At 57.8% G+C, this 68,696-nt stretch overlaps 3 protein-coding genes across 6 annotated transcripts in view; 1 reads left to right on the plus strand and 2 right to left on the minus strand.

Moving 5' to 3' along the window:
* Window positions 1-6,595: 6,595 nt before the first annotated feature.
* On the plus strand, window positions 6,596-16,267 carry KCTD17 (potassium channel tetramerization domain containing 17). The gene is given in 9 exon segments (XM_032836587.1): window positions 6,596-6,839; window positions 7,980-8,088; window positions 10,428-10,519; window positions 11,275-11,370; window positions 13,031-13,156; window positions 14,400-14,493; window positions 15,112-15,123; window positions 15,126-15,201; window positions 16,081-16,267. Coding segments are annotated over 9 exon segments (885 nt in total). The 5' UTR covers window positions 6,596-6,629; the 3' UTR covers window positions 16,151-16,267.
* A 3,773-nt stretch (window positions 16,268-20,040) lies between these two features.
* TMPRSS6 (transmembrane serine protease 6) lies at window positions 20,041-53,114 on the minus strand. Of its 2 annotated transcripts, none has more exons than XM_032836584.1 (18): window positions 52,916-53,114; window positions 48,340-48,536; window positions 43,868-44,001; window positions 43,198-43,265; window positions 42,485-42,669; window positions 42,190-42,231; window positions 38,470-38,674; window positions 36,859-36,995; window positions 35,369-35,481; window positions 34,977-35,086; window positions 27,110-27,255; window positions 26,617-26,715; window positions 25,579-25,692; window positions 24,628-24,744; window positions 24,189-24,357; window positions 22,581-22,852; window positions 20,849-20,985; window positions 20,041-20,312 (listed from the first exon to the last, which is right to left on the minus strand). In XM_032836584.1, exons 2-18 carry the CDS (start codon window positions 48,533-48,535, stop codon window positions 20,154-20,156), a joined length of 2,403 nt encoding a protein of 800 aa, XP_032692475.1. In that variant the 5' UTR covers window position 48,536; window positions 52,916-53,114; the 3' UTR covers window positions 20,041-20,153. The 2 variants fall into 2 exon arrangements, with proteins under 2 accessions (XP_032692475.1, XP_032692476.1); XM_032836585.1 differs by lacking the exon at window positions 52,916-53,114 and adding an exon at window positions 52,757-52,908.
* A 13,242-nt stretch (window positions 53,115-66,356) lies between these two features.
* The window catches only part of IL2RB (interleukin 2 receptor subunit beta), a 14,372-nt gene continuing 12,032 nt past the window's right edge, over window positions 66,357-68,696 (minus strand). For all 3 annotated transcript variants that reach the window (XM_032836588.1, XM_032836590.1, XM_032836589.1), the window contains exon 10: window positions 66,357-67,174. In XM_032836588.1, the coding sequence (XP_032692479.1) occupies window positions 66,422-67,174 (753 nt within the window). In that variant the 3' untranslated portion in view covers window positions 66,357-66,421. The remainder of the gene's footprint in view (window positions 67,175-68,696) is intronic.

Here is a 68,696-nt window from a genome sequence, read left to right on the forward strand (position 1 = left end):
GAGTTATGACCCTAGCGAGGCTGGCTGTGTCCAGGCTTCCTTCTTGCCTTCTTCTCCTGCCAGCCTCCGCCCCCTCCCACAGGCTCTTCCCATTTTCAAAAGGCTTGAAAATCAGTGGCAAGCCCATGAGAGAAAGCAAGTCAAATAAGAATAAAGGGGCCTGAGTGGGAGCCCAAGGGCTTCAGGGTGCGGGCTCCCGTGCTTGTGTAATCCCCCCAGAGCGAACATTGAAAAGGGGGAGCCTCACTCAAGGAGGGGGCTGTTTCTGGTGCTGCCCAGTTGACTTTTCCAAATTTGAAAGCAAGAAAGCAAGGAGATAATGACTTTTGTCCACCTGGGTTTACTTCTTTCCCTAGGGTTCCAGGAAGCACCTCCTCTCTCCTCCGCCAAGGGGTTGGGGGACAAAGTGTCCGGTAAATGCTCCCTCCCACCTGTGCAGAGCGGGTCAGGGTGGGAATTCAGTAGCAGACCCGTGCTTGGTCTTCTGACAGGCGGAGGTGACAAAGGCCCTGCCCATGGCTGCACAGGATTCTGGGAGAGGCAAGGAGCCTGATATGATGGGTGGCGACAGACAGCAGCAGCTGGAGACAGCGGTGGGCCCGCCAAGAGCTCCCAGCCATCAAGACCTGCTCTGGGCACTTCCGTGAGCGGAGACTTGCCCTGGGGAAGCAGAGGGCCTCCGGCTTGCCGGCCCTCACACTTCCCACTGGCTTCTCACACCCTTGGCCCCGAGCTCTTTCTGGCTGCCTAGTTGCCCTTTATGGGCGCTATACTCATGTCCAGCTCCACCATCTTGACTTGGCCCTTGGCCTGACTCACTGTAGTGTCCACTCTGGCAGCTCCCAAAGGAAAACAGAAGGCCGCTAAGAAATGTAGAAGAAAGGATGGACTAAGGGCGGTGAGGACGGGGATCACAATTTAGCCATCGTATAGGTATGGCAAGAATCATCAATGACTATTCAAATAAGGGATGAGATAAAAGTGTTTGCTGGAAAGCAGGATATTAATAGTCTCCATGTGTCTCTCCACAAGACACCGATGAGTTCACAGGGCAAGACAGAGATGGTACAGATCAGCGACTTGACTTCCACCTCCTTCCTGAGTGACCGGTTGACCTTACCAGCGACGGGATAAACAGACATGAGTCCCTCCTCACCAGGGGCCATGAGGACACGGCTCCATTTCCCAGGGTTCCTGCCCCAAATGCACACAGTGCGTGTAACCATGAAGCAGTATCAGACAAGCCCAAATGGAGGGCATTCTCCAAAATAAATGGTTTATTACCCTCAAACATGGGAGACAAAGAAAGACTGAGGAACAGTTCCACACCAGAAGAGTAAAGAGACGTGACCATGGAATGTGATGCTTTCTGGATGGATCCTAAAGGACTTTCTGCTCTCTTTTGCTGTAAAGGACATTAGCAGGACAAGGGGAGCTTTGAAGAAATCTGTGGATTAGTTCATGGCATCGTACTGATGCTCCTTTCCTGATGTTGGTAATCTCACCATGATTGTATAAAAGACGGTCCTGATGTGTGCCTCGCACAGAAGGGTTCAAGTGCGAAAGCACATTAACTCTAGGATTTGCTCTCTGAGAACGGAAGAGCCAGTGTAGTAAAATGTGAGCATTTGGTGAATCTGAGCGGAGGCTCCACCAGAATTTTTGGTATTATTTTTGCAACTTTTCTCCAAGTCTGAAATTGCTTCAAAATGAAATGCTATTTTTTAAACGCAGGCTTTTCTGATCCAGTTTCAGCCAGAGCTGCTAACTGCACCCACATTCTAAAATGAGGTGCTAGACCATCTAAAGCAGTTTTTCCAACCCAGGTGGCTAAGAACTGGTTTTAGAAACCCCAGGAGACGGCCCCCTCCTGCCTAGAGTGGGGAGAGATGCCAGCAGGAGGAACTGAAAGGTAGAGGGGGGACTCTCTCTTCAGGGAACTGTTGGGGTGCTCTGCTTCTCCCCCTCATGGGGGGAAGTGCACGGTGGGAGGGAGCTCCCCTTCTGGAAGGTGAAGGGAGTGGTGTTTAAGGAAACCCATCTGCAGAGCTTGGCCTGTGTGTCCTGGATTCCAGGGGTGCTCAGAGGCGGGCTGGGACCCAAGCCTGGGAAAGCTTGCAGGAGGGATGCCGATGTGGCTGCCCGTTCCGTGGTGGAATCAGAGGTGTGGGTTGAACACTGTCCAAGCCTTGGTGGAGCCTTGGCTTTTGGAGAACCAGCCGAGGACCTGGATGAGGAGTGGTGACTTGGAGCTGTCCATAAGGGACATTGTGCACACCAGCTATGGGCTAGGGCAGCAGGAGAGTGGGCAGTGGGACCTAAAGGAGATGGTCCTTGAGTAGGATGTCCCAGGCAACCAATCAGAGGAGACCCTGCCCAGGAAGGAGAGTACAGTGTGAGGCTGGGGGTGGGGGAGGGTGCTCCAAAGAGCCCTCAAAACAATCTTCCAGGAAAAAAACCTAGCCAGCTTGAATCTTAGCTCTGGCCACAGGAAAAGGGCACTAGAGGGCATGGGTGCCAGGCAAGGAAAATCTTCCCTTTCTTTTCCCATCTCCATTCCACACCAGTCATGGAGGGGCCAAGGAGAGGAGGGTGGAAGGAGCAGGAGAATCTGGGAGGTCCCGAGAGTTCCCCGATGTAAAATGGCAATTACCATCGCATGTCCCTGTTGGGTTGGGATTAAAAGAGATAATCCATGAAAGTGCTTGGCGTGGACCTGGGCCCATGGAAGTGCTCATAAATGTCCCTGCGGCAGCAGGAGCAAGGAGCCCAGGGGCCCAGGGGCTGCGCAGTAGATGCCTGGTTCTGTGTAATTCCTGATTCGAGCTGCGGCAGGACATCAGCCGGACCCAGAAGGGCCTTTGCTGGGCAGAATGAGGTCCCTGCAGGAGGCAGATAAGACTGGGCCGATGGTCAGAGCCTCTGTCCCCTTGGAGCTGAGCTGAAAAGAGAACCAGTGCTTCTGACTGGACTGCGTGGGCTTGGTGGGAGGGGGGGCTGGAGGGGGCCGCTCCAAAGACCGGAGCGCGCTGGCGCGCCCCCTGGCGGCGAAGCCGAAACGCCCGCCCCTTCCGCGGGCTCGAGGACCCCCTGACTGAAGAGGGCAGCGCGGGGGCTCAGCACCCGGCAGCGTCACCGCCAGCCCCAGCGGCACTTTCGTGCCAACTGGAGAAAGGTGCCCCTTCCTCCAGATTCCGCTGTCCCTTCGCGGTGCGAATGGCGCCCCCTGGAGCCCGCAGAAATTATGGGCTCTTCCAGGGGAAGGTCTGCGCCTCCTTCATTTCTGAAACTCCAAAGCCCTGCGCTCAGGGCAGGCTTGGTGAAGGTCGACAATCCGAGGAAGTTCTAGGTAAAAGCATAGGGACATATTTGTTCTTTTATAAATATCCAAGTCCGCGAGCCAGTTATGCAACGCTCCGAGCCCCGTCTGTAAAATGGGCACAAAAATACTGACCTCGGCTGGAAGGAGAGCCTGTCTGAATATTTCTGGGCGCTCGGGACTCCCTCTTACTGACTGAATATGCCCGTTTCTCGCCTCAGGTGACCCGCAAAGGCGACTCAGAACCAACAACCCCCACTCTGGGCTGGGAGGCAGAGCTGAGGGCCAAGGCAGTGACGGGATTGGATTGGGTGTAAACACAACAACAGAGTCGAAGCGACTCAGAATGTTCGGACATCGGAACGTGGGAAGAGGAGGACTGAACCCCAAACCCCAGCAGGGCCGAGTGACAGCTTAGTCACGGAGCTGAGAGCAGATGTGAAACTGCTCAGACATGGGAGGCACTGCTAACACGAGAAGATTCGAAACAGACTGCGGCAATGACCTCAGGTGAGGACTTTGGGATATATCCATGTTCCTTCAGCTCCAGTGGGGGGGCAGGGGGACTCCTGGGTCACTCTGGGTCTGGGGATTTAACCTGAGGAAATGATAGCTGCTGTGCTCTGGAGGGTGGGTCCTTGGGCGTGGCCTTTCTCTCTACCTGTCCCTGCAAACCCGGCATGGAGGAGTGGGTGAGGTTGGTTCATCCCGGGCAATGGGAACGGATTTGAAGGACCATTAAAGTGCCTTGCCTCAGGCCCCGATCTCGGGTCCAACCAGCAGTAGACGGGGAGGCAGGGCTGGTTCCAGCAAAGCCAACACTCACAAAAGCTTTGCTCAGGAAATGAGCTGCGTGTTCTTCACATGCCTTCCCCTGTTAGCTCATGGAGTCCTGACAACTGCATAATTACCTATAACTATTACTATCCTCACTGAGGTACAGAGAGGTTAGGTGACTTTGCCAAGGTCACCTGGCTAGCAAGCCATAAAGCCTGGGCTGGCATGCTTGTCTGGGATCCTGTGCCCCTGAATCACCCCTCCTCCGGTCTCCCCTGCTTTCCAAGGCCCAGTTCAGAGCCCTATTAAGGACCTGAAAGCTGCTCTTCCCAGAAGGGGACAGCAGGGAGCAGTGTAACCAACAAGCCTCAGAAGTTTGGCTCCCTTCCAAGGTAATCATCATCCTGAGAAACTGTCTCAGGGGTGTTTGGTTTTGTCCTCTAAATGGGGGAGACATACAAAAAACCAAGAAGAGTGCCAGTCCGCAATCAGAAACAGGACCGCTGTTGTCCTGAGCATCACACCCAGAGAGACAACTGTCGCTTCCCCCAGAGGCACCGCAAACACAGGTCAGCCCCAAACTGACCTCATCCCCCTGCTCACTGCCCAGATCTGCCTCTCCTCCTATACTGCCTCCCTTGCTTTATAGAAACTTCTACTTCTTCTGCATCCTCCCTGCCTCTCTCACTCCCTCGAACCCGAGTCTCTTCCTTCCACTTCCTACATACCGACTGAATCTACCCTCTTTCGTCTTGGCCTGTTGACTCTGCCCTGGTTGGGGCTTCCCCCTGTCCTGACCCAGATGACCTCTTAACTAGACTCTCAACGTTTCAAACCATGCGGCCCCCGGAGTGCTCCAAGTGGCCAGTCTAACCCCATCACTCCCTGCTTACATGCCTTAAGTGGATAAAGAAATATTTCCTGCTCTAGCTTTGTTTTAACTAACAATGGCCGAGGGCTCACACTACGTTCTAGGAGTGCTGCTGATATGACAAGCCAGTCCATATCCCACTTCACTCATCTACCCACCCATCCATCCACCCATCCACCCACCCAACCACCCCATTCATCCATCCACCCACCCCATCCACCCATCCCCCATCTATCCATCCACCCATCCACCCATCCAATATACTGAAAGCCAAGGACTAAGCCAGACGTTTAACAGACACTAATCTTCATAACAATACTCTGCGGGAGCTACTATTATAATTCTCATTTTGCAAAAGGAAAAATAACCAGGCTCAGAGAGGAATTTGCTCAAGAACATATTGGTGAGTTCTCAGGAGCAACCCTCTAGCAGCTGTGACCTATTCCCTGCCAAGGGGGAGGGCTTTGTGGAGAAGGCAGAGTCTTGGGTCATAACTGAACTTGCAGCACACATAACTGAACTTTCAGCACACTAGGCTGTCTAGTGTGGGGAACCTGGGGTGGAGGAGGGCACCGGGATCACTGAGGGGAGCCTCAGACCCCTCCCCTTTAATCCAGGACCAGGACAGAAACATCAAGGAGAGAAAGTGAAGGAGGACAGCTTCCTTTTCAGCCCTTGTCCCCACCTGGTTCCAGATGACATGAAGAGCTGTCCCTCTTCCCCCTCCCTGCAGTATCCAAGATGTCAATGCCAACTCCAAGTTATCTGGCTTAGAAGAGGACCCTCGGAACCAACCCCTCCTCCCCCTCCCGAATTACAGATGGGAAAAGTGAGACCTCACCTAATACCTCAGCCTACAAAAGCTGGAGTGAAAACCCAGTCCTCCTGACTTTGACCCACTGCCCTATCCACCCTTCCTCCCTGGACACCTTTCTCAGGGAGCACTGACCGCCCATGGCAGGGAGGCAGGAAGGGTGCCTTGGTGGTCACCTGGAACCCACCTGGGTTGCCATCCTGCCACTCACCAGCTGTGTGAGTCAGGGAGGTCACTTCATATCTGTGTCCTGCTCTGTACGATATGGGTATAGTGATACCGACCTCACAGGGCTTCTGAGAGCCTCAGTGACTAATACAGACATGCAAAGCATCTGAAATATAGCGGGTGGTCAGTCAACTTTAAGGCCAGCTATGTTGTCCTTAAAGAACTTACCTTGGCAGAGAACCCAGCCGGCCCCAACCCACACATCATACAAAGGGCAGTATGAAAGCATCTTGGAAAACAGATACAGGTAAATGCTACAGAATCCTGGGAGCAATAGTTTCTTTCCGTTATCGGCTGTTTGGTGACCCAAACCCGGCAAAGAGGAAACAGTCCTGTGTAGAGCACACAGGAGGGAGGAGTGCCGGTTTGGAGTAGCACTCTCTATTGTCCTGGTGACCTCGAATCTGACCTTCCCCAAACACCATGATTTGGATAAAGGTCGTCTTCTAGAGGCCGGGTCTGCGGGCCGCCCACGAAGCGCCGAGTGGGTCGGGCTGCGAGGGCGGCTCGGGGGCCCCCGGAGACCCCCACCCGGGCCGCCCCGCCCCGGGGCGCGGACTACAGCTCCCGGCATGCCCGGCGCGCGGTACCTGCCCGCCCCCAGCCGCCGCGCCGGGAGGATGCAGACGCCGGGGCGAGCGGGGAGGATGGAGGCCGGGGAGGCAGCGCCGCCGGCGGGGATGGGCGGCCGCGCGGCGGGCGGCTGGGGCAAGTGGGTGCGGCTTAACGTCGGGGGCACGGTGTTCCTGACCACCCGACAGACGCTGTGCCGGGAGCAGAAGTCCTTCCTCAGCCGCCTGTGCCAGGGGGAAGAGCTGCAGTCGGACCGGGTGAGGCCCGCGCGGTGAGCGGCCCGCGGGCTGGGGCTTCTCTGCCCGCTCGAATCCGGGCTGGCCTGGCCGGGAACCCGGCTGCTTTTATATCCCAAGAGCCGGAGGCAGGAAGAACTGGCGAGGGGAAGGGAGGAGGAAGTGGTTGGGAGAGCGAAGGATGTGCCCATTGCCGTGGCAACGGGACAACGCCAGGCCGAGGCCATTTGGAGCCTTCTGAGCACTGCCCTGGGCTCCCACCTCGGGGGGGCTGGTAGGATCGGGACTCTCCCCCTTCTTTAGGGCCTTCCCTCCTTCCCCAACGGGACTCCCGCACTGGGGAAGGGAATTGCTGAGCCTGCTTCCCCCGCCCTTGGGGGTGTGGGTGGCCTAGGAGTGCAGGGAGCTGGGTGGAGAAGTCCTGGGGTGCCTTCTGAGCTGGGCCTCATCAGGGAGGAGGCCCGGCCTATCTGGCACCATTTCTGGGCTCCCATCCCGGCTCTGCTGCAAACTGCCTGCGTGACCTTGGGTCGGACCCCTCCCTGCTCCAGGCTCAGCCTCCTGTCTGTAACCAGAGGAGGCTGGTCCGGAGGTGACCTCTAGGGCCCCCTCTCCCTCATTCCCTGACCCTCTGATGCTGTGACCTTGGGCAAGTCCCCTTTTTCCCCCTGTAGAGTTGCACGGATGCCCGCCCTGCCTCCCTGCAGGCCATGCCTGTCCAATGAGATAGCGGCTCCTTTGGTAACTTGTAAACATCCTACGTCCCCACAATGACTGGGGACCTGATGGAGATAGTGTAGGGCTGGCTTCAGAGGAACAGCCTCTAAGAGGGACGATCACTGAACCCTACTCTGGGTTGGGTGCCCCTCAGAACTCACTGGATGCTCATAATGACCCCTAGTTAGGGGGGAGCGGAGCGAGGCTCAGAGAGGCCAAGTCCCCTGTCCAAGGTCACACAGCGAGAAAAAGGCAGAGGCAGGATTTGCTTCTAGGTGTTTCCGACCCTAAAGCCTTTCTCCTCCATCATGCCCCTTTGTTCCAGGGAAGAGCAGACTGCATTCCCTCCCTCCCTCCAATCTATACTGGGCCTGGAGTGGGGGTTGGATTGGGGGTGGGAGAGCCTCCCTCTCCTCTCATGGCCTGTGCCCCTCATCTCCATAGGATGAGACCGGGGCCTACCTCATTGACCGTGACCCCACCTACTTTGGGCCCATCCTGAACTTTCTCCGGCATGGCAAGCTGGTGCTGGACAAGGACATGGCTGAGGAGGGTGAGTTGGGCCAGGGGGCTGGCTGGGAACGACATCCTAGCCCTTGCCCTCTGCAGGGTGCCAGGGCCTTCCGTGGAAGTCCCAAGCCGTTTCTCCCAGTTGGGAGGCGGGGTGGGGGTAGGGACAATGAACTTCTTCCTGCTGCCTGCCTCGTGATCCCAGAAAGGGCTGAATCTCAAGGCGTCTGCATGGGTTGAGCCTCGGAGCTCTGCCGAGCTGGCCTCACCCGAGTTTTGCTGAGTGCCCACAGAGAAGCGGAGGACAGAGGGAGCTTGTGAGGCCCGCAGCCTCTGGTGTGGGCACGGATGCTCTTTTCCCGGACCTCCTGGGAAGCCAGGCGCGCTCGGGGTGGAGGTGGGCATGGGAGGAGGAGGTCTGGCTCTTTCTCTGTGGGTGATCCGGTATCTCGGGTGCCTGGTGAGGGCTGGCAGGCAGCCGGTGGGTGGAGCAGTTGACTCTTCCCCAAATCCAGCGGCCTCTCGAACACAGCTGGCTGTGGGTGGAGGTGGGGGAGGGGATCCTGCTCCCTCAGGAGGGGTTTGGTCCCTCTGGGGCCTAGGTGGCCGAGGCCCATAGATGCCCACTTCTGGCTCCAGCAGATGGTTCAGGAAGCCATGCCTGGAAGAATACCCTTTTGGCAAAGCCTCAGCCATGGGCAGGGCCTACAGTCAGGGCCAAGTCAACTCCAAGGGGCCCAGGGCGTGGCTCTGGGTCAGACCCAGCCAGGCCAGCTGGGCATGTCACTTCTCCTTTCTCTGCTTGTGTGTATAAATTAGGGCCGATGAGAGCGTGCTTTGGGACAACAGGTGCCTTGAGTCCCAGTGCTCATACCCTGTGGGCGTCTAGCACAGCCCATCCTTCCTCACTTGGGGCCCACGGTCTCCCTTCCGGACCCACATGTACGTCGTGTTCTAGAGGCCAAGTAGCTCCCTAGGTGGGCTAGGGCTCACATTCAGAGTGAACAGTGGGCACCCACCCCGCCACTTTCGGGCGGCTCCTCAGGGAGCACAGGTAGCGGGGGACCCGGGTGGAGGGCCCACGGGGAGGGGAGGTGAACACTCTCGCCGCATCCCAGCTGACGTCTGTTTACAGGTTCTGGGATTCTCCCAGCTTTGCCCCTCCCAGCACCTCACATGGGCTGGGGCCCCCACCAAAGGGGCCGGAGGACCTGGGAAGAGATTTACTAGCTGTGTGGCACCAAGAAAGTCACTTATGCCTCTGTGCCTCCATGGCCCCATCTGTGAAATGGGGTCACCATAGTGCCCACCTTCCCAAGCCACCGTGGGGGTAAAAGGAATTAAAGCAAGTGTGTACTTAGCAAGTGTACTTAGCTCAGCACCCGGCACCAAGGACCCACGATGCCATGTTAGCTGTCTGTCATCTGCAGGGCTCATGAGCTGCACTCAGGCAGCAACGCTCAGTGGCCGCCCCCTCTGTGTCAGGGGCTGTGTGGGCGCCTGGGACAGCAGGGCTGATCAGGCCTGGGACCCGTCCTCAGGGAGCCCAGAAGCCAGTCAAGGAAAGGACCAGAAGGGGTCCCTGACCTGTACAAACACAGGGGAATCGAAAGGTGCGGGGCCATTGCCCTTCACTGGAAAGGTGACTCACTTAGTCTCCGAGACTCTCAGTTCCCCCAGCTGTGTAGGGACATTATTGCCTGCTTCCCCATGTCCCCAGGGCTCGTGATGAGCCCAGGAGGGCTCTGCAAACTATAGGGTTGGGGAGGGGCAAGGACACAAAGATTATGCATTTGTAGTGGGCTCTGAAGTCAGAGGAACTTGAATTTGGATCCCCGCTCTTGCGACTTACCTGGCTGTCTTGCTTCTGACAGCTGCTTCTCTTTCCGGTCCTCAGTTTCCCCGATTGTTCAGGGGAGGCAACAAAGGTACCTGTTTCTAGTGCTGAGAAGAAACCACAGGAAAGGATGTGGAATGCTTAGCCCAGTCCCTGCACTGAGCGCGTGATTCTTAAACAGGAGCACGTAAGGGGGTGTCAGCCAAGGTCCCTCTCGCGGTGGTGTTCTAGGCTCCAGCCCCAGCCAGCTCTGTGTCTTGCCAGCCCTAGAGCAGCCTCCAGATGAGGGCATTGGCAGGTGTCCCTGGGTGGCCAGGCTCAGCACAGGAGGGATGTAGGGTTGGCTGGGTGATAGCCTCTCACCCCTTCCATGGAGAGTATGGGATCCCAGGAAGGAAACGTCCCCTCCTGCTGGAGCCCGGAGCTGAGAGGTGCTTATCACCTCTCATGACTGGAGTGGGAGTGGGTGTGGAGGCAGAGGGGACAAGGGGAGAAGAGCGGATGGCGGCCGCCGAGTGACCCGGGGGCTGTCCTGTCTGTGCCAGGCGTCCTAGAGGAAGCCGAGTTCTACAACATTGGCCCGCTGATCCGCATCATCAAAGACCGGATGGAGGAGAAGGACTACCCCGTCACACAGGTCAGGGGTGGCAGAGCGGCAGGGCGGTGGGAAAGGAGGCTGGGGGTGGGGGAGGCGGGGAGAGGCTTGAGAGAGTTGGGGAGGCCAAGCTAGCCTGTAAAGGGAGGGTGTGGCTGAGCTCCCAGGCTGCCCAGCAAAAGCCCCAGACGGGAGAAGCATGCTGCTTGCTGTCCCTGACGCGGCTCTGCTCGCGGTGTGACCTTGGGCCCATCGCACCCCTCTCTGGACCTTGATTTTCCCTTGTGGAATACAGAGGTGTGGAGACCTGCACGCTCCCCTTCCTTACAAGCAAAATGGGGTCCGTGTGGAGGAACGGGGGCCCTGTGGGGGCAGGGCACGAGCTGCTGGAGTTCACAGTTTGGAGCAGGGGCCCTGGGCCCTGTGGTAGGAGGAGCCGGAGGGATTGTCTGGCCACCTTGGGGGAGACACGGGTGCAGGCGGGTGGGCAGGTAGGAGACTGAAGCAGGGAGGCTCCATCCCGTCCTTCCTGCCCCCTCATGGCGCCCGTGGTCCAGCTCTGCCACACTAAGTTCGGTGGCCGTGGGCGAGTACGACTTGCCTCGGTGAAAACCCGAAGCATCTAGTGACCCCGCAGGTCCAGTGCCTGGCAGGGGGGAGGCTGTCAGAGTGTGGCTGCCACCTTCCCCCGTCGCCCCGCCCTCCTCTCCTTCTCAGGGCATGTGGTGTGGGTGGGAGGATGACAGGTGCGCCTGCCCCTCCCACGGGTGTCCGCCACGTCGCCTTTCCGCCTGCAGGTCCCCCCCAAGCACGTGTACCGTGTGCTGCAGTGCCAGGAGGAGGAGCTCACGCAGATGGTCTCCACCATGTCTGACGGCTGGCGCTTCGAGCAGGTGCGTGGGGGCCCTGGGGCCGCACCGGGAACCTCCGAGCTTCCCCGCACGGCAAGCCCTTCCCTTCCGCACCCCCGGGCTTGGGTGACCCGCTGCAGCCCCACAGCCATCACACTGAACCAGGTTTCCTAAGGGCCACAGCTGGCCGCAGGGCGGCTCTAGGCATCCTCATCGCTGGGGGTTCTCACAGCCGCTGGGGAGTGGTCTACACAGCAGGACGGGCGAGTCTCTGGGCCCCAAAGCTCAGGGGCAAGGAGACTGGAGCCACATGAGTGAGCTGACTCCACCTCAGGTCAGCACCTCCTGTGACAAAGGCACAGGGGCAGTCCCAGGGTCCCTGCGAGCAACCGGCCGAGTCCTGGCCTCGCCACGTCTGGGAAGGCCAAGCAGCAGCTTCCCATGAGGGTTCATAGTGTCTGATCGTCCCTCAGTCCACGTGCAGTGTAGTCCTGGAGACACTGATCACAAGTGGGGTCACCCTCGCCATGCAGCTCATGGCCCACCTCTCAGGTTTCCAGAGGAGCAGAGCCAGCAAGTTTACCCAAGGCCACTCCTGTCCCTAGGGAAGGAAGAGGGTTTGGCTAGCCCTTTCTCTGCGCCCACCCACAGCTCCTTGCATGTGGAGGTTGAAGAAGGGAGAAGGCCGGGGCTTCCCAGAACGGCAAGGCAGGATCGGGGAACAGGCCCCATCCAGGAGCCAGAGGCCTGAATCTACCACTTACGTGCTGCGTAACCTTGAGCAAGTCCCATCTCCTTTCTGGGCCTCAGTTTCCTAGTCTGTGATATGGGGCAGTAGAGCTCCCTTCGCAGGACTGTCATGAAGACAGGAAGGGCCACTGATAAAGTCCCTAGACAAGGATAGGCTCCAGACACTGGCACCAGCCAGCATCCTGCAGGCTATGGGTCTGTAAGTCTAGAAGACTCCAGAGAGGACTCAGGATCCCGGATTCTAATCCCTGTTCCACCTCCTCTTCAAGCCAGAGGGGCTGATGGTTTTCCCTGCCTGACCCAGGTGAGGGTCCCTGGGTGCTGAAGGTCCTACCCAGGGCCTTGTGGTTGTGGTTGCCAGGGGGCCCCAGAGCAAAGGTGGGGCTTCTCTTGAGAGCCTACGGGAGACTCTGGCAATCGCAGGGGCTCCCAGAGGCTGAGCCGACAGCTCAGGGATCGCTGCTCATTGGCCCTCTGGCCTAAGGAATGGACGACCTGTTCTACCTCTGCTTGTAAGAATGAACAGAATATTCTATGGGTGCCCATCATGCCAATCCTGCCCTACAGCTTGGTTCAGGCTGCTTCAGCCACATCCGGGACGGAGGGGGATGACCTGCCCATCATCGGCTTCCACCTGCTTTTAGATAATGGCCTCTAGATCTGGGCTGGGGTGAGGGGTGGGGAGCAACAAACATAAGGCAGCCTTTTTCCAAGGAACACCCCCCTCCAAGCTTAGCTGGGCCCGGAAGCAGACCTGATGCCTAGGTGGGGGATGGGGAGCGGACTCTGACTTTCTATGGAAACTCAGGACTGGGCCTGACCCGAACAGCAAGATCAGGACGTAAGTTGGTATCCTGACCAGTGGTGATGTCAAACCCCCTTCCGGGCTAGCAGCCTTCAACCCAGCCTGTCTTCTTCACCCCACTCCCCACCCCCGTCCTCCGCCCCCCAGCTGGTGAATATCGGCTCTTCCTACAACTATGGCAGCGAGGACCAGGCTGAGTTCCTGTGCGTCGTGTCCAAGGAGCTCTACAGCTCCCCACATGGGCTGAGCTCGGAGTCCAGCCGCAAAACCAAGGTGAGCCCCCAGCCTCAGCTTCCCTCCCTGACCACCCCCCTCCCCTCCCTGCCCTCCACCTAGCCATCCCTGCTTCTTTCTCCCTCCTGCTACACGCACATAACCACCCGGTCACAGCCAATGCCATCCATCCCATGCCACCCATGGTCCCATCTGCTCACGCCAGTTACCCAGGCCCAGGCGGGGGAAGAAGTGAAAAGGCTAGGCAGCAGGGGACCTAGATGCCGTTTGGAAGGGGTATCTGAAACCAGGGGTCTGGGCACGGTGTGCTGCGCTCTGCACGACCTTGGATAAGCCGCAGCCTCTCGGCGCCCCTGTCATGTTCTCCAAGAACTGAGGGTAGACCACATCTTTTCTGTGGTGCCATCAAGCTTAGAACTTCTGGGATCCAAAAAACGGCCAGTTTATTTTGCAGAGGGCAGAGAAGCCAAATCCGTTAATCCTGCCCCTTTCCAGGGTGCCTTCCTCAGGAGCTCTGCAGGAGCGGGTGTCAGGAACCCCACGGGGCCCAGCCATGTGTCTTTGGCCCTGGCCCCTGAGGCAGCAACAGCCGGCCATGGGGAGGGGCTGAGCAGAGGTCCTGCCACCCGGAACCCAGAGCCAGTGAGAGGCCCCAGGGCCTTTGGGCAGGCCCATGGGGCAGGGCAGCGAGCCAGGTTGGGAAGAAGGGACACCATTCCTCCTAGGGGCCTGTCCCTGTGCATCAGAGACTTATGAACCCTGGCTTCCTGTTTGTCTGTCTGCCCCCTTGTTCTGTGACTTCCCCTGCTCCCCCCACCAGGGGGTCAGCACTGTCTTGCAAGGGTGCAAGAGTGAGCCCACCGCCCCTGCCTCTCCAGGAGCCCCTGGGGGGCCTCCCAGATGCGGGTGGGGTCTGCCCTGGGCCTTCCCTGGCCTCCTTTCTACGCTGGGGCCTCCTAAAGTGAGGCCTCCCCAGGTGCCCCTCGAGGACGCCCTGGCCACACGCCCGCCCGCTCCCTTTCCACCCCTCGGAGCCCCCCGACTGCTCTGTGAGTCCCCAGCCGGGCCCCATTTTCTCTGCCCTTCCTCCGGTCCCTTCTCAGACTCCCCCCTCCGGGGGGGCTGGACGAGATTCCCCAGCTTCTCCCTCCTCAAGGGCCCCCCTTCGTCCTGCCCGCCCGGTGGTGGGGCCCGCGGGGCCAGCCACCCGCCGGCACTGCCCCGCCCGGGCCCTTGTTAGCTGTCCACTCTTTCTTCCCTGGGTCCGCCGGCTGGTGCACAGAGCGCGGAGCAGCAGCTGGAGGAGGAGCGGCAGCAGGAGGAGGTGCAGGTGCAGGTGGAACAGGTGCAGGTGGAGGCAGATGCCCAGGAGAAAGGTGCAGCCACCCCCCGAGGACAATGATTGCTAATAACCGCCGGCGCCTCCCGCCCCCTGCCCGCTGGAGCCCGCTGCCGCACCCGGGGGCCGGGGCCTGCGGGGGGACGGGCCGCCAGGGCTAGCTCCGCCGCGCGCCGGCCGCCTCCCCTGCATAACCATCCCTTCTCTCACTTTCTCTTTGCAGCCCTGGCAGCTCAGGAGCCCGCTAACCTTTTCTCCCTCCCACCACCGCCTCCTCCTCCTCCGCTTCCTGCCGGAGGCCCCGCCTCATCTCCACCCACCTCTTCTTCCTCCTGGATCTCATCTGCACCCTGCCTCTTCCCTCTCTGCCCCTGCCCGGGTTTCCTCTCCTCCACCTGCTCGCACCTCCCTCCCGGTGCCGCCCCGGGCCCGGCCCCCCGCGCCCTGCCCCCGGGCGCCCCGGCCCCGCACCCGCACCCCCGAGCGCCCCGCCTGCCGCCTCCCGCGCCCCGGCCTGGGGAGCAGGGCCCCGGCCGTCTGTCCTCCGGGCCCGCCAGCCCCGCAGCCACCGCCGCCGCCGGGCCCCGCTGAGGCCGGGCCGCCCCGCCCCCAGAGCCTCACCTGCTCGCCTCCTCCTCACCTCTCCTCCTTGCAGGTTCCCGTCCGCACCCCTCAGACCTGAGGCTGCGCTGGCCGTGAGGGCTCCTCCCCGGCCCCTCGCCCGCCCTCAGAGCCGCCATCCCTGGTTTGTAGCTTGGCGGAGCTGGAGGGAGGGCGGAAGCCAGGAGGGGGCGCGTCTCCTGTTCCCGGACCCGAGCCTCTCGCTCGGCTGACTTTCTCCCCTCCCCTGCTTTTGGCCTTGGGTTTGAGGCTCTGAGAGGAGAGGAAAGTCAGGGGGCCGGCCTGGTTCCCAGCCAGCCGTCAGCACCAGGGCTCCAGAGCCGGGCTGGAAAGGAGGGAGGGGAGACAGCCGCATCACAGCCCGCCCCCTCCCCCACCCGGCCCCTGGGTTACCGGCTCTTGGGTGGGGGGAAGGACAGCCAGCCTTGGAGTCCCTTGGCCTACAAGGAGTCAACCGGAGTTGGCTAAGGATCGGGGTATCACAGAAAAAGTCCTGGCCAGGTCTCTCGGAGCCCCTACTCAATCTTAGCTTCCTGCTGTGTGACCTTGGGCAAGTCACTGTCCCTCTCTAGGCCACAGTTGCCTCTGAAATGGGGACGGACAGCTGCTGTCTCTGACCTTTTGCCTGAGACAGCAGGGACCTGGCCTTGACCCCCTCTGGCCAGAGTCTTGGGGACTCTGGCCTCCGAGGCAGCCGCCACCCAGCCCCACCCTGGGGTTCCCGGATGGGCAAGCTGGGTCCCCTTCCTGCTCCCCCTCCTCGGCTCTGAATTCACCTTCTCTGGGCCTCAGCCCCCCACCCTCTTCTCAGAAGGGAGCCTGTGACTCACCTACCTCTTTCTCTCTCCCTCTCTTCCCTGCCCTTCCCTCCATTTCAATCTCCTCTCTGCCCTCCCCTGGCCTTGCCTCACCCTCCTCACTGGCCCCACCTTCCCTCCCCCATCCTGGTGTTCTGATCACCCTCCCACCCGCCCCCCTGCCCCTTCCCCCTCTTATTTTCTAGCTGTTACAAGCCAGAGGCACCCGGATGTGAGGCCCCAGATCACCTCCAGGGACTTGGGGTTCCGATCTGAAATCCTTTATTTTTGTACCGCGGGGTGGGGCCCCGGCTCCAGGCAGAGGAAGCACTCTACCCCCTGCCACTTCTGTCTACACCTGCGGGGCTGTGATTTCCCCCCGCCTCTGGAGGCTGGGCGGGGGCCCGCTGGGACCTCTCAAGGCCCAAGGTGGGCCCTGGGACCCCTGGGCGGAGCTGCCTGCGTGTGGCCAAAGTGTGACCCTGTCCAGTTGTGTCTCCCACGGCCCCATGGTCCCTCCCCCGGGTCCCCCAGCTGCATGAACGGTACCTTCCCCCCTGACCCAGTCACGTCTCCTCCTTGAGCCTTAGTCTCCTCATCTGTCAAATGGGTTCGCTCTCCCCGCCGCCGCCGCCACCTACCTCACAGGGTTGTTGTGAGGTTACAAAGACCAGCAAGGTCCCAGACAGCCCTCGGGGAGTGTACAAAGCACCAGACCAGAGGGTGGCCCTCCCTTCACCCTTCCTTCAGAGGGGGACAGCCCTGCTCGGCCCCAGATGGAGATTCAGGTATTGGTGGGGTGAAGGGTGTGGGGGTTGGCCTTGTTGGAAGAAGAGGGAGGGTGACCCGGCCTTCACCTTGGCCGCTCCCACCCCTGTCTGCACTGTGGGGTGCAGGGCCCTGGCCAGGAGGGGGCAGGCCGGGGTCAGCAGGAGCAGGGCAGCCCTTCAGGAACTAGTAGTGATAAGGGCAAGGGGGACACGCCTCCCTCAGCCCCGGGGAGAGTCTGGGGGTAGCAGGGGCTGAGCAAGAGGCTCCCATGCCTTTATGATCCCCCGGGCTGTGTCCAACCCCACCATGTAATAAAGCCTGAAGAAACAGCCGCTGGGCTGCCTTCCTCTCTTCCTCTGGGCCACCTTCGGGGACGGGGTTTAACTCAAGTTTGGGTCAATGACTCTTAGGTGATGGGGCTTTTTCCTAAAGCCCGGGAACCCTGCCCTGTGGTCACTTTCCTGTGTATTTGGGGGAGGGAGGTCATGGCTCCGTCCTCTGCCCCACTCTGGCTTGCTGGGAGAACTTTGGCAGGTGCCTGCCCTCTCGGGCCTCAGTTAACTCATCTGTGAAGTGAGGGGTTGGACCAGGTGACTTACAAGGCCCAACTCCGGGGAGCCATGCAGGTCTCTTCCTGCCTCTGAGCAGTCCTAGACCAGCTGGGGATGCTAAGGGAATAGTAGGGGGCTCCCAGAACCAGCACAGCAGGGCCCCCCACTTCCTGGCCTCACCCCACCATTCCTGTGGCCCTTTGCTCCAGCCTAACCCCAACAGGACACCCCCGCTGCTTCCTGCTGTGACTTTTCTTTGACCCTCCGCCCCTCCAGATCACTACCACCCTTCGCCCAAGTCCAGGAAATAGAAACACCCGGGCTCCTTCTCTCTGAGTCCACTGGACCCCGGGCTTCGGCATGACCCCACCCCCCACCACTGCCTGGCCAGTCCCTTCGCGTACCTTGTCCCACTGCGTGTCTACTGTGTTCCCCCACTCCACATCTTAGCGCTGCTGGGGACATCCCGGCAGAGACCCTCCCCTGGGCCGGGTGAGGCTCCCCCTGCTCTGCTTGGGCATGGAGGGGGGAGCCCACACCCTCCCCTTGGGACATTCGGCTCGCTGGACTGACCTCACGTTCTGTGTCTGACTTTGTAAAAAGTCACCAGGAGGCTTGTTAAAAGAACAGATTGTCCACCCACCCCCCCCCAATTCTGACTAAGACTGGGGTGGGGCCCACGAATTTGCATTTTAGCGAAGTGCCCAACACTGACGTCTGCTGACTTCTGAGAAGCCTGAGCGGCTATGGGCTGGAAATACTTTAACATCTACCCCACTGAGAGGTGCCCCCACTCCTACCCCGCAGTGTCTGCTCCATCTCCTCTATCTCCCCCCAGCACCCCCCAACCCCCCAGCTGGCTGGCCCAGCAGGCATGCACCAGGCTTCAATGGCTACTCCCTGCCTTTGAAATTTCCCCCTTCTCCGAGGCTCCCCTTCCTTTTCCCAAAAGGCTTCAAGACTTGTCCGCACTGCTGGGCTCCCCACTTCCTTACCTCCACTGCTGCCCCCAGAGGGCACCAGCGGCAGTCCTGGACCACTCCCACTTTGCTGCTAAATTTCCATCCCCCGCCCACCGCCCGGCTCCCCTCCTGCTCTGCCTACACCCCTCAGCCTCCCTTGTGGGCCCCCATCTGTAGTGTCTGTCTCTCGCCTCTTCAGTCTTCCCACTCACCTTCAGTGGAGGGGCTCTGAAATCCCTCCTCCAGACCTCAAGCCCCACCTACCTCCTGCACACCTCTCTCCCAGAGGCACCCCAGGTTCCGACACCTTCTCAGAGCCCTTCCTTCCTCAGGTGCCCCAGGCCAGGCAACAGGTCCTCCACTGGCCCCGTGGATCAGGACAGACACCGGGAGTGGTCCTGGGTGACTTCTCCCTCACCCAACACCCATCCACCAAGGCACCTGGAGGTCACTGAGGGTCCTTTCAGTCCATCCCCATTGCCTGGCTCATTCGATCCCCTCCTCTCCCCCTGGAGTTCAGCAGTGGCCTCCCTGCCTCCCACTCCCTCTACACCGAGGCTAGGGGTCCTTCTAAAATGTATATCCACTCACACATCACTCCCCTGCTATAGAGCCTTCTTCCGTAGCTCCCCAGAACACCCAACATCAAGTCCCTAACTCCAGATTCTTTGCCATCTGATCTCAGTTTGCTTCCCTCTTAACCACTGTTTAACTCAGAACAGCTCACGATGTGCCCTGTTCTTTTGGGACTTACACCTTTGCACCCGCTGTCCCCCTGTCTGGAATGCCCTTCCCCACCTTGGCCACCTTTGGGCGGCAACTCAAGTCTCACCTCCTCCAGGCAGCCTTCTCTACCTTCCCCAGTTCCAGGCTGCCCCCAAGCCCCTGCACACTGGATTGTCATCCTCACCCCTCCTGAGTTCGGGAGCTGAGCTCTGTGCATCTCTCTGGCTCCAGCACAGGGGGTGGCACATAGCAGGAGACCAAGGGCTTAATGAACAAAGGATCCCCAGAATGCAAAGGGAGTGTCATGCTGAGAAGTGGTGGACTGGGAACCAGGAGGCAGGGCTTCCACACCAGCCTTTACCCCGAACCCGCTGGTGTGATCCTGAGGATGGCTTCTCTCCTCTGCCTCAGTTTCCTCCCAAGCTTGCAGACGGAGCTTATCACTTGTCCCATCCTTCTGTTCTGAGGGGTCACCAAAACACCTTCTTCCTGGGGCTGCTCCTGGGACCTGAGCAGCTGCCCTGGAGGTCACCCGTGCCCCCCAGACCCCACCTTGGCCTTCTAGACATTTGACAAACAGGCTGAGCAGGAAGCAGAGTCTGCTCAGTCAAGAGTGTGGGATTGATGCTGGGCCCCATTCAAACCCCACAGCAGGCCCTCAGATCGGACGGCTTTATTCCACAGGGCAGTGGAGCTCACTTCCAGGTGGGAGTGGGCAGTGGAGGCCCAGGGGACAGGTAGGGGTGGGGTGAGGAACCTAGACCTGGGACTCCCCCCACCCTTTGGCTTACGGTGGCAGTGGGCTCACTTGGCTGTCTCCAGGGCTCTGGGGGGTCCCTCGGGGGTGCCTCCCATCCCCACCCCTCAAGTTCACATGCTGACTCTACTCTGCATTGGCGGAGGGGAGCTCAGACACCCCTATGGGGACCCGGAAGCCCCATGATCACTGCTGGACGACCCCAACTCCCCAAGTCAGCAGCAGAGGAAGGGGAAGGAGAAGAGAGGATCAGGAGGCAACAGGGCGGGCTGTGAATCCTCCTAGTTGGGCCTGCTGACCATCCAGGCCCTGGGGCACAGGGGGGGTCTTCACCAGCTGATCTCCTCCATCACTGGGGTGATGTCAGGGAGCAGGTTGGGGGGGGGCGATGGATGCCATCTCCTGCCTCCACGGGGCCCTGCTGCTCCCAGAATACTTGCTCCCCTGTCTGGTGGGGACCCTGGACTCTGCGTCCAGGTGGTGGGCCCCAGCTCTGCAGGGAGGGGAGCTCCTCAGGTCAGCACCTGCTGGATCCAGCCGATCACCCCTGTGATGCGGGTGTAGACACCAAAGTAGTTGGGCCGGCCACAGCCCAGGCCCCAGCTGACCAGCCCAGCCAGGAACCAGCGGCCACTGGGCTCCTTGCACACCAGCGGACCTCCCGAGTCACCCTGAAAGGGGGAGAGGAGAAACAGGGTCGCATCAGGGTAAGCCGGGGTTCCTGACTGCTGGGAATTTGCCAGGTGACAAGAGACTCTTTGGAAGCCTCTGCTTCCCCTGCTCCCGATCAACAGAGAGAGCCCAGAGCACCCCTGCTGGTCGGTCCTTCCACGGGTCCTGGCTGTTGCAGAAGAGTGCACGTGTGTTCCCATGCCCCACTGCTCTCTGCCTCCCTTTTGTGGGCTCCTTCCACTCCTAGCTCCTGTGTCCCCTTGGGCAAAGCGCCTTGCTCAGGCAGGGTCAGAACTGGATGTAAGTCTGAGACCTGCCCACCGCCTGCAGCTCTCTGGTCATTGGGGGCTGCAACTTGGTGCAAGTCTCCACCTCCCCGAGGCTCAGTTTCCTTATCGGTAAAGTTGGGACAGCCGTCTCGGCCTGGGCTTCAGCAGGCTGGTGTGAGCGGAGGGCCAGGCCTTGAGTGATGTGAGCAACACCCACCCTCCCTCCCTCCCTCCTGGCCACTGCGTCCCCCCTCCCCAGGTGTCACCTGGCAGGCATCCTTCTTGCCCTTCCGGTAGCCAGCACACAGCATGCGGGGCGTCACCTGGTAGCGGTAGGCCTCACCACACAGATCCTGCGGGATCAGCTGCACATCGACCTTCTGCAGACCATTGCTGGTGGGCCCTGCCCGGCGGGGTTGGGGCAGAAGGCAGAGACGAGAGTGGACTCTTCTGCTATTCTCCTTACAGCTCGGGACTCCCCCCACCTTCATCTCTCCTGCTCTGCCCGCCCCCTGCCCCTCCGCCTCACCATCACCCTGTTCTGGTCCCTCGTGTCCCCAGGAAATAAGAGTCCCCACCCAAAGCCTATCTGGGCTAGTGTCCTCTCTGCTGCCCCTCCTGCTTGAGGCGTCTTGGCCAGCTCTCCCACCCCTGCTCAGTGACAGCCCCTGGGAGGTTTCCCCAGAGCACACATCTGACCCCTCCACTCTCCACTTAAATGTATCAGTGTTTACCCTCTGTCCAGCTCAGTGCCCTGCTAGGGCCCCAATGGAGGGCCCCCAGGGAGCTTCAGTCTCCCCTGTGCCTGGTCCCACCCCGAGATCTCGTCTGTCTGGCCAGGGTGCGGCTCAGTGGTGTTTTGCTGGATGCCTCAGTGGGTTTTAAAGGGCAGATCAGGGGACCTCCTGGCGCAAGCTCCTTACAACGACCAAGGAGGCCCTCCCGCCCTTCCTGCCAGCCCTTACCTGCATCTGACTGCCCCCAGCTCCCCTCTGGTGCAGGGTGTGCCCAGGACTTCCAGGGTTGCCACCTGTACCCCTAGCGGGAACCCCTCTCTCCCCACTTGGACACTGCCAACTTGGCCTCCCAGCCTCGGCTTAGCCAGCACTGTCTCCCCCAAGAATGTTCTCTTCATCTTTACAGCCCATCTTCGCCCAGCTCAAGGTCTGGCATACAGCAGGTGCTCATTAACGTGTCCTTGAATGAGTGAGCAGATGCACTCATCCTGGCTTTGCCGCTATCCTCCAGTGTCCTCTTGAACAAGTCACTTCTCATCTGAGCCTCAGTTTCCCCATTTCTAAAGCATCTCTGCAGTCCTGCCTGCCTCCAGGTTGTAAATCACTGTCCCTATCTTTAAAGCCGCCCCTGTTAAGGGTGTGGGGCCCGGCTGTGGCTGTGCCAGCCTGGGCCTGTGTTCAGAAAACTGAGCTGGCCCCTAGGGATTGTGAGTTTAGGTGGGAAGGGGAGAGACCCCCTGCTTCGGGGGCAGTAGCAGGAACAGCTGGGCTCCGGGGTCAGGGAGTCCTCCCTGCCAGTCCCCGTTCCAACCCTCTCTGGCTGGCTGACTTGGAGCAACTGCTCGAATGGGACCATAATGCCAACCCTTAGGGGTAATGGGTGGATTAAACGAGACCACGTTCCCAAAAATCCCCCCACCAGGTAGAAAGTCACCTGTGTCCAAGGAGCAGAGGTTGGAGCTTGCCCATGGGCTGTTGAGTTCCTAACCTGCCCCATCACTTCACACGTATCCCCCAAGATAACCTCCCACCCCCTCCGTTCCCTTGAAACGTGATCCGGAAGGAGGGAAGGGACAAGGGAAGAACCGGGAAGGCCGGAGCCACCTGCTAGAGTAAAAGCTTGTGTTCTGTGACATACGACCCGGGTTCACCCCAGGACTAAGGGACCCCCTGCCCTGCCCCCTCCAGGCTCCGGAGCCCCGGGTGGTGGACCGCACCCCACGGGTCCTAACCCGCCCTCCCCGCAGCCCCGCCAGCTCACCGCCCTCGCGCAGGGCACCCCAGCCCGTGATCCAGCAGTGCAGGCCCGGCTCGAAGAAGTGGGAGCGTGCGGGCAGGCAGACGGGGCGCACAGCGGCCGAGCGCACCACCGGGTGGTCGAGCTGCAGCAAGGCCACGTCGTAGTCATGGCTGTCCTCCTCGTGGTAGGGGTGCAGGAGCAGCCGGCTCACCTTGAAGGACACCTCCCCCGGCCAGCGCGAGCTCTGCCACACCTTGCCCAGGAACACCGTCCACAGAGCCGGGGAGGCCATGCTGGGGGTGGGGAGTTGGGGGGGGAACCGCGCTCAGCCGCTGCTTCTCTCATCCCGGACCCTTAGGCTAGCTGGCTTCTCCACCCAGACCACCACCGGAGGTTATACCCGTCCCTTTCCTGCTCTGGAAAGCTAGCTGGTGGGGGTTACAGCCCATGGTGCTGGCGCTGGAGTCCACCTGCCTGGGTACCAGTCCCAGCTTCGTTCCTCCCTAGATGTGTGTTTGCTTCTCTGGGCCTCAATCTCCTCATCTGTGTAATGGGGATAGCCTCTTCGGCTCCTATGTTACTGGGGGGAATTCTGTCATACTGCACACGTAAAAAATTAGCCCAGTGCCAGACAGTGGCAAATATTTCTCTCCCTTTTGTCTGTGCACCTTACAGATGGGGCTGCTGTGAGCTCGTGGAGACCTGCTGGTCCTCCCTGGGAGTGGGTGGACTTTGAATAGGCAGCGACCAGCAGAGACTGGGCGGTGAAGACCCCTGGATGCTGGGTCAACGTCCAGGGCTTTCTTGACCTCACAGGCTGCGGGGAGCCAGGGAGGCAGCAAGAGAGTGAGGTGGTCAGACTGTACCCAGAAAGGGCACCCAGGCCCCTGGGTAGGAGATACAAAGCGGGGCCAGGCTCTGGGCTGCCGGTGGGGACACGAGGTGCTGGGGAGAGTGTGGACAGGCAGTGGCTGGGGACTGGTCCAGAGCAACCAGAGCACTTGCCGTCTGGCTCTGGATGTAGGGGCGTGGGGTGCGGTGCCACGGTGGCCCTGGTCATTGGCTGGGGACTGTGTGGACCCAGGACAGAAGAGGGGGTCTCGGAGGGGAATCCAGGACTGGCAGGGCCCAGGAGATGGGGCTGGGCATGGAAAGGGTTGCTGTCAGCCCACCATGCAGATGGAGAAGGTTTCTGTGGGGTTGGGTGGGGTGTGATGTCCCTTCTTGGAGGCTTCTTGGGCCCCACGCACCAGGGCACAGGCACCTAGCAGTGGGGGGAGGGGTATGGTCTATGGCCCCGTGAGGCAGTTCTGTTCTCTGCTGTACCCCCAGTGTCTGGCACAGCTCCCTAGTAGGAGCACGATAAATATTGCTGAATGGATGAGTGATTACAGGAATGAATGAGTGAATGAGTCGCTGACCACTGACCGAGGGCGGAGCAACCTTCCCTGGGCACAGACTGTGTTCATCGTGGAGCGAGGACTGAACCCGAGCATCAGAGCAGCTAGTCTGATGGGCTTCCCTCCACCCCGCCCTCCTGCTTGGACCTCAGACCCACTCTCCCTCCCTGCCAGGCCTCACCTCCCTTCCCCCATCTCTTGTGTCTCCATCCCCACATGCCCTGCTCACCTGTCCTCCTGGAAGCAGTGGGCGGCTGTTATGACCCAGCGGTCCGCGATGAGCGCCCCCCCACAGATGTGTCGGCCCCGAACCTGGAGGCTGGCCTGCCAGGGCCACTCACCCTCCGAAGACACGGCCCCACCCAGGATGCGGCTGGAGGGGCCCTGGAGGCCACAGTCTGAGGGTGCGGGGAGGGACAGGGATGGCCAGAAGCCAGTGAGGAATGGATACAGAGGGAGATACAGGAAGGCCAAAGGAAAGATGGAGGGGGATGGGAAAGAATGAAGGAGAGGCAGGACCCAGAGGGGGTGCAGAGGCGGAACGGAAAGAGCCAAGTGAGCTCTCCCTCAGTCCCCAGTGCGGCCCCTCCTTCCCTCCCTTCCGCACTCGGGGCCCAGCAGGGGAAGAGGGCCCTCTGCCCACCCTCCCCAGTGGCACTGTAGCTCACCACAGTGCCGCTCGTCGGAGCCATCCCTGCAGTCGGGCAGCCCGTCGCACTGTGGGTTGGGTTTCTTCACGCAGCTGTGGTCCTCACACTGGAAGGTGAACGTCCCACAAGGCACCCCTGGGGGGAAGTGGGTGGGGACAGGGCATGGAGGGTGGGTCCCTGAGCCCCAGGGACCCTCTGAAACAAGGCCCAGGGAAGGTGGACTCTGAAAGAGGCCAGGGGGAGACTGGGGAGCTGTCCCTTGAGCACACGGAAGGGGCCTTTGAGGCTCCTGTAGGGTACCCTAAAGGCAGGCCATGTCCCTTCCCCATGTCTCTTCACCCGCTCAGGCTGGTCGGGAGCAAGGCTGTGTCTCCACTGTCAGGAGGCTCCTGAGAGCAGGGCTGTGCATCTCCTGTTAGGCTCCCTTTGGAGCCAGGCCTTCCTCTAGATCCCGGCCCCACCAGCTGCCCACCTGCTCCTCCCTGTCTTCACCGTGAAGAACTTTCTGCAGCCCCACCTAGTCTTGGCCTGCTCCTCTTTCCTTCTGCCTATTTAAGTTTTACCTCTTTGCAAGGCGAAGTCCAAGTAGGAAGCTTTCCCTGCCTGATGTCGTCCAGCACTCCAGTCTTCCCGTACTACTGGACGTGATATCCAGAAGGCACTGGGCCAGAGACAGTCACCCATCACGTCTTCCTACCAGCAGATCATCCCAGAGGACAAAGACCACCTCTTTGGTGTCTTTTACTCCCACTCCCTCACTCTGCTCACCTATCACTGGCTTGCATGCAGGTGTGGGATGGATAGATTAGGATGGATGGATGGATGGATAAGTGTTCATACAGATGGGTTGGTGAGTGTTTGGACAAGAGGGTAGAAACCTTTGCTGTAGAAGCGTGCAGAAAGGCTGGGCTGTCCTGGCTCAGCCCATTACTTGGTTTCCCTCTGGATAGCTGGTCACCCCCACCCTACCTTCCCGGCACTGCTCCTCATCACTCCCATTGAGGCAGTCGGGCTGCCGGTCACATACTCTGGACAGGGAGATGCATGTGCTGTCTTCTTGGCACTGGAATGTGGCTCTGCAGACTGCATGTGGACACACAGAGGAGGCAGGTGAGAGGAAGCCCGAGGAGCTGGGCTGGGACTTTGTGCAGCCTCTAGAACATGTATTGTATTACATGCTAGGACCGTAAGTCTCTTTCTTAGCTACTTTACGCCGGAGTTTCCCAGCAAGTGAGATACCCCACTTCCTGGGTGGGAACAGAAATGAAATGACCTGTCTAGGGTCATCTGGCTGAGCCAGAACCTGAAGCCAGATGCTCTGATTCCAAACACGAGGCACCTTCCCCAGCACATCTCCCTTCCCTCCTGCTTCTCTCCCCAGGTGTTTAAAACTTGGATGGGATGGGGTTGGAGGAGGTCTGGGGAGGTCAGACAAGAAAAGGTTGCCATGATGGTGAATGTGGGGGGCCAGAAGCCAGGACTCAGAAGGAGAGTGCTGACTTGGGGACCACCAGGACCCCCGCTGCCGGGGCTGGGTGGCGGGGAGCACAACTCCAGTAAGAGCTGGCAGCTCTAGTCTGAACCCCTTGAAGTGGAGGTATGGAGACCCCACTCAAGGGAGAAAGACACAGGATTCTCTCCTTGGCCACCCAGGGCTTGCCTTCCCCTTCCTGGTCCTCCATCCACTCTGTTCCTCCTTTGACATCTGGCTGGGACAGAAGGCTGGGGCTGATGGCCTGGTGGGGAGAAGCTGGGAGCTGGGAGTCCGGAGACCTTGGTCCCAGCCTGTCCCTGCTACTACCCCAAACGGTGGCCCTGGGGAGCCCACTTTCTGACTCAATGCTTCCGTCTTTCCATCTCAGCACAGCAAGAGAGCCCACTTCCTGGATGCCGATAAGAGGAACTGCACATTTTGTGGGGGTCTGGCGTCTCTTCTCAAAAAGGGGGGCTCGGCTTAGTGCTCAGAGAAAGCAAGGAGAGGAAGGATGGGACAGACGGGCCGCCTACCACAGTTTCTCTCATCCAGGCCGTTGGGGCAGTCCTTGACCCCGTCGCAGGCGGGCACACATAGTCCGTTCACAGAGCAGAGGAAGGCGCCAGGACAGGCTGTACGGGGAGGGCGCCATCAGGACACATGTCATCGTGCAGACATGTGCAGACATGCTGCCCTTGTGTGCTCACACACATCCACACATGTATACGCGCCCATATTCACGGTGCGCATGGACAGACGTGCCCGGGCTCGTGTACACAGCACACACACACACACACACACACACACACAGGTCTGTGAGTGTGTCTGCCTGCAGAACCCAGGTGACAGCCTTGCCTGGGGGCACACACAAAGCCTCAGGCAATGCACACACACACGTACACACACATACACACATACAGTCCTTTGGTTCCTCCACTTGGTGCTTCCAGGGATGGGAAGGAGGCAGGGAGAAGCGGCGGGGGCATTGGGGGCGCCCGCCCTTCTCCCCGGTCTGTTCATACTCACGGTCAGACTGGTTGTACAAGCCATAGTGCACCTGCACGCCGGGCCCGGTGAGGGGGATCTGGGACGTGAAGTTGACCGTGATGCCGGCAGTGGCCACCACAGGGATCCTCTCGGCATAGGGCTGCAGGGTGCGCAGGCCACACAGCCTGGGGGTGACAGAGACAGACTCAGGGATGCATGGGCCAACCCCCGGGAAGGGACAGCTTAGTGTCCTCATGCACAGACAGGGCAAGGGCAGACAGCCAGAGAGGGAGGGAGAGCGGCGCCCCCACTTTCACCTTCTCTGTCTTGATTGCTGCTTTGGGTGACCGCCCACCCCCAGGGTCATCTTCTAGAAATCAGCCCATGTCATTCCCCTGCTCAAAACCTTCAATGGTTCCCCACTCCCTGCAGGATAAAATTCCAAGCCTGAATTCTAGTCCCATCACCTAGGAGCTGTGAGATCCTAGCAAGTCAGGGTCCTTCCCTGAGCCTCAATTCCCCCCTTACAAAATAAGGGAAATTATCAACTCTGTTGACTCCAAATCTGACAGCGCTTCAGTGTGTCTGTAAAGGCCAGAGTCCTTGGCTGGCCTGCTCTGTGTAGACAGGAGTAGCCTGGGCTCGGTGTGGGGGAGGAGACGGCTTGTGTGCCTCGGTCAGGCACGGTCCTTCCCACTGAGAAGCCTCCACAGCCCTGGGGTCTCCCTATGACTCTCTGGACCTGAGGGGGGCACCACTTCTGCTCCCAGGACCGATACAATAGCACAGGGCTGAAGGATGTCATCTCCGTGCATGGCGGCCCTAAGGTGGGACCATTCCCCAACCATGGGAGGGCCCTCACACCCCTGCTGGACTCCCCACCCCAATGGGATGCTCTGGTTTCCCTGGAGCAGATGGGAGAAGCTCCATGGAGGGGCGACGTTCTTCCCAGAGAACAGCTAGGAATCTTCCCTAGGGTATAAGGGATTCATCCCACATGGTGTCTGGGCACATCTTGCCTCAGAGCAAGTGGGCCTGCTTTTACCAAGTGGGAGCAAGCCCTCCCCTGGAATGATGGGTCTCTCCCCAGATAGCACCCCGGCGTTCCCTCCCTCCCCAGGTGAGACACCCTCACAGAACAGATGGGTCAGTCCCCTGAGCCCCCCACAGGGAAGAGGGCACCCTCGCTGAGCAAATGGGAGCGCCTTTACAGACGAGGGAGGCACACCCAGGACACAGGTCAGAAAACAGTCAGCGAGAAGCAGAGAAGGCAGGGGGAAGTCAAGGTGGGAGTGTCCCGAAGCATGATGGGAGCATCCCACTGCGGGTGCAACAGCTAACTCTCGGGGTGGGGCCGTGGGGGGGGCAGGTACTTCCTCGGAACTTCTAGAATATGGCAAGCACCTCACAGTTCAATGGATTAGTCAATGAGCTAATCAACAAACAACTGAGGAAGATTTTGGGTTGTCTTGTCCGGCCCCTCCCTCACGGACAGCGACACTGCAAGGCCTCACTGTACAGAGACTGGGGGGTCCTTGCCACAGCCCCACTTTGTGAGACAGAAATTGTTCTCAAATCGAACATTCCAGAGGAGGCTGGCGAAGGGAGTGGCGCAGGTAAGCCAGAATCCAGCCTCCTCGGGACCTAGGAGGGCCCACCCAGCCTGCTCCAGGGGTGGGAGGAGAGGCACACCTTGGCTCCCACTTCCCATGCCCCTGCACAGACCTCCCCATGCTCTCTGGCTACAGAGCATCATTTCCTTGCCTCCAAACCAACCCACCGTCCTCCAAGTGCGGTCCGGGAACCACCGGGGCTCCAAAGTAAAAATTATTTTCACAATAATGCTCACGTAATATTTGCTTTCTTTCACTCTCATTCTTTTCACAAAGGATACGGTGGAATTTTCCAGAGACTACATGACGTGTGAGACCAACCGATTGAATGCAGATGCCCAATGCAGTTCTATTAATCCAGTTTAAGAGAAAGTCATAAAAATGTCAAATAATGGTATTTTTCTCGCCAAATGCTTTTGGCTTTGGGAACTATAATTAGTTTTTTTTTTCTAAAATGTTGTTTATGTTAAAATTGTAACAGGCTTCTGAGTGAATTGATGTTTTTAAACTTCCTCAGTTTTCATGTCTAGTACTGTAAAAAGAGTTAATATAACCTTCACAAAAGCCCTTTGGGGTGCTTAGTAATTTTAAAGCGGGTAAAGGGGTCCCAAGGTGGGAAGTTTTGGGAAGCCCTGCTCTCCAAGACTCCTCCAGCCCAGGGGGACGCGATGGGGATGAGCTGCCACAAGGGGGCACCCCCGAGCAGGCCTGGCCCTTCTTGGCCTTTTAAAACTAGGGGAACAGAGCTTGGGCTGTCTTGTTTGTTTTTTGGTTTTTGGTTGGTTTTTTTGTTTTTTGGTTTTTTGGTTTTTTTGTTTTAATTTTTTTGTCTGTCTGTTTTTAAAGTGGACAAACAAAGGCTCTCATGGATTAGCGTCCCCTGAGAGTTTCCCTGAGGAGTGGACAGGGGAGCTAGGGGCAGGAAATACTGGGGAAATACTGGGGAAATGGATCAAGTACGCCCCTGACCATGCGGAAGGTTTAGGGACACAGGATGCTGTCCCCGCATGGTCATGGAGGGGTTGCGGAGAGGCAAGAGGAAGGAACCAGAGCCAGGCTGGAGAGGAGTGGAACATTTCAATCTAGAAGAGTCTGCCTGGTCACCCTGAGCTCTGGCCAGGGGCTCTAAGGTACCAGTGAGGACTGACGGGACATTTTCTCCACTGGCATCTGAGAGAACGAGGTCCAGAATAAGCCCGTGGTTTGGCCTGGAACCCCGGGAACCTTCCCTCACCCCAGGGGCAGTATGTGGTTCTCACCCTGGAGGCCCAGGACAGGGGCTGGTGGTGGCATTCCTGGGGCAAAGCTACAGTCTAGTGACTCAGGCTGAATCACTCAACTTAAAGATGGTCTGTTTAGTCTGCGCAGTGTTAACATAAATTTTTTTTTCAAGTTCAGTTGCCCATTAATTTCACATAATAATCTAGATTCTTGCTTCTTCTGAAAAAAAAAAAAAAAAAAAAAAAAAAAGCCCCAGAAACACTGGCTGGAAGTAATCAGAGGCTATCCAAATTAGGCAGAGCACAGGACCCCCTGATAACCAGTCCCTTCCTCTCCTGCTCTCCCCCAAACAGCCTGTCCCCCAGAACTATGCACCAACTGTGCTCCTATGTGCACCAGCATTTCCGGGTCCTGCCGTAGAGACTTCTGGGGGAGGGTATGCACCCTCTGGCTAATTCCTCCCCAACCACCAAATGCCACCTCCTCCCCAACGAGCTGTCTCCAAGAGGCTGTGGAACCCACCTCAGCTACAAAGTGCAGGGTCTGGAGGCACATTTTTGCACAGTGGCCAGCTTGCCTTCTCCCCTCTGTGGATTGGGGATTTTTTTTTCCTTCTTGCCTCACCCAGACTATAAGAAGGGACCCTGTCAACTTTCTTGCATGTTAGCAACTCTACACAGGGAGGAATTCAAGAAAGCGTGGATGGGTGTGCAGGTAGGTGGATGGATGGATGGATGGATGGATGGATGGAAGTGTGGATGGATAGATGGATATATGCACACACGCAAGCATTCCCTTCCCTAAGGACAGGTTAAGTGGGAAGGAGGGTCAGAGAAGGCAAACACTAAAGAAGGGAGAATGGCAGTGTCTGGCGGGGTGAGCAGAGCACTGGACCCCGAGCCTCAGAGCTGAGTGGGAGGCCAGCTTTGCCACATGAAGCAGCTGTGTGGCCCTGACACATCAACGTCAGCAAGCTTCAGTTTTCACCTCTATAAAATGAGGGTGGGTGATATTATCTCCTTTGGAAGATGTTTTAAGGAAAGAGAAAATGAGACATGAGATGAGAAAAAGACTTCTCCGAAAGCAAGCTGCTGACGTTGTCAGGCTATGAGCTCATCTAGGGCAGTGGTAGACGCTGTGCCCACCACACCACCAGCACCCAGCCTCGGGGGCACACGCTCAGCCTGACCCGGAGCCTCTGGGGCTGCAGGCAGTGCTGGCCACACCGGGCCCCAGGGGAGCAGAAGAGCCACCCCATAGCCGGGCCTGGCCTGAGGGGGCTCCGAGGGGCCTGAGAGCCAGTGGGTTCTGCCTGTCCCATCAGAGGGCGGGCAGGGGAAGTGATCGGGCAGATCACAAGAAAAGTGACATCACAGGGGAGGAAGCTGGCAGGAGGCAGATTCCCCGAAAGGGGGAAGCCTGGGCCGTGGTGACGCCCAGCCGGAGCAGGTTCTGCGAAACCACGCAGCCGGCGGCCAGTCTCACTAGGCCAAGTCCCTTCACCACCTCCAGGCCACTTAAAGGCCAGGAGGCCTTGGCCGTGGGCACTGGGAGAAGCTGCTAGAAAGTAGTGAGGTGGGGAAGGGCAGAAAGGGCTCAGAGGGGTGAGACCGCAAGCCCGAGGATGCCCGGCCCGCAGAGGGAGCCGGGGCCAGTGTTCCCGCATCGCTACGCTGACACCTGCGGGGAAGTCACCTCCTTCCCCAACCCACCCTCCGTTGCTGCTTGTCCATGGCCATTCAGGGTCCAAGGACTGCACCTCCCCCTCCCTATACACCCTGTGCCCACAAATCGACACTGTTCCCCAGACCTCTCATATCTTTGCCACCCACACAAGCAAATTTTCCAACAAATGCTCATTCAAAGAATTTCCCAGCATCTACATTGGATGATCATTATCAAAGAAGATCATAACTAAAGGAAATGGTTTGTCCAGTGCTTATGGTTTGGAGGCACACCTCTGCCTTCCCTTCCAGGCTCAGACAAGGGCCACGGCCTGGAGGCAGGCCTGGGGACACGAGTTTCCACCTGGGGACTCTGGATCCTTCACAAAGATCTCAGAAGATAGAGATGGGACTTCGCAGGCCATTCTCAGAACTGGCGGGAGCCACAGAAGCCGTCGGTCCTCTTGCCAGGATGCTGGTGGATTGGTCAGGAGTTCCATGGCCAAGAGAGGGAACAGCCAGCATGGCTGCTCAGAGGCTCCAAGGGACAAATCCGCACGGGTATGAACACTTAGGTGTGCAGGCGTACACGCACGGACTCGTGCACACAGACACAGGTGTGCATACCCCCACACACTCTGGACCCGACTGCCTCGCTGGATTCTGGTTTCCCCACTTGCAGTCTGAGTGGCGTGGTGCCAGTGGTTTTGTCTCTCTGTGCCCTGGGTTCCTCACTGGCCAGTGAAGGCAGCCTGGGGGCCTGTTTCCTCACCAGGTTGTTGAGGATGAGGGATCCAAATCCCCCAGCTCGGTGCCTGGCCCGCCCAGCATCAAGAGCCAATGGTTAACTCGTGGCTGGGGCCTTGCAGGGCCGCGCTCTGTCTGGGCCGCCCGCAGGAGCCAGGGCCCCTTGCCCATGATCTCATTTAGTCCTGCCTTGGCGGGGGGGAGGGAAGGGTCTATTTCATGGCCAGTTTTTAGATGAGCTGCCAGAGGCTGGGAGAGGAGAGCCCCCATCTCGCAGCGAGGGGAGGAGCCAGGATTCCAACGCTGATGTGTCCGGTTTCAGCTCTCTGCTCCTTACCAGCCCCACACAGACTGACGTTTTGCTAGAACTCATACACACAACCTACCGGGAGACATCTTTCTTCAGACATCTGTGTAAATAGTAAAAAGCTGGGGCCTGGGACTTGTCTAACCCTTCTAATGGGGAAGGTGGTGTAGTCAGAGTTAGCTGTAGATGCCCCTGAGCACATCTCCAAGTCGCCAGGAAGCACAGGGAGGTGTGAGACGAGAGAGAAGAGGGACAGGAGAGCCGCACCCTATCAGGCCTCCCCCACTGCCCACCCAGCTACCACCTAGCCGCACCCTGAAATCCCTCCCACCACCGAAAGGCAAAAGACCAGCAAAAGAAGCCAAGTCCTTCGGCTTTAGGCATCTTAGGTCTCAGTTTTCCGTCCTGTACAATGGGTGAGGACTAGGTTCGACGGCCAGTCCAGCCCTTACTTTCTGTAGCCCGGTGGTGCTTTGAGACGCTGGGAGGGAGCTCCCTGTGACCCCACTAGGACCTGTCATGGTGTCTGAAATCTCACCCTCAAAGCCTTTTCCTTTTACTTAGGACTCTTTCCAGCCATGGCCCACATTTAAGGGTAGCTCAGCAAGTCCCTAGAACCGGGGCCCATAGCTTGACCTGAGCCCTCCCTGTCATGGAGACAGGGAAGGTCCGCCATAGGGAACATGGCGGGGACTGTCCTCCTTATTCCAGCAGTGTGGGGCGTGGGAGGGCTTTGCCTGCAGGTCTGTCTGGGCTCCCCCTAATCATGCCAAACCTCAACTCCCTTTCTAGGAAACAGAAAAATGATGGCTTTGATGTCACAGGCCGGTGAGCCTGGCTCCTGGCAAGTGGACTAACCTTGTGTGTTGGGGGGGTAAGGGCAGGGGCGGCACACCCGGGGCCTGCCTGCCACTTCCTCAAGGAAGGGTTGAGAGGGTGGCAGGAAAACATCCCATCATCATTTGAACAAGTGTGAAATGTGCGCCACTCCTGCCATCATTCCGTGGGCTCCTGACGCTGAGGTGAGCCCAGCCAGCCTCAGTCTGGCAGATCCCAGGCAAGGAGCAATGCGGTCCCCAGGGCGTTCCATGAGGATAAAGGTTGTGGGCCCAGAAATGCCACCCACACACTAGGATGTGGGGTGCCTTTGTTGGCCAAACAGCACAGACCTGAAATTACACCATCTCCTGTCACCACCCCCCAAATAGCACGGGCCTGAAGTCACACCATCTCCTGTCACCCACCGAGCAGCACAAATCTGGAGTCACACCATCTCCTGTCACCCCTGGAACCACATGGGCCTGAAGTCACACCATCTCCTGTCATCCCCACAAACAGCACGGGCCTGAAGTCACACCATCTCCTGTCACCCACCGAGCAGCACAAATCTGGAGTCACACCATCTCCTGTGACCCCCGGAACCACATGGGCCTGAAGTCACACCATCTCCTGTCACCCACCAAGCAGCACGAGTCTGAAGTCACACCATCTCCTGTCACCCACCGAGCAGCACAAATCTGGAGTCACACCATCTCCTGTCACCCCCAGATCCACATGGGCCTGAAGTCACACCATCTACTGTCACCCCCCCAAACAGCACGGGCTTGTAGTCACACCATCTCCTGTCACCCTTGAACAGCACAGGCCTGAAGTCATACCACAGACATTTCTTCCTTTTCCCTTTAATCACAGCCCCTGATGAATTTGGAATCCTGGACAGCCCGCGGGCGCACCAATGAGCGTTGTCAGTCCCCGTCCCCTTTCGTCTGAATAGGATCAACCAACAGGCGAAATCCACATTGGCGAGTGTGGACACCAGTCCCAGAACCCAAGAGGGGACTTTAGGCCTGTGCTGTTTGGGTAGTGGGGGTGATAGGGAGGGACCCTGGTTATTGCCCCTCCCTGTGGAAATGGTCGGATTAGCAAAAGCAGCCTTGGCCCTGGCTGCGCAGCTTCCTGGAGCGAGGAAGCCACTTGACTTTGGCCAAGAGCAGGGAGTGGGAGAAGGGAAGCGGGGCCTCCGATGGCACAGGGAGGGGCTCAGGGGCAGGCTCTCTAGCCCTGCCGAGTCCCATGGCTCCCCCACCGTCTCGTTTAAGGATCCAGGGGACCGGACAGTGGAGTGACAGCACCCAAGGAAATGAGACATTTCACTCGAACTAGAATTAACATCCAAGGTGGCAGGAGGGGAGACTGGGGCAGGGGCTGGGACAGGGAATGGGTCAAGGGATGGGGTCACACGCCCGAGCACCCGGGGCTGGGCTCTCTTCCTCGGCCGCCCCTCTGGGGTCTGGGACTGGGGCTCCCAAGGTGGGTAACTGTGGGGAGTGGGAGGGAGTCCCGGGGTGAGGTACCTCCGGTTCTGGATTGTCCACTGTCCCTGGGTGCACGGCAGGTCATACTTCTGCCTCCGCAGAGCATAGGCATCAAACCAGAGGGCCAAGCCATAGTCCAGAGAGGGCACCTGGGACAGAGGAGTCGGTGTGACGGTGCTGGTGGCCTCACTTCCCAGGACAACAAAGGGAGGAGGCCCTCCAACACAGAGCCCCAGCAGGGGCTGAAGCTGGTCAGTCACTCAACAAACAGGCACTACAGTGACCCACAGAGGCAGACCGTGGTCACACCTGTCACCCCCCCTTCTGGAGGGATTTGCACCCAGGGCTCAGCCTGCACCTCCCCGGGGCTTCCCGAGCTCCGCAGGGTGCCTTGGGCAGAGGGAGCATGGGTGGCAGAGGACGGGGCTCACCGTGAGGTGCCAGGAGCAGTGGGTGCTGGGTGAGTAGTAGCTGGGGAAGTAAGGTGTGCTGAGGACGCCCTGTGGCTCCAGACGACCCTCCAAGGTCAGGTTCACCTCACAAGCTGGGCCCCGAGAACAGCTGTTACACAGGGTCCCCCAGGCCCAGCTCACTGCACCTCCCAGCAGGTGAGGGGCAGCCGTAACCCCTCCACCCTCCTGCCATTAAACAGTAGAGGTTAGTTGCAGGGTATGACCTGGGGCCTCAGTTTCCCCACCCAGAACATGGGGACAATAATAGCCCATACCTCACAGGGCAGGTAAGCAGATTAAATAGACATAAAATGCTCAGACAGCCTGACATATAGTAAGTGCTCAATAAATGGTAGCCACTGACACAGATTGTGCCACACCAGACCCTTACACCACGTGCATTCACAACGGTGCGAACCTCAGTTATGGTGGTGGGGGAGGGAGAAGCAGGCCCCTTTTCAAGATGAGGCTCAGAGAAGAAGGGGGACTTAGCTGAAGTCGCAGAGCTAGAGGGTGAGGAATCAGGAGGGTTCCCAGCTGCCCTGCTACCTCTCCCTAGAGTCAGGGTCCCCATGTTCCCCTGTCCCCTGAGTTATATCAGTGACTCCCACGGAGCCAGAGCCAGCTCTGGCACCTTCTCAGCCCTGGGCACCTCCAGAGGGCTGCCAGAACCCAGCACGGGCATCAGGGAACCTGGGTCACTGCCAGGAGGCCTCTGGGGTCAACACCAGGAGAGGAAGGAGAACCAAGTAGAAAGAGGGGGACTGCCGGGTTGGGGGTGGGGCGCAGTGGCTCGTGGTGTCCTGTTGTTCTGGAACCTGCAAGGTTTGTTTGGCTGATCCATGCCCCAGGACAGCCAGGGCATGAAGCATGGGGTTCTTCCCGAGAAAGGGGGTCAGGGAAGAAGGGAGGGAGATCCGGAACAGGAGGCCAGCAGTGGAGGCCAGCGGGCAGCCTAGAGAGCCCTTCCCGGAAACACTGTGAGTGGCCTTCCCTGAGCCGAGCGCCATCTCCAGGGAGATCTGTGGGGCTCACTTTTGGTGTGAGAGGATGGTCTGGGGATAAATCTGAGGTTCTCAGGCCTCCTGACCACAGACCCACCCTCCAGCCTCAAGCGGATACAGAGGGAAGAGGGCCAGAGGAGGAGCCGAGAGAGGAGACACGGGTCCAGGATGGGGACCGAACAGACAGTAAACAGAAAGAGGGCGGGAGAGAGAAGGAGGGAGAGAAGGGACAGGGGACAGGGAGGGTAGGAGAGGGAGGTAGAAAGTGGGGAAATGGAGTGAGAACAGAGGACAGGAGAGAGGGGCCAAGGGCTTGGGAGGGAGGAGATCAGAGGGGCTTCCAGAACCTTCCCTCTGCTCCCATCCCACCTCAACGACAGCAAAGAAGGTGAAGGGCACACCGGCCTGTGCCCTGGGTATCTGCCTTGGCTCCCCTCCCATCCCGAGGGACCCTTGACCCCTCACCCTGGAAGGCCACGGGCTGCACGGAGAGCACAAAGGGGTCATAGTAGCTGTGTAAGCCCTTCTTCCAGACCACCGCCATGACAGCGCCGGACGCCAGGACCTCCACCACCGGCTCCTGGCGACTGCAGCCGTAGACCCTGGAGGGACAGAGGAAGGTGACCAGGATGGGTGGAGCCTGGAAGGGGGGTTGGGTGGACTGCTGTGTGTCCCTGCGCAGGTGTCCGACCCTCTCTGCCCCAGGAGACTGACTGGAAGCCCTGGAAGGGTCAGGCCAGCTCCTCAGGGGAGAGAGACCAGGAGGTTGCCCAGACTGTCCCCACCAAACTCCGGTCCCCCTGGATCCCTGTGCCCCTGAGGTCCCAGCCTGTACCCTGGAGGGAGATGAGGTTTCAGGGTTGAGGGTCCTGAAGTCACCTAATATTGGGGTTTCTTTTCTTTTCTTTACTTGGCAGCAGAGCCCGCCTTGTAATTAAAATGTCTCGAAGCCTCCCAGGGTGTGGATCCCCCGCAACAAGCCACAGAGTTAAAGTCGGTCAAGGTCCCTTCTGCTCTATCTCCTTATCACCCATGAAGACCTCTCACGGCTCTGGGATGCAAGGGTGATGATCCCCTGATCTTGTCTGACCCACCCCTTCAGACCTCCAAGGCCCCGAGATGGCACGGGGTGCCTGTGCGCCATCGTGAGCAGGGACAAGGCTGAGCCGTGTCCCCTCCCTGACAACAGGCTGGGGTGGGGGGGAGGGGTACTTGAAGAAGCCCCAGGGGAAGCCCATCAGCGTCCCCACCCTCATCAGCCCTGGAAATCAGATGGTGTCTGGCTTCTGTGCGCTTCCCAGAGCCCTCCAGGAACCCAGCCCACACACACCCCAGGCTGAGGTCATCATTCCGGGGGTGTGTAAATGAGTGTGCCTGCTGCCTCAGAGCCAGGAGTTCAGAGAGGTCCCGGGGTGGGAGGAGGGGGTTGGGGAGGACCTTGTCCCCGCTCACCCTCAAGGACTGCCCTGGACCTGAACACGCAGGTCCCACCCCCGCTCCTGCCTGGAAGCTGGGCCAGCCTGAGCCAGAGAAGGCAGCAGCCTGGTGCCCCCAGTCCACACCGCCAGCAGCAGTTACTGGCTATTTAACGGAGACATTACCAGGTAGTAGTAAGGGATGGCTTTGTTATGTGTGAGAATCTCAGCACCGGTGGTTTGATTTCAAGCCTCACAACCCTACAAGGCAGCTGTGACTATGCACCCATTTTATAGGCGAGGACAACCGAGGCTCAGAGAGGCAAAGCCACTTGCCTTAGGACGCACAGCTACGAAGCAACAGTGCAGGGTGCTGCCAGGCTCTAAAGCGCTCAAATGAGCCTTGTCACCTCCCAGAGCAGACCTGAGGGGTGGTCTAGTACAACCGCTCTGTCTCAGATGGGGAAACTGAGACTCGGGGAAGGAAAAGGGGTTGCCCACAGCACACAGCCATTTCCGGCCTCCTGTCTCCTCTGTGTGCTAGCCTTGCTGTCTCTCAGATACCAGATACCGAGGACCGGGGTCACACAGCCTCTCATCTCCAACTGTGGGGGGTGATGCTCAGCGCCCCCACCCTCCCACCCACCTTCCCAGGACTCACGAGGTGATGAGCCTCCTCTCCAGGGGCCCAGCCACGTCGTACATGGCCAGCCGGTCCCGGCACTCGGCCAGCGTCCACTCCAGCCGAAGCTTGAGCATAAGGTCCTTGGGACCCTGCAGGTGCCACAGGCAGCTGGAGGCCAGGTGGTCGGGCCCCTTCAGCCGGAGGACCTGGCCCTGGTCCACGTAGCTGTAGCGGTAGCAGCCTGGAGGAGGGAGAGGGACAGGCCCCCTGACCCCTGTTCACCAGGAGGAGAGAGCCAGGGGGCCGGCTGGTCCTCACCTGGGCGGGGGTGGCGCAAGGAGAGCCACTGGGTGGGGATGGGCCCCCACGTGCTAGGTCCCATCTCTCTGTTTCCCTGCTGGTTTCCGTCTCCAGTCTCCTCACCCACTCATTCACGCAGTGGTCCATTCATTCAATCATTTAGCCCTCCCTGAGCTCTCCATGCCAGGCGAGTGTCACAAAGATTCAGTCACTGCCCGGGAGCGCCAAGAGCGGTGAGGACAGATACAGAGCCCAGCGGTAACAGTTCAGGAAGAGAGGACGCTGAGCCCAGCTGCAGGGCAGGGAAGACCTGGCGGGTAGCGGACAGGGTCACAATGTGAGCAAAGGGCCGGGGGCCAGGGTGGGGTTTGAGGCCAGAGAACAAGCTGGAGAAGGGAGGCAGGGGCCAGATTGTGCCTAGGAGAGGAGGTGCTTTCTCCCACGGCCATGGGGAGCCACCGAGGGTTATGCAGGGCTGGGACGTGGCCGGGCTTGGGTCACAGACTCCTCTGGCTGCTGGGAGCAGCTCCGAGGAGGCTGGGAGACCATCAAGGTGCCATAAGGGAAGGAGAGGGGAGAGCGCGTTCCAGTGGGGGTGGAGAAGCAGCCTGGGTAGAGGAAGTGAGCTCAAGCTGAGGAGGAGGAAACGCCAGAATGAAACAGGTTGCGCTCATGAGGCATTTGATGCCCGCCTGCCAGGAGGGCTCCGTGAGCCGAGCTGGCTGCTATGATTCTTCCCGCTTACAGACCTGGGCCAGACAGACCCGGGCTCACCGAACCTTCCCCGGGTCTTGGTTGGCTACCCTGGAGAATGCGGGCCGTGACACCAGCCTCGTGGGGTCATCACTTGCTTGGGGGTGACGCCCGCTTGCGTGCCCGTCGTAGCACCCAGACCTCACGCTAAGTAGGTGCTCAGCGCATGTGTAGTGACTGCTCTGTGGGGGGTGTGGGGAGAGGCAGAAGGTGGGGCTGGGGAGCAAGTCCTGAGACCTGTCACCCTTCGGCTGGGGCCCCCTGGAGGCGCAGACAGAGACAGTCTCATTGGCTGGCCGTTCTCCCTTCACACCTCATTCATCAGCAGCAATACCCCCCCCAACTCCCCAGGCGCCTCCTGTCTTGGGTTCGGACTCCAGCCCCACCGTCTACACCGCTTATGCAAGCACTCCCTCCCCCAGCATCGCCGTTGGGCCCCCACCATGGGTTTGATTTAGGCTTCAGAAACCAGCAGCAAACAATCTGTCCCCCGGACCACAAGTATCTCCTTGAAACCTCCCCATAGCCAGTGAAGCTGTGGGGATGTGGGAACAAGTCCCAGAGTGTGGGGGGCAACTCAGGGTGCAGGGAGCACCCACACCCCTCCTCGGGTCCTGGCGCCCCCTCCCATTAGCCCAGTGACCCTGGGCCAGTTGCTTAGCTGCTGGGTTCTGTCAAACGAACACCGCATTCATTAGTCTTTAAGCCTGCCTCTCTCTCCAGGTGCTCTGAGGACCAAAGATGGAATGCAGATGAACAGGCTTTGCTCAGATGCTGCTCCCTCAACCCCCCAACCCCGTCCTGACCCCTGGTCATCCTGATTCAAACTGGGGAGCAGAGTTCCCCAGGGGGAGACCTGTGACCCCTGCAGACGGAAGAGACGGGAAAGCTGCTTGTCTGTTTCGGGTCATCTGTCGTCTCTAAGTCTTATTCCAAGTTGATGCTTTGTTTTTGACATTTTAATAATTACTCTTTTTCTGAGTGGAGAGATATGTGCTGGTCTCTGTTGATAATCCAAAATATCTTGGGGTGACCCCGTTACCGCTGGTCACCGAGAGAAAGTGCGTGCACATGCCCAGTGCGTTCTCCTCGCCTGCCCTTTTCTCATGCTCTTGCCTCTGCCCCAAGTGTCCCTTCCTCTTCTCCACCTGCCAGATTTCTACCTCTGTCCCGCTTGGGTCTGCTGTCTGGCCCACACAAGGACAGCCAGGACTCCCCCCCTCCCCAGTCAGGAGCAACATTTCTCTCCCTCTAGAAGCAGGTCCCTTCCTCTGCCTTGGATGGCGGCCCCTGGTGTCCATTCGCCGTCCCCAGGGCAGAGCAACTCCCCCTTTCTGCTGCCTCTGGGACCTCTATTCTAGTGCTGGCACTTGATGTTATGAGACACTGTTTATTTGTCTGTCTCTCTCATGGGCTCAGAGCTCCTCCGAGGACAGGGGTGAGGACACGGTCATTTCGAGTCCCCAGAACCTGCCTGGGGCCGGCATGAGGGAAATGTTCACAAAGCCTATAAAAAGGATTTGAGTTGTCATCCTCGCCCCCATTAGACACTGTGCTCCTGGAGGGCAGGGACTCCAGATGTGCACTGAACCAAATAAAATAATTACAAGGCCACTGCCAGCAACTTGGGGACCCATGGACAGCCAGCACAGGCAAGGGCAGCCAGAAAGCCCAGTCCGACCAAGGGTCAGGGCGATGTGAGTAGCAGCGCAGTGTAAGATAGTAGATGATAAGTGGGTATGTAGATGGATCAGTTTCTCACATTCTCCTTTGAACCAGTTTTACCATTCTACTCATTCCCTCATTAATATGTTAACTAAATCTTTGATGTGTGGCTCACTACAGTTTTGCTTGAGAATCATGATTTTAGCAATTTGAAAATTGCTCATCACCTCCATCTACCAAAGAAGTAAGCATCTGACCAACCAGAAGATAAGAGAGGGAATAATGAGGATTTAAATTCTGCCTCCCTCCCTGAGACGGGGCTGATGCCCTCAGCCCGGCCTCAGCTCTGGGTAGAAACTCTAGGTAGTATAAGAAGAACCTGAGAATGTAAGAGCTTGTGCTCAGGACCGCAGGGTACAGTAGCACAGGTAGTGCACTGCACAACACAGACTGCGATGTGGACAGTGCTCCCTGGCATTGTGCAGCATGGTGGCCCTTCTGGTACTCTGCTTCCCAGGGCTCAGGAGAAAGACCGTGGAACCTCTGGGAGGAAAGCAGGGTGAGTCTGGTAATATGGCATGGGAGTGGGGTAGGAGGACAGGGCAGAAGAGCCTGGCTAAGAAGGACAAGGAAAATGGGAAGGGAGTATCCTTGAATGAGACAGAAATATCTCCAAGAGACCAAGTCCATGGGTGGAAATTAGCTTGTGAGCAAACTGAGTTCAGTGATGAAAAAGCAGTCATATTTATGTGCACCTAAACCGGCACACCCCACACGGCCACTCACGCATGCATGCACACACGCACACGCGCACACGCGCTCATGCACGCACACACGCAGGGGTACACAATGGTCACCTCCCCCCACGGCCCCAGCCTTGCTCAGGACTCATCACCGAGTCCACCATGGCACACCTTGGGTCACCCCAGGCCACTGCTCCCTGCTCTCACCGCAAGCCACGTGGTCCCCTGACACTTGACCAAGCCAAGCAAAAGGGCAACTCAAAAGGAAATGGAGAGGGGAAACAAAAGAGCATACCCAGCGTGGAATTCAGAGCAACTATGTCTTTCACGCTGGCTTCTGTTAAAAGGAAAGGAACAAACAAACAAAGACCAAAAGTAAATAAAGAAAATGAAATGAAAAATGAAACTGAAAATAGAAGCGACCATCAGAGCCAGCCTGTCTGAAATTGACTGAGTGCCACCTCCCTTCCCACCCCCTTGCAGCCCAGCCTCCATCCTGGCTCTGGGGTCGCTGGGAGGCCCACCCTGAGAGCATCCCAGACTGCGCCACCCTGGCCACACCATCCCGCATCCCCCTCCCCAGTACTGACCCAGGATCACCAGGCCCTCCGGGTCCACCTCGTACTCGGCCCTGTAGGGGGCAGGAGCTGAGCTGTTGGCCGTGGACAGCAGCTCCTCCACCAGCAGTGCACGCACCACCTCGGGGCTCAGCATCGGCCGGCGGTGCTCGGGGATTTGGAGGATGAACCAGAAGAAGCAGGTGAGAGGTCCCTCCCTGAGGCAGGCAGAAATGAGAGGGGTGGGGAGGGGCCTGGTATCTGGCCCTGCCCAGCCCACTGCTCCTGCGGGGGAGACCACCAAGCCTGGTTCACGCTTCCTACCTCCACCTCATGGAAACCTCCAAACAACCAAGATGCTGTCTGCTGCCCCGTGTCACAGGGGGACTGAAGCACAGGAGGGTAGGCTGTATGCCACCGATCAGAGGTGGGTACTCATATGGCACAGCTGGGGCAACCCCACCACTCCCACTCCAACCACGGCCTTGCCTGATGCGTGCCAGGCCCAAGCACACCACAGTCGTTGTCTAGCGTGGATTCCTACCACATTGTTGTACCCATTCTACAGATGAGGAAACCAAGCTCAGTGAAAGGAGTTCGCACCCAGGCAGCCGAGTTGCCATTCTGTGCCTCAGTTTCCCCATTTTTAAAAACAAGGGCATTGCATCAGTAGCCTACAGCATCCCCCCTTGTTCTTTGAGTCCAAGGTTCTAGCGAGGGTTGGTCAGGGGGCCGGGGTGATTCACCCGAAGGAGTAGACTGAGCTGGAGTTGTAGTAGGTACCGAGGCGGGTGCTGGCGATGAGCTCCTTGAGCTGAAAGGAGGGAAAACGAGAGCCCCTGGTGACCGTGTGCAGAAACCCCCTTCCTGCCTTGGAGTGCTCTTTGCCCTTCCCGGCCTCCCCATTTGACAGGCACCTGCAAGGTAGAGAGACTTGCCCCTAGTCACCTGGGGGGCAGTGGCCACTCAGGGAGAACCTCACCCCCAATCTTTTCCCCTCCCCCTATGCCTGGGCACTGCCCCCCAACACTGCCCTTCCATCAGCTCTAGCCTATACCAGACCCCCCACAGCTTCTCTCCCTCTTGTCAAAAATCACCCCTCAACTCTAGAAAGCCCCACTGGGCTCTGGAGTCTGCTCCTTACCCCCAGCCACCAGCCACGGGAGCTCAGCTGGTTTGTGTGTGCACATGTTCATGACTGGAAGGGGGACAGCCATCGTGGCTGTTGAGGAGCAGGACGGAGCTGTGGGCAACTGAGGCACAGTCCGACACAGAACTCCGGGAGGTGGTGTGGGCATCCTCGGAACTGTCCCCTCACCAAGGCCAAGGGATTGACCCATTGACTTGGCATAATCAGGGCCTCCCCACCCCTCCCCACCCCGTGCATCCCCTCCCGTCCCCGCAGCCCTTCCCTACCATCTTCTGGGCTTTGGCAGTTTCACTGCGGAAGGCACTGGACTCCCGGCGGGCGAGGTCCTGGGAGAAGTGGCGATTGAGCACGCGGAGGCTGCCGGAGTACACCTGGCTGACCGTCACCTCCGCCTTGTACCCTGCGCAGGACGCAACCAACAAGGTCAACCAAGGGGGCAGCCGGGGGAGACTCCTGTCTCCCCGACGCCTTCTCCCATCACCCAGACCCACAGCTCAGCCTCCAGCATCTGGGACCTCTGAGGCTCCACCATCATCATCATCTCTGTCCCTGTCAACACACTAAAACCAGTGTGTTTTAGTGACAGGGAGGAAGAGGCCCGTGGATCACTTCCTGAGGGCTCGCAGTCGGAAGCTGATGCAATCATCCATCCAGGATGGAAGCCAGGAAAACCACATGGCCTAGAAGGGGTTAGCACCTCTCTGCACCCTTCCTTTCCCCAGATTGTCCCGGCTGCCCCTACCGTGTGGGGTACACTAGTAACCCCAGACAGCTGCATCTCCCCCTGCAAAGCTGCCCATGGTGGGTGAGACAGGCTTGACTCCAGTGAGGGACTTTAAGGGGAGCCCAAGGTACAACTGAGGGAACATGACCAAGAAACAGTGCCTGGCCCAGGGTGACCGACCAGCTGAGATGGGAGGATTGGAGCATCCACTGGGAAGGGGGGAGGGAGGGAAGTACCTTTACGGGCAGAGGGAACAACATATGCAAAGGCCCTGTGGCAGAGGGCTAATGGTGAGCACTGGGTTGAAACCTCTTTGGCTGGAGCCATCAGATAAGGGGAGGGGCAGCAAGAGGCTGGGACCTCAGCAAGACAGGATTTGGGTCTTTACCTGATGCAAAAAGGAAACCACAAAGGGTTTAAGATCAAGGATGACATCATCAGGTTTCCACTTTGTAAAAACCTGTTTTGGCTGACAGTGAAGAAACTAGACTCATAGCCCTGGGCATATACCCCTATTCGTTCAATTTATGTGTCCATTCAACAAATGTGACTTGAGAAGCTGCTACATTAGGTGCTGGTCTAAAGCACTCAGGGATATGTCAGTAGAGCCATGAATAAAACAATAAAGAAAAAACCTTGCCCTTAAGAGCTTGTAGTTTAGTGAGAAAAATCAGACAATAAACAACAAACATAGCATAGAACACATTAGAGGTGTAAGTGCTGTGGGAGTCAGGGAGGAGGGTGGCCTGCCCCCGGGAGGCCAGCAAAGAAGGCGATGATGTTAGTCACATGGATGTTAATCTCTAGAAAGAGTGGCCCCGGCAGGGGGACCAGCAAGAGCAAAAGCCCTGGGGCAGATGCTCATCTGGTGGATTTCAGAAACACCAAAGAGAGAAGGGGAAGAGAGCAGGAAGCGATGAGAAGGGGGAGAGGACAGCCACACAGCATTGGGCCGACCACAGGGGACTTCGGTTTTACTGTGGGTGAGGTAGGAGCCATAGGAGGTTTAAGCAGAGAGGTTAGGGGCTTGGATTTGCTTTCTGAAATGATCCCTCCACAATTGTGTGGCGAACAGGCTCTAAGGAAGCAAGGGCAGAAGCCAGGAGACCCACGGGAGGCTTCCGTAGTCATCCCGTGACTTATCTGTTGGCCAGGCGTGGGGCACCGGAGCCTGGACCGGGCTGTGCAGGAAGGTGGTGAGAAGTGAGCGATCAGAGGCAGGCTACAGTCTGCAGTTAGAGATGACCAGGTTTGCAGGCAAACTGGGGCTGGGGTGTAAAAGAGAGGAATCAATGGGAGCAACCGGAAGGGTGGGATGCATCTTTAAAGCCAGGAGCCCTGGATGAGACCCTGAAAGAAGTGGGCTGAGCAGGGAGAAGGAGAATCCCTCCATTAGTGAACGGAGGAGAGGCGGCAGCTATGAGCTGGGGGAAGAGAAATGCGGGCCCCCTGGAAGCCAAGGGAGGAAAGGGCTCCGAGGAGGAGGGAGTGACGTGCCTGGTCAAGTTGCCAATGGGTGAGATGCACTGAGGACAGTGGATTGGCCATCGGATCTAGCAAGCTGACCATGGGCAACCTTGGTAAGCACCACTGGGTGGGGGCAGGGGAGCCAGATGGGGAAAACTTGCTCGAGGGGTTGGGGGTGTAGAATCGGAGACAGCTCTTTCAAGGCGTTTGCTGCAAAGCGGAACAGAGAAATGGGGGTGGGGAGCACCAGCGGGATTTGGCTGCGGGAACAAGGAATGTGCTCCTATGGGGACAGGCCACCGCTGGAACCCGGCCACTGCGCAGGAGGACAGCTGCCTTTGGAAAGGGCAGGGACAGTTCACCTGTGGGGACAGGGCGGGAGGGCAGATCCCATGGGTGCTTCTGGGAAGGCACGTGGCCAGCTTCCATGGGGTTTCTCTTTTAAGTGGTTCCATTTGTCCAAGCAGGGGGCAAAGTGTGCGTGTGTGGAGGCAGGAGGTTTGGAAAGAAGGCGTAAACTGTCAGCCAGGAGAGCAGGAGGGGGAAAGTATGAGGAAAATACAGATGGGCAGTATTAAAGGCTCCCACCGCAAGCAAAATGTACCCCGGGGCCCCGGGGCTATGCGTGTGGCCGGCGGGGGGAGCCAGCTGCCACCCTCACCTCTCCTCTCCTCAGTCCCTTTCTGAGTCACACTGCCACTCAACCAGTCATTGGCAACTCACTCTGGGCTTCTCTTGTGCCCATAGACTCGGCCCCTTTTCCCTCTCCCCTTCCAGATGCATCTCTTTGCCCAGTTCCAAGCCCCCAGAGCACAGCCTGAGCCCAGGTGGGAGGAATCCTTCAAACAGCTCTTGAAGTGTGGCCTTTACCCTAATTCCCTTTGTGGGCGCTGGAGTTGGCTTCCCCCAGCTGAGGCTTTGCAGCGCTCAGCCCCTGGGTCCTCAGCCCCACGGTACACCCACTCCCCGAGGGGTGATTCACTCCTGGAGCATAATCAGGAGAAATTAGACTCCACAAAGAAAGACAATTGGCAGTCGAGTTCCTGGCCCTCCAGCCTGACACCGTGGTTTACCCTGAAGACTAAATATCTGGCCGCCTAAGGAGGCCTTGGTGACCCTGTGCTATTTGGGGTGCTGGCTTCCAGCCGGTGGTGAAATGCACACAGCTTCCACTCCCCCGCCACCCACATCGCTCGTGGCTCTGAGGCTCTGAGCAGACTCGCGGTCCCCTCTGAGTCACTGCAGGCCTGGGCTTCCCAAGGGCATCGGCCCAGGGGCTCATTCCAGACACCCCCTACCCCGACGCCCCCTGGATCTGGGCCTAGGATGGACCTGATGAAGCTCCATAGTGGGTCCCCATTCCTTTTGAGGAGCCTGAAATTCCACCACGAGATTTAGCCAGTACAACTATTTCTGGAAAGGCTCTGATCACCTGGGCAAGGTGTCTTGTCTCCATGGCTCCCCGGGCCCGCGCTTCCTCTGTTCTAGCCCATGCCGTGCTTTCTGGTGCGGGCAGGGGCTGTCTCCAGAGCCTGGCCCAGAGCCTGGCGCACAGAAGGGGCTGGGTGCTGAGCGTCTGAATAAGTGCACGTCAGGGAATGAGCTTCCAGAGTGCGGGGGAGTGTTTTCGTCAGCAGCATCTAACGTGCTTTATCCATTCCTTCCCATTGCCAAGAGCTAACAGAACCCGGTACGCTCTCCATCAGCTTCAGAGGAGGACACGGCAGGTGCTCAGGAGTGTTTATTGAATGAATGAATGAATCCATGCATGTATGCATGAATGAATGGAAGGATAGATAAATGGACCCAGAATATGGGCCAGGTGCTCCTGAGACTCCAGGGGACCGGTTGAGGGCTGTGATACCAGGAAGGGGAGGCCAGACTTCAGGACAGGGGAGGGGCCCCGGGCTGCCTGCTTGATCCCCTCTCATTGGGTGTGAATTGCAGGTGTGCCTGAGCTGGGATAAGAAAGCCAGCTCTGTGCTAGGGCAGCCCCCTGGGTACTCGAGTTCTGTGTCTCCCTCCCCTTTTTCCCCACTCATGCTGGGGCCCTGGAGACCCAGAAGTGGCAGGGCTGTGGTCCCCACCCTAGAAAAGTTCTCAGGTTGGGCTCGAGTGAGCAGAGGTGCTACATGGTGCCAGGCACCACCGGCGCCACTGGGCCTCCTCCCACGGAGCCAACTGGCTCCGAGCCCAGGGGCAACCCAGGAGGGCTTCAGGGAAGGGGAGGCAATGTTTATACTCCTTCTGCTTGTTGGTTCACAAGAGTTGGGTGCTGTGAGATCACTCCTTCCCCAGCTGGGGACACTTGGTGCCAGGAAGGAACTTGCACTTGGCCTGAGCCCCAGGACCTAGAACACAGGTGCAGTAGCTCTCCCATCTCACGGGACAGAAGGAGGACTCAGAGAGGAAGCTCGTTGGCCAAAAGTATGCAGTTGTGTTGCTAGGCATTGCTGAGCCTGGAATTCTGATCTGTCTTGCTATATACCCCCCACAGCCATCCCAAGTCATCGCCAGGTGCCTCTCCCAGAAGGGCCCACCGCTTACCTATGAAATACCAGAGCAGGACCCCCACTGAAGCCAGCAGGACAAGGGCCAGCCACAGCGGTGCCAGGCGGAGGTAGTCTCGGACTTTTCTCTTGGAGTTCTTAGGGGCCTTGAACATCCCCTCTGGCTCTGCCTCCTCACCGTCACCTCCATCACCCTGTCCACCAGCTGCCTGGGGGGCCTCGGCCACAGGCATCCTGGTGGAGAAACAGACCAGGGTTGGAAATGGCCCAACAGTGGCAAAGGGGCTTTTGCCAAAGATCAATGGCACACAGAAGGAAGACACCCACCCTGCCCTTGGGACAGGAAGGTCCCAACCCTAGAAGCAGTGATTGAGAGTGGGCCCCGAGACAGCTCGTAGAGCAGGAAAGCAAGCCTCAGAGCAGCTCGCTCCAGAGGACAAGCAGCAGAGCGGGAACCTATCCAGCTCTGGGACCCCCGCTTCTGTAGCCATACCAGCCCCTCTGTGGTCAGAGGCCGGGTGGAGGTTTCCGTGCCTGAGTCTCCCACCCCTCTGGAGATTAGATCCGCAACTGGAGCTCCTGGAGTACAAATGTCTATAAGCCAGCTCCTCATGCCTCTGGCTTTCCTTGCACTGGGTGCCTTTCTTTCCTCTTGGTTCTCCAAAGCACAGCTTCCAGAAATACTGATCCCCCTCTCCCATTCCCTTAAACCCTCCCCCGGAAGGCCCTGAGCCACCGCCCTGCTGGGCCAGAGAGCTGCCCTTCCAGAAGTCCCATCCCTCTTGTCTCCCCTGCTGAAGGTCTCCTAGGGACAGGGAAGGAGGCACAAACTAACATTGATTCATTGGGTGTCTATGGAACACATTTCATTTCATCCTCTGGTCACCCGGGGATGTTAGGATCGTTGTCCCCAGTGTTCTTCCTCCTCAGGCCCACTCTGCACAGACAATTGACGTGTATCACCTTGCTTAAACCTTTGTACACCAGTCGGGGTTCGGTACCCATTGGACAGATGAGGAAACCGAGACCCGGAGTGTTTTAATCACAACTCACTCTGGGGTTTTTCTAGCCTCGTTTTCCCAGTGTGATTCTAATATCTGTCCCTTGCTATCAACCCCATTGTACAGATGGAAAAACTGAACCGTGGAGGCTGAGCCACTGGCCCAGGGTCATATAACAGGAAAGCAGCAGGAGGTGGGGGTAAAGCCCAGGTGTCTGACTCTCTGCTCCTCCCACCACCCTGGGCTGCTTCCTGTTAAGTGAGCTGTTAATGAACAGTCAGAATTTAATAATAACTGAGTGACGTCCATCTCAGTGCCCTGAGCCCGCAGCTGTATCTTTAGGAACCCCCTCCCCCAACCCAGGAAACTTCCAAGTGTTACTCGGCTTCTCAGGCAGATTTTCCCACCGTACAGAGAAGGGTCTCCAGCCACCCACCCACCAAGCCGAGTGAGGATTCTAGACCACCGAGAAGTTTCTTCTTACTGCATCCAGAAATGCTGCCGTAGCACTAACACCCATCCACAGATGTGTATGTGTGTCGAGGTGGGAGGGGTTTGCTTTGAGCTGTGACTTGGGTTTTCACACGGTGGGTTTTCTGAACATGGGGCCCCTTGGTGAAGTTCAAAGTCCTCCCACCTGGATTCAAGAGGCCTCCCGGACCTCCTTCCGGCTTCCCTGCTCCTTCACTCCTCCTGGCATTGTTCCCAGGTAAGAGTCTCGGGCACCGAGCCATAGGGACCCTCGGGGTCCCCATCCAGTACAAGGGAAGAGGGACTGCTTGCAATTCTCAGCTGCACTTGGACCCCCTTCACCCCTAACCAGAGGACGTCAGTACACATGGGGCAGGCCCTGCTGGCTTTCGTGGGGCCACATATCCTGCAATGGTGGGGACAGCCCCGCCCACTGCCCAAAGTGTCCCTAGCATCCCTGGTGAGAAACGAACTGTCCCGACAAGCTGAGCGGGGCTAGATCAGGGAGCACCCAGGTGACAGGTCAGCTCCTTGCCCTCCCTCAGCCCAGGTCCACCCCTTCTCCCAGAGATGGCCATACCCCTGATTGACTCTTGAGTCCAGATCACTAAGGGGCTATTTCAGGGTGACTCACAGAGCCCTGGGGACTTAGGAGTCCCAGAGGTGACAATAGTGGACATGTGTCTCAACTCTTTTCTATACACTGTCTCATGTACACCTACAGAGACCCTATGGAAGTAGGTTCTTTTTATTAACCCCATTCTACAGTTGAGGAAGTTGAGGCGGAGAGAGGTTGAGCAACTTGGCCAAGTTCTCCCAGCTGGTTAGTAGCAGAGCCAGGCTGCAAAACCCAGTGCGGTGTTTCCAGATTTGCACCGTGACCCCTACACTCCCCTGCCTCACACATCTTCGGGGGACTAGTGGGGAAGATGAGGCACAGAGAAGGTCAGACGGAGGTCTCTCAAAGGAGGCACCAAGGGGAGCAGTCGAGGGTCGGATGAGCAGTAGGCCCCCTTCCCTTCTTCTTCCCACCCCCCAGACCAGGCCTTCCTTCCACGGAGTCATCTCCTTCATAAGCGCCCACTCACCCCCATCTGGGAGGACTGTGAGCCTCTCAAAGGAGCCATTTTTAGAAAAGCCACTGTGTAAAAACCCAAATTATACAGAGCCTAAGGTTCACCTGGGTTCCCCGTCACCTCCCACCAGGACTCCTGGGGCCCTGGTCATTCTGTCCCCTCCCACCCTCCTCTGCAGCCACTCCTGGTTGCTCGCCAGACCTTGCACAGATCAAGTGCGTCCCACCTCAGGGCCTTCGTGCTGGCTGTTCCCTCAGCCAGGAATGCTTTTCCTTCAGTTTGCTCCAAGGCCTAGCCTTTCCCTCCTTCACGTCTTTGCTCCAATTTCTTCAGAGCACTTCTGGCGACCTCAAATTGCATGCTAGGCTTCTGTGTCCTTTGTCTGTCTCCTCTCTGTATGCTTCTCCCAGCTGCGTGCCTTCTCCAGCAGCAGGGCTGGGCTCTCCATCCTTGTCGTGGAGGCCCTGAGTGCTAGGATCCCAGCTCCTTCCCCACAGCTGGAGGGGCTGTAGGTACACGTGGCCCGGCCAGCTTCTCCTGCCTTTTCTCTCCCCGCTCCCTCTTTCCCCTTTTGGCACCCCAGTGACGCTGGATGTGTCGGCTGTCCATTCTGTCAATAACGAAGATGGGAGACAACATCTACAGGTCAAGGGCTCTTAGCTGGCTCTGCAGGAAGAGCATCACGTAGATCGTTCCTGGAACCCTGAAAACTCGTAGGCGTCACCTGGCTTTCCCAGATGCTTTTCCTTCTGCCCTGGCTACCCTCCTCTGACTTGGCCCGCTCCCAGCCGACCCCTGCACACCTCAGCCCGGCTCCCACCTCTTCCTGGCAACTGCCCAGCGGCTGCCTCTCTTGAAGCATCCTGGGCGGCCCCCATCACTGTGCACAGCACCTTGGGGGCATCCGCTGCCCCCTGATGGTGAGCTCCTGGAAGCAGAGGGTGGATATGCCTCAACCGACATTGGGGGCAGGGAGAGGCGAAGCTTCTTCTCTGACCCGAGCCCCTGGCCCCCTCCCTAGCACCTGTTCCTCCTGCTCTCTGACCACTGGAAGCAGAGCTCACGGGGGCGGACCTGGACCTCGTCCCACCTGCCGGCCTTTTGCTGGACGGTGCCGCCAACCACGTTCTCCTTCAGCCTCCACTAGCCGGGGACCTCTGCTTTGTTATCTCTAGTAGCTGGGGAAAATGAGGTGCAGAGACATAAAATGACTTGCCACGGTCATTCATCTGAGGCAGGGCAGAGCGGGGAGAAACAGACCCAGAAATCTGATCTAGGGCCGTGGGAGGAAGCTTCTAGTGAGGCTCCCCGGGGCCTAGAGTAGGTCCCTGCTACTTCGTGTGAGCCCTAGTGTGGGGCTGTGTGCCTGGAAATGCCCTCCACAAAGACCAATACACCACAGACGCATACATAGGTGTGCCCCAATGGGGATACATTACGGTACTCACATACCCGTCTGTGACCCATAAACTCGCGGAGGCGTTGCTCACACTTCACACCCGTGTGCACATGCTCGAGGGTGTGCACACTCACTTACACACACGCATGCATGCAAGCAGAGCCCGCAGCGTTCAGCTCTGGGCCTGGGAGCTCAGGGTCCCCCATTTAGCACAGAGTTAGGATCAGGGCCCTGGATCCCACACCGGGAAGCCCAGGGAGGTGTGCGGGGACAGAGAGGGGCATGTCTGGTCTTGCAGAGCGAGAGTGGGGTGCTCAGCCTGACAAATTGCGCCTCTCCTCCACCCAGTCCCTGCTCCAGAGTCCACCAGCCACATCTGAACCCCAGCTTCCCAGCACCCCAAACCCGCAGCCCCTGCCCTGCCGCTGTGCCTGCCCAGACACCCGGCCTCGCGACACCCTGTCCTGCCTCCAGCCCAGCTCTGTGGACCCCTCACCTTCCGCTTACCCAGTCGCTGTCTGGCCGATGCGGCCCTGCAGACCTGGGCAGAGGGCAGAGCTGGGTGGAGGGCTCCAGCCCCAGGGAGCTGGGCCTGGCTCTCTGAAGGGACAGTGTCACTGGGTCATTCTCAGATCCCGGTCCCCTGTTCTGGAGGCCCCTGCTTACCTCTGGGAGTTGCAGGTGGGTGCCGGGTCGGCACGCAGGCCCAGAGCCTCTGTTTGTCCAGGCCAAGGTCTCCCTACCCCCACCCAGCCAGCCTGGGCTGGATCAATGGCCCAGAGCCATGGCCAGGGTGTCTGGCCCTTGTCCCCTGTGGCCTGTGGCCCCAGGCTCCATGGGCCTGCTGCTGGGTTTAGGTCCGCACTGTGACTGAGCACAGGTAAACAGGCCGGAGGCAGGGGCCAGGCAGGGACCGCCCCGCCCCACCCCGCCCCACCCCGCGGGCACCCCGGAGGCTGGCGGGCAGGTGTGGGAGATCCGAGCTCTCCCCTGAGGCCTGTTGCCTGGTGACGTTCCTGCCTGGTTACAGCCCCTGGTCCCCTAGAGCACGAGGTGGGGGTGGCCAAGGACAGGGGGCTGTGCAGAGGGGCCATGCTGTGGGCCAGGCACTCACACGGGTCTCCTTACGGAGTCCGGTGAGACCAGAGGGGCCAGTGGCCCGAAAGAGAACCGGAGGCCCCCGTGGTCTGGGGACAGAAAAGGAGAAAGCGGGGTGGGGGTGGGGCTCAATGCGATTTTCTGTTCCTCTGGAAGTTATTTGAATTACTACATGATTCTCCAGAGCTGTGCTCTCCATTTTGGTGGCCACTGGCCACATGTGACTTTTGGGCCCCTGCAATGCAGCCAGTCTGACCTGAGACGCGCTTCGTGGGTAAGACACAGACCAGGTCCCCAGGACGTAGTGCAAACAGAGAACGTAAAATGCCTCGACAAGAACTTTTCACAACGATGACATGTTGTAGTGACAGCATGGTGGCTATACTGGATTCAATAAAAACATGACTAAAATTCAATTCACCCGCTTCTCTTCATATTTTGTAATGGGGCAACCGGACCGCTGAGATCACGAGTGTGGCTCACGATCCAGTGGTAGTGGGCGGAGCGGCCGTGGCCGTGGGGGGCTGGCCCGAGAGTGCGCCGTAGCATGTGTTGTAAACTGGGGTTGCCTGGGTGTGCACGAGCTGGTCTGTTTTTACCCTGTGAGGGGGTTGCCCACCTGAACCCCTGTGTGCTGTGTTATGTGGGTCCCGGGGTGTGTGTGAGTGTGAAGTAGGATGATGTGTGTGTGGAGTATAAGGGGTGTGTGTGTGTGAGGAACATGGGGTCTGTGTGTGGAGTGTGCAGTGTGTGAGGTATGAGTATGAGGTGTGAGTGTGGAAGGTGAGATGTGAGTAAGGCGTCAGTGTGGAGTATGAGGTGTGAGTGTGGAGGGGGAGGTATGAGTGTGGAAGGTGAGTTGTGTGAGTGTGGAGGGGGAGGTGTGTGAGTGTGGAGGGGGAGGTGTGTGTGCTTGTGGAGTGTGAGATGTAAGTGAGGTGTGAGTGTGGAGGGTGTGAGGTGTGTGTGAGGTGTGAGTGTGGAGGGGGAGGTGTGAGTGTGGAGTGTGAGTGTGGATGGGCATGTGTGTCCAGCATGTCTGGGCCTGGCAGCTGCGCGCCCTGAGGAGCAGGCAGGGGTGAGGATGGCTGCAAGAATGAGTTTTCTGTGCGCTCTGAAGGGGCCTGCTGCAGGCGTGTGTGCTGGTGTCGTGTGCCAGTGTGTGTGTGTGTGTGTGTGTGAGACAGAGAGAGAGATCCCTGTGGGTCCTTGGGGTGTCCGTCAGGAGTGCATGCCCGAGCCCGGAGCATCTGGGCACCATCTCTGCGCCACACTAGCCGGGCAGGGGGCTCCTCCCTCACTTCTCCTGTTCCTCACCTCTGCCCCTATGGGGACCCTGGGATGGAGGCCCCACAGCCTTGCCCCAGCCTCCATAACCCCCACCCCAGGCCATGTTCCATCCCTCCCTCCCTCCTCCCCTCCTCCCAGGCCCTGCCCCTCCACCCCAGCTGCAGGCTTCCCAAGGAGGACAGGATTTGGTGGGGGACAGGGGTGGGGAGACCTGAGCCCTGTCTCTGTACTGCATCCTGTCCTTCAGAAAGCGAAGTGGCCCAGACCCCGGACTGGGCAGCCTAGTAGCCGGACAGTCTGAAAAGCCTAAGATCTTGTGCAATCGAGGTCCTCTGGACTTGGCGGCCACAGGGCCATTGATCGGCCACAGTCTGTGGGGGAGGGGCTGATCCCAGAGTGGGGGGGCAGCAAAGCACTGAGGGGGGTGTTCAAAAACAGGGGTGCTAGGGGCGATGGTGCCAACTCCCCAAGAGCTCGGAGAGCCGGGACAGGGGCCAGCCTCCTACCCAGTCAGGGCTTCCCTCTGTTGATGGGCAGCCATGAGCTCTGGACACCCTTTTCCCCCTGGCAGAGGGACACATTCACACAGAAAGCCTCAGCGCTCCCAGCCTAGCTGCCTGTCACCTTAACACTGGGCCCCCTTGGGCTCTAGGGACAGAGAAGCTACCTAAAGCCCTGGTCCGTGAGGCCTGGAGGCCAGAGGGCACAGTGAGCTTGGGCCCGCAGGACTGGGAAGGACAGGCCTCAGTGGGCCTGCCACACTCAGGTGATAAGGATCCAGCCAGCGGTTGGAGAGTTAGAGGACCTGGCTAGAGTCCAGTCCCTTCCCCTGTTAGTGAGCCGGCAAGACACATCGCCTTCCCAGGCAGCCATCTTGTCAGCTGTGGATAGGGATGACAGAGCTGGGTTGCTGGAGACAGAAAAAGGTGGAAGGGAGTATAAATTGCCAGTGTGTGCCCTGTGCCCCGGAGGCCTCTCTTTTAACCCCAGGTATGAGTGGAATTGGAAGTGGGGGCAGGCAGCCGTCCTTCCTCTCACAGCCCTGCAGCCCCATGGTAACATCCCTTGGGTCCCGGCTGACACAGTGGAGGGCACGCCCTGTGGGCCAGGCCCTGCGCTCGGTGCTTTGCAGGCCCTTCCGTTTACTTCTTCTGTTTTTTTTGTTTTTTGTTTTTTTGGTTTTTTTCCCTTAAGGTTTTATTCATTTATTCCACAGAGAGAGAGAAGAGGAGGAGGAAGAGGAACGGAAGGAGAGGGACAAGCAGCCTCCATGCTGAGCATGGAGCCCCACGTGGGGCTCAATCCCGGAACCCTGAGAGCACAAGGTGAGCCGAAACCAAGAGTCGGTCGCTCATTCAACAGGGCACCCCTGTTCCATTTACTTCTCCTAACAGCATTTTTAGCCCCAATTCGCAGAGACCGCAGCCCTGGTGAAAGGTGCCTCCCAGCTCCTGTGCTAGATGCTGGGGACAGCGACGTGAAGGAGACACATCTGACTTCTGCCCGACAGAGCTAGATGTTCTACGGAAGTCCTCGGCTTGGAAGGAAAATGGCTGGACATGCAACATCCCAAGCCAAACACGCCTCCAAGTTCATAGGTGGCCGTCCTGACCTCCAGCGTCTCTGGATGGGACCTTGTTTGGAATTAGGGCTGTGATGGGTTCAGATGAGGTCACACTGGAATAGCAGAGAGGGGGGCCACCTGATGTCCTTCTAAATAGGGGAAATGTGGAGACAGACACACACATAGTGAGTTCCATATATGGTGAAGGCAGAGACCAGGTGATGTGTCCCCTGGCCAGGGAGAGCCAAAGATGGCCAGCTCACCCCCAGAGAGTAGGAAAGAGACACGGAGCAGGGTCTTCCCGCCAGAACTCAGAAAGAACCAACAACTCGGACTTGGACTTCTGGCCTTCGGGCCTGGGAGACAATGAATTTCTACCGCGGGAGTCCCTTGGTTGGTGATATTTGCCACAGAGCGCCCGCCAGTGAACACGGTGCTTCATGATGTGGGATTGGGTCAACCTGCTTGGGTGTCTCGCTCCCTCCCATGGTCCTGCACACAGCAGGTGCTCATGACTGCCCACCAGTTGGGGCCATCAGGCAGTGGCACATCTTAAGCCACAGAGTGGAAATGCGGGGGCAGCGCAGGCACAGATGTCTGTCACTCCCCGCTCTCCCACCCCTAGACCAGGAGCTCCGTGAAGACAAACGCTTCGTCTGTCTTGACTCTGTCAGTTGCCAGCCTGGCACACGGGGCACGAGTGAGCAAATGAGAGTTTCTGTCAACTCTCCCAATGACGATACTGTCCGTCTTTCGATCTCTGGGCCCGGAGCTGGGCCCTTCACAGTGACATCTCAAGTGCAGGTGTGGGAGTGGGGATTACACGTCTCTGCTCTGCAGAGGAGGAGACCGGGGCTCTGGGAGGAGAGGTTGACTCGGCCCAAGTCCCGGCTTTCGGGTGTTGTTAGCAACCCTTAGCACATCTTGCCCGGTAGAAGCATCGCACCAGTCTTTGCCTCCCTCCTCACGCAGCCTCTTCCCTGTGCGTCTGGGTCTCTGTGCCCAATAGCCCTCTACTTACAAAGGATACCCTATTGGATGTAGGGCCCCCCAACCCAGAATGATCTCATCTTAACCTGCTACAAATGTGCAAAGGGCTTGTGTCCAAATAAAGTCAGGTTCACAAGTTCCAGGTGGACATGAATGTGGGGGGTGGGGGGGACACTCTTCAGTCTGGTTCAGGAAGGAAGCGATGGTTCCACAATACTGTTCCAGGGGGGATCAGCCTGGGCGACAATGGGACAGCCCCCCCCCCCACCAGTCAGCCTTTGCTATGGGTCAGCCAAGCCTCAGAGTTCAAGAAGGCCGGGGTTGAGGGTAGAATTGGGAGTCCAGCCCTCCCTGGAGAAGGTCTTCTGCTGACTGAGCCTCTCCCTGAATCCCTTTGAGGAAGGTCAAGCTCCCAGGCCCAGGGGCTGCGGTGGGGGCTGGGGCGGTAGTCTCCATGTGCCCCTGCCAGATGCTGTCTGGACAGGTGTTTGGGAGGACAGAGCTGTCCTAGGCGCCAAGTACTGTGTTAGTTTCCGAGCATTGTCCTAATAAGGTACGACCAATGCAGTGACTTAAAACAACACAAATTTATTCACTCACCACTCTGGAAGCTCGAAGTTCAACGTCAAAGTGTCAGCAGGGCCAGGCTTCTTCTGAAGGCTCTTAGAAAGGACACCTCCTGTCTCTTCTAGCTTTGGAGGTTACTGGCAATCCTTGACATTCGTTCAGCCTCTGCGTCTGTTGTCACATGGCCTCCTGCCTGTGTGTATCTGTCTCGGTGTCTCTTCTTTCTTATAAGGACACCAGTAACATCAGATAAGGAACCCTCATTGATTTACATCCGCAAAGACCCCTATTTCCAAATGAGGTCACATTCCAAGGTATCAGGAATTCAAAGTGCCTTCCGGGGGACACAGGTCAACCCGGCCCAGGCAGGGGGAGAAGGGTGGGAGCAGGCCGGTTATCGACGATGCCACGGATGGCTGTTCCAAAGATCCACGTGACCCTGAATGCTCACGTTACTTTGGAAGCAAGTTGCTCCACTCGCCTAAGCTACAGCCACCCTTGCTCTCCTCCCACAGAAACGGGCGCAACCTGCCACTTCTCCCTGCCGTGGCCTCTGGGGCCTCCCTGGGCTGGGAGGAAAGGAAAGTCCGTGAGCGGTGCACAGCTTTCCCGTTGCCTTGACCAAGCCTTCAGAGGCTGCCCAAGCAGGTCCCTGGAGGCCACCTGGGTCACCTCCATCCAGCACTGCAACTCGCGGGCTCATTTATTAAACAGGCGTTGCCACCCCCATGATGCCGGCCTGGGCTGGGCTTCAGGGCCACAGACACCAACAAGACCCAGACCCTGTTCTTGAGGGTCGCAGCCCAGCCCAGGGAAGATAGACAGCAGGACAGACCACAGGCTGTTCTCTCAGCAGCAGCCAGAGGACCAGGCCCTCAGTAGGACAGAGGGGCTTTCCTTAGTGTTTCAGAATGAGACTCAGTCAGGATGGCCTGTCATCGATTCAAGGGTGTCAACCCCCTTGTGGCCCTACTTCCTTCCCCTGGAGGGGGATCCGCAGTCCCAATGGGCTTCTGGGACCATTATGGAGGCCCTGAGACTCTGGGGCGTTATGATAAAGTTAACCAGACACAGGACTGGCCTCACCCCCCCCCAATAAGAAAAATGGCCATTTGACCCCATTTTTCAGGTGAGGAAGTGGAGAGTCAGAAGGCAGGTATCACTTGTGCTGATCACACGGAGCGGGGAAGTCCTGGGGTTCAAACCCAGGGCCCCCCGATGTCGGAGACCTCGGATGCCCTCCCACTCAGTCTGTGTCCCTTTCTTCTTGCCGTGCCACCACGCCTGGGCCCCTCACCCCTTCTGTCCTAACCCCGGCTCCTGGCCTCTATGGCAGGCATGGCCTTGGCTGGGCCCCTTGAGGCTTTCCCAGCCAGAAGTCAGGGGAGTGGCTTCTGATCAGGGGCTTGTGGTTTGAGCGGTGCCACCTCAAGCCACAGTCGGTTGGGGACACAGAATGGAAACTCCTCGTGCGTCACCCAGCCCAGGCTCCTCCACTGTCCCAGCAGTAGGGGCGCCCAGAACAGTGGGAGCCAGAGACGCTGGTGGGAGGAGGTCAGGCAGCAAGGCTGTAACAAGGCAGGGACCAGAACCCAAATGACCTGTTCCCCGTCCTGTACTCCTCCTCCTCAGACTCTGTCCCCCCCCCCAAAAATTTTAAGAATAAAATAAAAGGACATCAGTGTCACCATACAGGCAAGACATCAGCCAGATAGACAATAAAAATTTCCAAGGCGGGGCACCTGGGTGGCTCACGGGGTTAAAGCCTCTGCCTTCAGCTCAGGTCATGATCTGGGGGTCCTGGGATCAAGCCCCGCATTGGGCTTTCTGCTCAGCAGGGAGCCTGTTTCCCTTCCTAAAAAATAAATAAAATCTTAAAAAAAAAAAAATTCCAAGGCACACAGAATCCCAAGTTTCAACATGTAGGTTTTTTTTCCCCCCTTTGGTCTCAAAATGTTGTTACAGCCAAGGCTCCCCGTCTCCAGACAGTTCCATCTGAGGGTCCAAACCCAAGGACGCACCATCCAAGGCTGGAGACATAGAAGGTTCTCCAAGGAACTGCTTTTTTACTGCCCTTCAGAAGAAACATCCAGTGCTGGCTCAGGCCCCCCCAGAGCCTCTCCCCTCTGGATAACTTGTGTCAACAGGGCTGCTGGTAAACCGGTGGGGCTGGAGAGGTCCCAACGCCTGGGGGCTCTGTCCAGGTTCCTGGACCCTCCCTGTAGCTCTCCTGTCCTCCCTCTCCTCCTTTTTTCTTTTCTTCCTCCCTCCCTCCACCTGTTCAACAATATGCAAATTCACTCAGCAAACATCCTATGGCAGGTTGCTTGGGATGTTGGGGGGGACTGCTGTGGGGACAAGGATCTGCGAGGGCCACCATGGAACATTCTAGACCTTTCGGGTCTTCCAGAGCTGCATTTATGGAGCCCTTCGCATGCATCAGGCTCTGTTCTAAGTGCACTGTGTTATTAACTCACTTAATCCTTACAACACCACCATGAGGGCAAAAGGAGGTACTATTCTTACCCCCATTTTACAGATGAGAAGACTAAGGCCACACAGCTAGAACACCAGCAAGCAAGGATTTGAATCAGGAGGACTTTGGCTCCCACAAGGTCAGTCTCCTCACTGATTTTAAAGCGTGAGCACGCCTACTATCACACAAACTCTCAGCGATCCTGTAAAACAGGAACGACCGAGATTCTGAGTTCTGTGTCACATGGGAGGACAGAGCTGAACAGGGAGTTCGGGTGGGGGCACTGGAACCCTGGGCACTCACCTCTGCCTCCTGCTGTCTCAGGACCACTGTTGTACTGGGAGGGTGCGGTTTAGCGGGGAGGTGGTTGGGTTGTTGATTAAACTTAGCTCAGTCCCAGCGCGCCAGGGCCGGGCCACTGTGACAGCCCCGGGACATCCCCTTGGCGGCCTTGCTCAGAGACAGTTTCCACCACTACGGTAAGACACACTTGACGACGCTCCCATCACAGGGCTGGGGGGGCGGGGGGGTGGGTGGTGAAGGGCTGTGGGAAAGCAAGGCCGGAAGTGCTGAGTGGGGAGAGAGATGGAGGTTCGGGGGAGGGAAACCCAGTCTACAATTCCAGGAAGCCAGGAGGCAGAGGGAGGGAGGAGCTGGTGGGAGACCCATCACCTTCCTCTGAGCACCCGGTCTCATGCCACGCACTGGCCGCAGAATCCTCAGCTTGGAGGACACCCATAAGTCAAGGCACAGCCACACACTTCTCTGAGGAGCCGGGACCTTTACCAGAAATACCCTGCCTGGGAGGGTTCTGAAGGGATCTCCTGAACTGGGGAGGGAGAGGGGGTGTGTTACACGGGGCTTTAGCCAGAGAGGCTCGTGACACTTATTTGGGATATATTTGCCCCAAGAGGTGGAAGGATTAGAGGGGTAGGGGGCAAGGGACAGGTGGACCCAGGAGGAGACTGAACAGGGCTCCATGCTCAAGGCCATGCTGCTGGGTCACAAGGGTGGGGAAGGTTTCAACTACAGTTGCGATCACAGCAAGTGAGCTGCTGTGTTCATCTTTGAACTGGTTGCCGGGAAGCTTAGGATGGAATTTTGCTTATTTTTTCTCTATTCATGTAATTGTCTCCCGTGCAGCCCTGGTGTATGCAGCGGACCAAAAGCTCTGTGGCCAGATATACGGGAGTTTGAATCCCAGTTCTAGCAACCATCAGCTGCATTTTTAAATTTCCCTGTGCCTCAGTTTCCTAATCTGCAAAATGGGGAAACAGGACAGCTGCCTGGCTGGGTCTTTTCGGGTGATAAGGATAACGCTGGGGAAGTAGCTGGCCCAGTGTCTAAATTCATTTCTTGATCTTTTTTGAAGTCATCTAGGATGCTGCTCGTTAAGAGAGATGGAATAGGGCTATTCACCCAAGGAAGGACGGTTTCCACCGTAAATTGCTCAGTGACTGTGGAGCTGGAAGGTGGGAGGAGAGAGCGGGTACATCAGATGACTGGGGAGATGATGAAACTAATAGAGTCCGAACAAATAACCCAGTCAAGAAGAAAATATAATTTTTTTAAATGAAAAGAAAAGTGTGTCTGGGTGGCTCAGTCGGTTAAGCAGCTGCCTTCAGCTGGGGTCATGATCCCAGGGTCCTGGGATCAAGGCCACAGCTCGCTCCCTGCTTGGCGAGAAGTCTGCATCTCCCTCTCCCCACTCCCACTCCCCCTGCTTGTGTTCCCTCTCTCGCTATGTCTCTCTCTATATCAAATAAATAAATAAAATCTTTAAAAAAAAAAAAAGTGGGCAGAAGACATGAACAGACATTTCTCCAAAGAAGACACACAAATGGCCAACAGACACACGAAAAAATGTTCAACATCACTAAGCGTTAGGGAAACATCAATCAAAACCACAATGAGATCCCACCTCACGCTGGTCAGAATGGCTGAAATTAATAATAGACGTTTGCAAAATAATAGATGTTGGAGAGGATGGGGAGAAAGGGGAACCCTCTTACATTGCTGGTGGGAATGCAAGCTGGTGCAGCCGCTCTGGAAAACAGTGTGGAGGTTCCTCAGAAAGTTAAAAATAGAGCTCACCTATGACCCAGCAATCGCACTACCAGTTATTTACCCAAAGGATAAAAACACAGTGATCCGAAGGGGCACGTGCACCCCAATGTTTATAGCAGCAATGTCTACAATAGCCAAACTATGGAAGGAGCCCGGATGTCCATCAAAAGATGAACGGATAAGGAAGATGTGGTATATGTGTTATATGGTGGACTATTACTCAGCCATTAGAAAAAAAATGAAATCTTGCCATTTGCAACAACGTGGATGGAACTGGAGGGCATTATTCTTAGCGAAATAAGTCAGTCAGAGAAAGAAAAACACCCTATGATTTCACTCTTATGTAGAATTTAAGAAACAAAACAGATGAACGTAGGGGAAAGGAAGGAAAAATAAAATAAGATGAAAACAAGGAGACAAACCATAAGAGACTCTTAACTAGGGGAAACCAACTGAGGGTTGCTGGAGGGGAGGGGGCGGAGGGATGTGGTAATGGGTGATGGGCATTAAGGAGGGCACATGATGTCATGAGCACTGGGTGCTCTGTGCAACTGATGAATCACCAAATGCTATCCTGAAACTAATAATACACTATATATTAATTAAAATTAACTTAAATAAAAAATTTAAAAAAAAATTGGAGACCTGAGAGGCTGGAAAGCCTGGCCACCTCTCCCTCCTTCTCTCTTATCTCTCCTAAGTCTGCCCCAGCTGCCTCCTGCTTCCCACTCTGCATCTGACAGATCTTCCCTGCCCTTGGCTGCCTGGTCCCCAGCTGGTGCTGCTCCCCTCCCTGCAATCTGACCCAGGCAGGACTGTCTCCGCTTCACCCTTTCTGCCCCTCCCAGCTGCTCCCTCTTTGCCCCATCTCCCAAGGCACAAACTCCATCCCACCCTGGACATGTCACACTATAGCTTCTGGCTCATCAGTCCGCCTGGTGTAAGGCGACCCCTCATTCTGCTCACCACCAGCTCGAGTCTCTCGTCACACCTGGTGGGGACAGCTGGCTTCCCTGAGTGCAGCGGCTCATAGGACCCCTCTCAGCTTTCCAGCCTCTTAACACCTCAGCTTCAGTTTTCCCTGCCTGGGAAATCAGTCTGGGAAGATAAGACCTTCCGTTGTGCAAGGAACACAGGGATGATCTGGTCCAGATAGGTCACCAGGTGCCAGCTAGGATCAATTGGGACCTGCCTGCAGAATCTCAAGCTGTCCTCAAACTTTGCAGGAAGGACAGCCGTGATTAATTAGCAATGTCTGCCATGAGTGGGTGAAATTGATTAGTGATGTCTGCTATGGGTGCGGCTTTATGAATGCCCAATATTGCCATCCATAATCTGGTCCAACTATTCAGAGTCAAAGGCAAAGAAGAAAAAAATTATATATATATATATATATACACACACACACACACACACATATGTATTTATATGCATATAAATATGTATTTATACATATACATATTATATACATATACATATTATATACATATACATATTATATGTATTTATACATATTTATATGCATGTAAATATATTTATATGCACACATATATAATTTGTATAACATATATTTATATATTATTTACGTATAGTAAAAATTCTATATATTCTATTTGGTTTATATTTATTGTGTATTCTGTTTATAGTATGTTGATTTATATTCTATTAAATATATATATCAATTATATTTTTATGATATTTTAATTGTATTTTCCCATGAGACCATATCAGATGGTGTCCAGACACAGAATAAGATAAACCTGACTCCTATTAGTGAAAAAGATATCCCTTTTACAGTCTTTTTGCTTTCTCACCATTTGTGGCTGGCTGGCATGTCTTCAACAGTTTCCCAACACTTGTTAACCTCCCCTTTAACCTAAGAGAGCAGACTTACAGCAGGCAAAGAATTGAGGCATTTTATTTTATTGTATTTACTTTTTACAGTCACCTTTTATTTATAGTGAATATCAGCTTTTCCGTTTACAGAAGCAATACAAAGATTTTTCTTTTTAAATAAAAGTGAACAAAAAAAGTGAAGGATTTGAAGAAAAATAATGAGGTAAACAATAACAGAGATGGCACACACAGGTCATTGAACATCCGTATGGCACAAATGCCCAAGACTTAAGAACCAGAACTGTCCCAAGAACTCTTCCAAGTGGAAACTGACTCACAGAGGGGTTTCATGGTTTGCGCGGGGACACAGAGCGAGGGTCTGGTCACGGAGCTTGGGTTTGATGCTCAGGCCAGGACTGAGGAGCCTCGTGGCCCAGAACACGTGGCATCGTATGTCAGGAGTGACCAAGTGCTCAAGCTCTTCCGTGATAAGGATCCAAGACTCAGACAACCTCAGGAAAAGGGAGTTTATTTCGGACTTAAGGAAAATGAGACTCTTGAGCGAACCGTCGGTAGCCCTCTGTCAATGGGAGTCTCTGTAGCAGAACCCAGTGCCCTCTGCTAACCGGGCTGAATTCCTCCTCCCCAGGCTTCTCCAAAAGCCTACTGCACAGGCACCTGCTCCCAGGGACCTACCTTCTTAAGACCCTGAGTTGAGATGCTCAAGACTGAGAGAAATCTGATTGGCCAGTTCAGGCCGGGCCTCCCTGACTGGGCGGAGCTTCTGTTCTAAGCCAGCTCATAGGCAGCAAGCTTGTCGGCCTATGGGTGGGCTTGTGTCAGGCACCCAATCAGCTAGGAGCAGGGCCTATAACTGCTGGCTCAGTGCACTCGCATATCAGGGACCTGGGAAGGAGTCTTTTGCTCCTCGGGGTTGCTACTGTGAGAGGAAGGTTGTGGCAGGCATCACAGGTGTGATCTGTGCAGCGGACAGAAGGAAGAGAAGTGGAGAGGTGATGGGGAGAACCGAGGAGGAAGGGGTCAGCTGTGTGAGTTTGTGTTTGTGCTGTGGGGAGGACTGCGGTGAAAGGGGACAAGGCTCTTGCTGGAATGGGCATGCTGGAGCCTAGTGAGCCTGGGGCTTCGCCTCTCTGAGTCTTGACCTCAGAAGAGGACGATGGCCCCTGTGTGAAGGCAGCCGGGCACAGGGAGTCCAAGCAAGGTGGTCCCAGATAGTTCACTACAGGGAATAGGATAGGGGTGCCAAGCAAGTTGCCCTTCTGGATGCAGCATGCCAGCCTCAGAAGCAGCCACTAGAAGAGGTTTACTTCCCAGCAGCATGACTTATGAATCCATGAAACCATGATGGAAAGATCCAGCCAGTGTCTGCTTTCCCCGGGGATTCGCGTCACAAATTGGGCCACAGTGGCAAGGACACAGTAGCTAAGCATTCTGAGGTCACAAGAGATCCCAAGGGCGAAGTGACTGGGCCACTTTGTCTAGCCATCCCGTGACACTGAAGCTTGAAGTCCGGGAGCATTAATGGATGCAGAGTTTCTCTCCAAAGGAAGCAGAAAGGACCCTTGAGGGATAAGGGGATTGGTCACCTGGATGAGGGAGGAGAGAGCACCGAAGGTACAGGGAACAGCATGTGCAAATGTGTGGGGGCGTGAGGGAGCTGCTGGTGGCTCAGTCGGACCACTGGGAGGGTTCTAGGAGGTAATGTCCCAACATGACGGTTCTGGGAGGGTTCTAGGAGGTAATGTCCCAACATGACAGCCAGGCCAAGAAGTGGTGCGGAGGGCAGCGGGGAGCCATGGTGGGCTTTAAGCAAGGGCAGCAGATCCATATGGTTTGTGGTTCGGAGAGAGCGCTCTGGCTGCCCTGTGGAGGATGGGCAGGAGGGGGTGGGACTGGGGCAGGAAGCCCAGTGAGGGGGACACGGTGAAGATCCCTGGAGAACCCCGAGATCTCTCCCTGAAGAGTCCTTGCAGGGCTCCAGAGGAGGGATGCTTTAAAGGCAAAAGCCATGGGACTCCGTGACAGCTGAGGGGAGTCACAGTGTCCCCACCCACTGCAATTCCTGGCTTGGGCCACAGGACGGGGGAGCAGCAGTTGCCATTTGGAAATGAATGCCCGAGTGGGCAAGGCTGGGTGGGGGCCCTCAGGGCAGGGATGTCCAGGGGGCAGCTAGGCACTGGGTGACTCAGCAGCGGACAAGCCTTGAGGACAGAGTCCTCACCTGGGCCTGGCACAACAGTGGGCAGCAGCCTGCCTGGTCTGTCTACACCAAGTGAGCCGGGTCCTGCTCCTGCAGCTCTTGGAGAGACACATAGGCATCGGTGTTCAGGGTCAGGCAGGAGGCAGGGGTTCCAACCTGGCCACGCCCGGGGGGTCTAGCCCAGGGGAAGCCGATCCCCTCCCTGGGGCCAGGGGCCGGGACCTCCTCTCTTGCTTCTCCTAGGGCACACTCCAGCGGTGGCTGGCTATCCCCGAGGTCAGACACTCCTGGGTTGGGAGGCACCAGGGCCTGGGGGGCCCAGTCTCGGGGAGCTCCCTCCTGCAGAGAGGGGGGAAGCTTCTCTTCACAGGCTCCAGTGCCCCTGGCCATGGTGTGGGGGCGGGCAGAGCCACCCAGGAGCCCGGGAGAGAAGAGAAGCAGGTCATCCCCAGGGGGGAAGGTGCAGTAGGCATCGTCTTCTGCTGGCAGGGGCGGCAGGGGTGGGAGGAGAGACCCCTCAGGCGCCCCAGCCCCGCCCTCCTCGGACTCTTCTGTGCAGGGGTCATAGCTGAAGTACACCTGGCAGGCCTCGATCTCCAGAGCGTCAGGGAGGTGGAAGAAGAAGTAACCTTGGTTGGTGAAGCAGCTGGTCAGCGAGTGGCCGCTGGTCTCGGCCGAGGGTGAGGGCCCCTTCTGCTGCAGCAGGAGCAGCTGTGTGGCCTTGGTGTCCCGGTCCAGCACCTCCAGCGGGGAGATCTCGGGTGCCTGGGTATTGGGACTGAAGGATGATGAGGGGAAGGGCGAGGAGAGCCACTTCTGCCAGGAGAGAGAACAGATGGAAGGTGAGTAGGATGCCTCCTCCTCCAGAATCTCAGCAACAACTCCTCATTACGGTCTACTCAGGGCTTCCACCTCCAGGAAGTCCTCCCTGACTACACCCCCCCCCCCCCCGCAACACACACACACCGATTTGCAGAATGCTCTGGGTCAGCCTGGGGAAGGTGATTCCTGTAGGTGCCCAGGGGATGTGTTGTTTCGATGAGGGATTGTTTATGGTGCTGTGAGCCTGGCACCACACGAGGCACCAGGCAAAGGGGAAAAGCTTCAGTGCATCAGGTAGGGGCTAGCCAAGTGTGTGAGTCCACAAACCAGGGTCAAAGCTGAAAGGGCCCTGAATGGAGCCCATCTTGTCCACCTTACAGATGCCCAGAGAGGGGTCATCCCCTAGCCCTGAACACACAGCCGGCTCTCTGACAAAATCTCTGGTGGGCGCGGATGGTCCTGACATTCTCTGCCCGCCCCCCAGTGATATGCAGCCCCCTCCTGCCACACTGTCCCTCCACAGAGAGAAGAAAGTACCCACCAGAGCCCTTCCCGGTAGCTCCAGAGTCCGGAGAGTCCTGGTCCTCACTGACCGTGTGACCCTGGGCAGGTTACTGCCCCTCTCTGAGCCTCAATCCCGCAACACTTAGCCCCCTCTTTCCTAACTTCCTTATTGTGAACAGGAGAATGTCAAAATAAGAAACTGAAGGCGGAACTCCCTGGCCCAGGGCAAAAGGCAGACCACCCACAGAAGTGAAAGGGACAGCAGGCCCTCAGGGGGTGTGATGGGGACCCAACAGCCCTCTGTCCTGGGAGCCCTCAGCAGCTGGACTGGCATCCCCTGAGCACACGGACCAGGCCCATTGGGCTCCTACACTCCTGCGCCCAGTAGGCTGGGAAGAGAGGGAGAGGGAGAGAGCAGGTTCCGGGGAGTGGAGTGGGGAGGGGGGTCCAGCCCTGGAGGAGGCAAGGGAGGAGGGGAAGGGCTGTGCAACCAGAAGGAGAGGCCGGGGCTGTGACCAGCCCTGACTGGTGTGCCGGCCCCTCTCAGAGGGTCAGCTACTTCCTGGGCCTGGGCTTCCGTCCTCAGTGCCCTGAAGTTGGGGGGACGGGGCAGGGAGGCAGGTGCAAGGAGGAACACATCCCCCTTCACATACACACACTCACACACTGGCATACATATCCCCGGGTCCCCTGGACAGAGCAGTGGGCCTTGTGGCCTGGTAGCTAGAGGTCCTGGGGTAGGGAGAGAGGAGCAGACCTCCCACCCAGATGCAGAGGAGAGGGTAGGGTCCCCTTGACCCGCCCCAACCCTCACCACATTGCGCATCCCACAGCCTCCTTGGGATCTACCTTCCACACCCCAGGTCTGGGGCAAGCATCTAGACCTGGGGATGACCACATGGGAAGACAGAGTGGTTGGTACCTCTCTAGGATGGACCCCACTCCCAGCTCAAAAGGTCCTAGTCCCATAGAATCAGAAAGTTTTCACCCGGGAAGAGGACTAAGGATGCAT

The sequence above is a fragment of the Lontra canadensis genome, unplaced genomic scaffold (genome assembly GCF_010015895.1).
Source record: "Lontra canadensis isolate GAN:19392208 unplaced genomic scaffold, GSC_riverotter_1.0 scaffold93, whole genome shotgun sequence".
NCBI lineage: Eukaryota > Metazoa > Chordata > Mammalia > Carnivora > Mustelidae > Lontra > Lontra canadensis.

What these genes read in the sequence shown, in the direction of transcription:
- TMPRSS6 (XM_032836584.1), bottom strand. Translation starts at nt 48,535, where the DNA reads ATGCCTGTGGCCGAGGCCCCCCAGGCAGCTGGTGGACAGGGTGATGGA. An exon ending in AGCTCAGTCTACTCCTTCGG is followed by an intron (nt 42,670 to 43,197) that starts GTGAATCACCCC and finishes TGCCTGCCTCAG; the next exon opens with GGAGGGACCTCTCACCTGCT. An exon ending in CTCCGACGAGCGGCACTGTG is followed by an intron (nt 24,358 to 24,627) that starts GTGAGCTACAGT and finishes CCGCACCCTCAG; the next exon opens with ACTGTGGCCTCCAGGGCCCC.